General features: G+C 43.0%; 1 protein-coding gene across 1 annotated transcript; it reads left to right on the top strand.

Annotated features, from left to right (window-relative positions):
- The first annotated feature begins 20,165 nt into the window (after positions 1-20,165).
- GRHL3 (grainyhead like transcription factor 3) lies at positions 20,166-45,362 on the top strand. Its single transcript, XM_075336095.1, has 16 exons — positions 20,166-20,337; positions 27,932-28,118; positions 28,441-28,502; positions 29,988-30,321; positions 30,415-30,494; positions 32,081-32,234; positions 34,740-34,851; positions 34,978-35,072; positions 37,531-37,689; positions 37,848-37,923; positions 38,682-38,815; positions 39,554-39,585; positions 39,713-39,801; positions 40,786-40,871; positions 42,059-42,123; positions 44,304-45,362. Exons 1-16 carry the CDS (start codon positions 20,321-20,323, stop codon positions 44,416-44,418), a joined length of 1,797 nt encoding a protein of 598 aa, XP_075192210.1. The 5' UTR covers positions 20,166-20,320; the 3' UTR covers positions 44,419-45,362.
- Positions 45,363-72,089: the final 26,727 nt, after the last annotated feature.

The raw sequence follows: 72,089 nt of genomic DNA, 5'->3' as shown, positions 1-72,089 counted from the left end.
CACTGCTAAGCATGTACCTCTAATAATGCCTCTATAGCTGCTAATAAGTGGCTTTTTAATCAGTTCAATTATGACAGCTAGTCCAAGGTGCTGCTGTCTTATATGCAGTTATGGCCAAAAGTGTTGGCACAACAACAATTAAATTAACAGACACAGTTAATAATAATTTTTATTTCTATAGCGCCAACATATTCCACAGCACTTTACAATTCAGAGGGGTCATGTACAGACAATATTAGACATTAATCAGAATAACACAATTCAACAGATACCAAGATGAGTGAGGGCCCTGCTCACAAGCTCCAAACACTCCAAAGACATACAGATAGGGACCTTAGATTGTGAGCCCCAATGGGGACAGTGTTCTTGATTAGGGCTGATCAAATCCGCCAAAATCCAGAACCAGCGGATCCCTGCTTGATTGAACAAAAAATCTGGATCCGCTCCGGATTCTGGTGGCCATATAAATCTATGGGGACCAGAATCTAGAGATTAAAAACGTTTGTGGCGGGTACAGGGGGGTAGGAGCACGCGGTGTACTCACCCGAGGCTGTAGCATTGGAGCAAACTCTTTACAGTTCACGCTTTTCCCTTTCAGAGCCGACAATTCAATATTCGTTGTTATGTCCGCCCACCGGCGCATGTAATTGGTTGCAGCTAGATGCGCCCCCACCCTGAAAGGCAGCGTGTCAGCTGACTGCAACCAATCACAGGCGGCAGGACGGCCGGTGGGCGGGGAAAGCAGTGCAAGTGTTTGCGGGTCAGTATGGTGAACGTGCATGTCTTTCAGAAACACATGCACGTTCCTGTCAGAAGTGTGCGGCTATGCCGGTGATGCGCTGTCAGACTCGTACAAGCCTGACATGACATCACCCTGCACAGCCTGCGCTCTCTGGGCATAACCATGCATATACACAGAAACACATGCACGCTCCTGTCAGAAGTGTGCAGCTGTGCCGGTGATGTGCTGTCAGACTCGTACAAGCCTGACATGACATCAGACAGCACAGCCTGCGCTCTCTGAGCATAACCGGACATATACACAGAAACACATGCACGCTCCTGTCAGAAGTGTGCGGCTGTGCCGGTGATGCGCTGTCAGACTCGTACAAACCTGACATGACATCAGACGGCACAGCCTGCTCTCTCTGAGCATAACCGTGCATATACACAGAAACACATGCACGCTCCAGAATGGCCGGAGCACTGACCCCCCCCCTCCCCCCGGGCATGTGTGGAGGCCAGCATGACACTGATTGGAGTGGAGGTCATGATGTCACGGGTAGGGGAGGGGGAGTAAGTCAGGGTATAGTAAAAAGGTGAAGCTGGGGGAGGAGCGGCACTTTTCCCGCTCTGGGACACCAGTGAGAGTCCCCATCCCTGTACCTGCTATGGACGCCGGGGATCAGCTCCTGGAGCGGCTGAGAGCTGCTGCTGGGACCATCCCCCCAGGTGGCTGCAGAGCCTGATAGCAAGGATCTTCGGTGGGAGTCCGGGGGGGGGCAGGGACGGCACCCCTGCGACAGCGGCGCCCCCGGAGGTCTGGACTGGCAGAGAGGCGGTCACCTGACCTGACTCCCAGGGCCCAGCGTCGCCACAGAAGCCCCCTCCTGGGACCCTCCAGGCCGGACGCCGCGAGCTGCGAGGTCCGGCAGGCCCCGGCCTGGGAGGAATTCAGACGGGCGGCTGGGCCCGGCGGCAGTCGGCAGGCCTACGCTGGAGTTGGGGGCGGGGCCTGCTGCTGCCTTGTCGGCGAGTGACGTCGGCGGTGCGGCGGGGCGCTCTGGTGATGTACCGGCCGAGCGCCCTGAGCCTCTCCTCCCTGCAGCGATAGTATCCCGGATGGATCCCTGTGAGGTGGGCGGAGCCAGGCGGCTGCGGTCGGAACTACATCGGGCCTGGCATTCAGGGCCTGCGGCTACAGAGGCCCTGTCTGGGAGAGGGGCCACATGGAGCGGAGCAGGGGGGGCCGTGCTTGGAGAGCCCTGAGGATAATATGCAGCTCCCCCTGTTGGTCGGCGCTACTGATCGTCATGTCCAGGATATGCGGCCGGCGGGGCCTCGGGCCGCGCGGCTAAAACAGCAATGGAGCAGAGTCGGATGGGAGGAGCCAAGTCATGCTAGATCGGCAGGAGGGACGTCAGGATACAGGTGGTCCGGCTGGCGAGGTTATACCTTTGTGCAGCCTGGTGAGTATGATTACATGTTTTGTTTGTCTTCACATGCTGTTTAGGTACACAGTAAAGGGGGGGGTGACGGGTCAGCTGGGGTTCGGTTTGGGGGTGCCAGCGGGTGTTAGGGGGAATGCGTTGAGTGGGGAGTTGTCAGAATTGAAGTTGCGTTCGCCAGTTGCGGGCCCGGATTAGGGGCCAGGAAAACCCCGGCGCCAGTGGCGGCTTGGGTTAATTTGTCCGTCATTGCGGCTAGTGAGTCCAGTTGGGAGTGTCTCTTCCCCAGTATTAGTGGCAGTTCAGACTGAAAGGAGTAAGGAGGTGGCAAAAATTTATTTTGACAAAGGGGGAAAAGACGATAGCAAGAAGGAAGATGGGGAGAAGTGGCGATGGCACTTGATTCCTCAGACTTATGCTAATAGGTTTAAGGCGTTGCAGTTTGGGCAAGAGTAATTGGCGACAGGCGCCAGAGAATAGTTTTCAGTGGTTTTGCTATATGGGCTCGATTGGTGAGGCCTATAGGATTTATGGGGGGTAGACCTGGATCCGTTATGAGGAGCAGTGTCATCAGAGGATGGCGACCGTCCATCCATAAGATGGGATCAGAAGGATATAGGCTTGTGGTTGCGGGTGATGGCGGCAGCCAGATATGGGCAGTCATTTCAGGGCGGGGCAGGGTTCCCCGGCCGGTCAGGAAGCTGGGGTGCCGGTGGTCAGTACGGACAGACAGGGTCCTAGAAGTCAAGTTCGTGTTGGTAAGTTAATGAGGGGGAAGGCAAGTCAGTGCCACTTGTCGTTGTTTGGACATCTCCGCACCTATTGTAACGGAGCATCCCATGGGATGTCCAAGGGTCAGACACCGGTGAGCTTAGTTGCGATGCTGCCGTACCTAAATAGGGATCCTGTTAGGGCCAAAGCTGAGGTTTGAGGTTGGGTTTTGGGGAGGGTTTCAGGATTCCTTCCCCTGTTTTTGAAGTTCCAGGGACAACCAGGAATCTCCCTCGGTGTATCAGCATTTGGCGCTGGTAGGTGGAAAGTTAGGAAAGGAGGTGGCGTTGGGGAGAATGGGGGGCACAGTTAGTCACCCCCCTACCTTTTCTTATTTTGTGGTTTCGTCATTCGGGGGGGGGCCCAAGGGGGAGCCGGGTAAAGTTCGGCTAATCCACCATTTGTCTCATCCCAGGGGTAGGTCAGCGAATGATGGTATACTGGCTGAGCTTCGTTAGGTGTTGTATACGTCGTTTGATGAGGCTAGAAAGTAGGTAAAGAGTTGTGGGAGGGGTATGTTGATGGCAATAGATGGATATTGAGGCAGCTGTCCGGCTCTTACCAGTTCATCCAAAATTGTGTTCGTTATTAGTTTGTTTTTGGAAGGGAAATTGTTTTGGAGACCCCTGCTTGCCAATGGGTAGTGCAGTATCGTGCACATGTGTTGAAACCTTTTGTTCTTTTTTAGAATGGGGGGGCGTGATGTTTCTGGTTTGGCATCACTGGTACCTTACCGGGATGAATTGTCGGTGTGTGGGATTGGCTGTTTCGGCACAGGCACAAGAATTCTAACAGCAATGGAATGGATAGCGAGAGGCTTTGGGGTGCCTTTGGCACCTGGGGAAGAACTGTTCGGCCAGATACCTGTATTTAGTTTATGGCCATTGTAATTGACTCAGTGATTTGGGAGGTTCGGCTTCCTGACGACAGGTTGCCACGCTTAAGGTTGAGGTAGCAAGGGCATGCCGGGTGAGGAAGTTACAATTAAAGGAGGTTCAATCGCTATTGGGGGAAACTTAATTTTGCGTGTCGGGTAAGGTCAATGGGCCGAGTTTTCACGTCGGCTAGCTTGCGCGACAGCTGGAGTGCTTGCTCTTCACCCCTACATAAGTTTGTCGGAGGAACATTGAGCGGCCTTGTTGGTTTGGGGAGAATTTTGGGGAGCAGGACAATGGTGGTTCGTTGCTTAAGGATGAGGTAGTGGTTAATTTCAAATTGGAATTGTTTACGGATGCTGCGGGTGACTCAGGTTTCGGGGCCTTTTTTCAGGGTCAGTGATGTGCGGATTGGTGACCAGAAAGTTGGATGGCGGAGGGGTTGACAAGGAATGTGTCGCTATTGGAAATTTTTTCCGATGATGGTCGCACTCCATTTGGGGAGTGACCAGTTGTGGAATAAGTAGATCCGGTTCAACTGGGACAATATGGGGGTGGTGCTAGTGATTAATAACGGCTCGGCATATTTTACCCAAGTTGTTCGGGTGTTGCGGCGGTTGGTTTTTATTTGTTGGGGAATTAATACGGGTCACAGCAGCTCAGGTACCAGGTATAGAGGACCTAATAGCGGATTTCCTTTCCTGTTTCAGTGAGATTGTTTCCGGGATTTTGCGGTAGTGGCGGACGGCAGCAGCTTGTAGTCCCCTGCGCAGCTTTGGAGCGTGGTCTTCAAGCAGCAAGACCACGGATTCAGGCAGTTTGACTGGTACCACGTGGGCGGCGTATTAGGCCACATGGGTTCCTGGGAGTGGTGGTTGGGTGGTGGCATGATGAATGAGGATTCCCAGTTAGGACTGTTCCTGGGAAATCGGGGGAGTGGCGATAACAGGTTGGTCTTCCACGAAGTTGAGTCATTTGATTACAGGGTTGGCATTTGGTTTCTGGTTGCGAGGTGTACAGGATTGGGAACAAATTTTTGGGTAGTTCAGGCGTTGAAGGGTGTGCATAGGGGCCATAGGTAGACGGCCTGTTTGATTTAGCTTATTGGAATGTTTGGGTAGGGAATTAAGGTATCATTGTTGCGGTTGGCTTTTCGTTGGCGGTTTTTCGGGGCTTGGTGTATTGGCGAATTGGTATTTCCCAGGGTGACGTGCCCCGGGGGCTTGGGTAATAGTGACGTCCTATTTTTGGAGCATGGGGATCGAATTTTGGATCCAGAAATCAAAAATGGATAAAGTGGGGGCAGGCGGGTTCGTTTAGGGAAGGTTATGGCATCAGGTATGTGCCATTGGCAGTGCGTTTTGAGCTTTGCAAAGGTCCACCCGAGTCAGGATGGCCCATTGTTATGTCTCGAGGACGGGTCTTTTTGTCCAGATATTAGTTCATTAGTGTTTTGTGGGCATGTTTGAAATCATTGGGTCTGGTTGGCGAGGTTTGCGTTGCATTCTTTTCGTCTTGGGACGGCAGTGGAAACCTCTGGGTGTGGTCTCCCTGCTAAGACAGTTAAACAGATTGGTCGATGAAGTCTCAGCGTTGTAAGTCGTGGGTTCGCAATGTTTCAGGGGCAATTGATCGGAAGACTGGTTCTGATGGAGGGGGGGGGTGGGGGGGTGTCATTCTTTGGGGTGGTATTGGAGCTACTTGGTAATTTTGTTAGTGCTTTGTTTTTCAGACACCCCCCCCCCCCCCCCCCGTTTTTCCAGCCTGGTCTGGATCTTGGGCCATTCTAATGTGTACTGGGGAACACAGAGAGCGGATACGAGAAGGAACAGGAGACAGCAAAATTTTGTCGGAGGGATAGGGCTCCTGTCGGATGGGTTGGAATCAGGGGTATGGGGTGGAATACGGTGTTGCAGGGGGTGCATAACTATGCTTATTTGGGCAGGCCCCCTGACATTTTGGTTTTACGCGTCGAGGGACCTATTTGGGTGAGCGGCTTTCTCGGACTTTGATAAAGATACTAAGCATGACTTGTTGCGGTTATGGGTGTCTTTTCCAGGCGTGATAATTGTGTGGTGGGACATTGTTCCAAGAAGGGTTTGGGCGGAAAGCATGGTCTGTGGAGAAGCTGAATAAAGTGCGGGTGAAAGTTAATAGGGTTATATCAAAAAATTTGGGGGCTGCAACGTGGGAGTCGCAGCTCGGCTTTTTGAGCTGGAGCGAGAGGATGACGAATTTTGGTAGGCGGATGGGGTGCATTTGAATGCAGTACGGATTGATTGTGGGCACTTGGATTGCAGGGAGGTATTGAGCGAGCTTTGCTATTGAGGGGGGGTCTCAGGCACTTGAAGGTTATCAAGGTGCCCTCGTTGTGGCAGGTTTTTGGTGGGTCCTTGAAGTTGGTTCTAAATTGGTTCGGGGAACCCATCCGGGTATGGATCCCCTCATTGGCAGAATGGTTGGTCACCTGGTGATTTTTGGGGGATCCCGACGGGGTATGTCGGGGCCCCCGTGGGTGTTTTTGGTGGTTAATGAAGGAATAACCCTTACACTTTGGTGCTCCTGAGCCAGTGTGGGTAACGGCTGGGAGCAATTTGGTTATATGGCTTGGTTATGGGAATCACCAGGGTTTTAGCTTCAAGGACCTTACCACAATGCAAAATTTTACATGTTATGTATTTGTTTAATAAATGGCTGCTATGGCCAAAATTATCCAAAGATAAATTGGTGTCTGAGTGGTTATTAGCAGATAAGGGGGAATTGGAAAAGGGGTGTGTGTGCCTAATTTTGGCCGGAATCTACAATTCCAGGGTCAAGAATGGCCGGAGCACTGACCCCCCCCCTCCCCCCGGGCATGTGTGGAGGCCAGCATGACACTGATTGGAGTGGAGGTCATGATGTCACGGGTAGGGGAGGGGGAGTAAGTCAGGGTATAGTAAAAAGGTGAAGCTGGGGGAGGAGCGGCACTTTTCCCGCTCTGGGACACCAGTGAGAGTCCCACCCGCCCTCCCTAAAGACTTTGAGTTCGCAATGGGCTGCAAGTTTTGTGGGAGGCGATATGGAAGTTTATCGGGTCGTAGTGGCCTGGTGGCAGGTTTTTGGTGGGTCCTTGAAGTTGGTTCTAAATTGGTTCGGGGAACCCATCCGGGTATGGATCCCCTCATTGGCAGAATGGTTGGTCACCTGGTGATTTTTGGGGGATCCCGACGGGGTATGTCGGGGCCCCCGTGGGTGTTTTTGGTGGTTAATGAAGGAATAACCCTTACACTTTGGTGCTCCTGAGCCAGTGTGGGTAACGGCTGGGAGCAATTTGGTTATATGGCTTGGTTATGGGAATCACCAGGGTTTTAGCTTCAAGGACTTTACCACAATGCAAAATTTTACATGTTATGTATTTGTTTAATAAATGGCCGCTATGGCCAAAATTATCCAAAGATAAATTGGTGTCTGAGTGGTTATTAGCAGATAAGGGGGAATTGGAAAAGGGGTGTGTGTGCCTAATTTTGGCCGGAATCTACAATTCCAGGGTCATGTCAGAGTGTGCGGCTGTGCCGGTGATGTGCTGTCAGACTCGTACAAGCCTGACATGACATCAGACGGCACAGCCTGCGCTCTCTGAGCATAACCGTGCTTATACACAGAAATACATGCACGCTCCTGTCAGAGTATGCGGCTGTGCCAGTAATACGCTGCCAGACTTGTACAAGTCTGACATGACATCAGCCGGCATGGCCTACCGCGCTCTGAGCATGAGCGTGCATGTACACAGAAACACATGCACGCTCCTGTCAGAAGTGTGTGCGGCTGTGCCGGTGATGCGCTGTCAACAATATCCCGAGCTCTGGTAAGTAGTACATTATTATAGCCCTGATTTTTTAGTCTATTTGTAATATTTGCACTCTCCTGACCATAATCCATATTTCGTAAGCACCCTCTTTTAGCCCTTATATATTCGCCCACAGGGATATTTTAAATGATATGCGCATGCAAACTCACTGCATGCAACAGGGAATTTCCACTCACTGGTTTTCGATACAATTTGGTGTTAATTTTACCTGTATTATCATCCCCCTCCAAAAGTGTCAAGGAATGGTGTAGCATTTCCACGTGCAACAGTAACAAAATGCAGATTAAGCATATTGCCTATTGTTTTTTCCTTGTATATAATGTCTTTCATTTTCAATGTAAAGTTGTCACGATTAAGGGACAAGTTTTTGGGGCCTGAAACGCGTAGACGTGGTCTACTTTTAATATTGCATTATGTTTTTTATATGCATGGTTTTTGCAATAAAGAAGGGTTTTTTTGGATCTCCTGAGTAGATGCTGGTTTTTCCTCTACTCCTTGTGCATGCTTTTCGGCAGGATCCAGCCTGTCTTGCAACCGAACATCTAATCTTTTCACCACATGAATTGCAAGGTCTAGGTGAGCTGTTGGATTTTTTTTTCTCTATGTTGGGAAGGTCCATGGTTATTGGGGCCCCCAGTCTAAAAATATCAGCCAGCAGCAGCCAAGAATTGTTGCATCCATTAGTTACGACAATATTAGCGCTTTACTCCGCTCATCCAGATTGCCCTGGTGCGGGGGCAGTCAGTGCACTATAAGGGGTTAATGATAGCTGTCATTTGACAAAAATCACAGCTGCCACTTAGCCCTGGATTAGTAATGCAAAACAATCACTGATCTCGGGGAGACCAGCCTGAGAAACCCCTGCCGGCAGCCAGCAAAGGCGCTCAACACAGTGATATTCTAGGTGCATTGCCCCCTGGGAAGTATTCAAATCAAAAAAGGTCAGTGGAGCCTCTGTTAGGAGTATTTTTAGTCAATGTCCAGCTCTTGACGATACGATATTCTTGGCAATACCCTGAAACTGCTGTCTGTGGATGGATACCTGGCCTTGGTATTTCCCTTGTCATATCTTTAAACTCGGGGTACTGCCAAGAATATCATATCGTCAAGAGCTGTATATTGACTAAAAGGGCCACTTAATATGGTGGTAATGGTTGTCTCCTAAAAATTACCACTCTTTGGCTAGGTCCTTCCCTGAGGGATATCTGGCTATTTTCCATGTCGAGACTCCTAACAGAGGCTCCACGGACCTTTTTTGATTTGCATACTTCCCAGGGGGCAATGCACCTAGGATTTCCCTGTGTTGAGCGCCTTCGCTGGCTGCCGGCAGTAGTTTCTCAGGCTAGCCTCCCCGAGATCAGTGATTGTTTTGTCTTGCTGGTCTACTAGGCATTGCTCCCACCTGGCCAGAATCCTACTCCACACTGATGAGGGGCAATACCCTGAAACAGCTGTCTGTGGATGGACACCTGGCCTTGGTATTTCCCTTGTCATATCTTTAAACTTGTCAAGAGCTGGATATTGACTAAAAGGGCCACTTAATATGGTGGTTATGGTGGTCTCCTAAAAAGAACCACTCCATGGCTAGGTCCTTCCCTGAGGAATATCTGGCTATTTTCCGTGTCGAGACTCCTAACAGAGGCTCCACGGACCTTTTTTGATCTGGAATAGTAATGGGGAGGGGACTGCAGATAAACTCACCTTAGGTGAACTCATTGAACTCAGTGACCTCACGTCAAGTGAACTAATTGAAAAAACTGTGGGGTTTTTTGCCAAGAGATGCCGATTTGGTGCAGTAATTTGGTATATAAATTTCAGCACGAAATCTGCATATCCTGGCAACAAAAAGCAGTTTAGGTGTAGTTTTCTGATTTGATATTATTATTTTTTTAAGGCTGGGTTCACATGTCCTGTAGTCATCCATAATCATGGATCCGTTAGAGATCCATTTGCAAAAAAGTTGTGCAAACACAACTTTTTTTGTTCTTTGTTAAATAACAGATGTCGGCAGATACGTTTTTAACATGTGAAGTCTATGGACAACGAATCAGTTAACGGATTACTATTTATCGTCCATTTGTAATGGATCCATTAAGAAAACAATGGATCCTTTGCAAATGCAAATACAACAGATGTCTAAATAACAATCCATTAACGGATCCGTTGTCCATAGACTCCCATGTTAAAAAAAAATGGATCCAGCAGTAATCAATTTCCCAATGGATCCGGATGACTACAGGACATGTGAACTTAGCCTAACATTTTTATGATGAAAAATGTATTATATAGTATTAATCATCATAAAAATGTATTTTATTAGAGTTAAAGTAGAGTTTGGAAATATGAAGTCGGACCATAACTTTCCAACTCCAAAGACCGGATGGAATATAGTTTCTACATAATATAAATAGTAACATTTTACATTAAAGAGATTGTCCCAGGAACAAAGATCTTAAACTAATAATTTCAGCAATTGGATGTGTTAAAAAAAAATGTTCTTCTGCTGAGATAATCTTATATATGTGTTGCTGCTATGTGCTGTGTAATTGCCGTGTCTGACCGTACAGGAACATGGTCTAATCATACCACATCTCCTGGGTCGGGGAGGAAACAAAGAGTTTACAGACAGGACAGCATGGGATCAGAGATGATGCCTTTGGTTAAGTAAACTATTTCCATGCCTTCTTTTTATACAAACTAGAAAAAATTGCCGGCACTTCGTCATCTCATAGTCTGAACTGGTGCATACTGAACATGACATATAATATTCAAAAATAGCAGTTGCACTCAAGTTAAGGGAAGGAGAAAAAGCAAGAATAGTGAATATTGGAATGTGAATACGCATTACTGCTAAGAAAACATGAAAACATTTATTTGAAAAATATGAGTTACTTAGCAAATAAAGGTGGCCAAATTTACTTGTGCCGAGATACCAACATCAAGGTGTAACTCTCATCTGGGTCCTACTCTAAATGCTATGCCTCTCTTGTCCAAACTGAACTATTAGATGGGCTAGAGTAGAACCTGCAAAAGGAAAATTCTTTTTAAACATGTCTTACCTCACAGATAGAATCAGCTGTGATCACATGCTGTAATGTTTGTATACTTTTTTACTTTCCAGCTCAGGAAATGTGGTATGAACAGGCCATGTCCCTGTACAGTCAGACACAGCCATTACACAGTATATTACATTACACGGCACATTTATAAGAATATCTCAGCAGAGAAACTTTTTTTTAGCAAATCCAGTTGTGGGTCTTATCCAAGATCTATTGATTAAAATGAACTTTGTTTGTAGGACATTTTTAAACCTCCAATCATTTTTGGTGATAACAGATGTGACTATTATTTGCCAAAGAAATTGTCTGAGCAAACTGATAGATTAATGGCTAGACAGTACTTAAGACTTAGGGGTGCTTCACACACAGCGAGCTCGCTGCCGAGATCGCTGCTGAGTCACGCTTTTTGTGACGCAGCAGTGACCTCATTAGCGATCTCGCTGTGTGTGACAATGAGCAGCGATCTGGCCCCTGCTGCGAGATCGCTGCTCGTTACACACAGCCCTGGTTCGTTTTCTTCAAAGGCGCTCTCCCGCTGTGACACACAGATCGCTGTGTGTGACAGCGAGAGAGCGACAAATGAAGCGAGCAGGGAGCAGGAGCCGGCGTCTGACAGCTGAGGTAAGCTGTATCCAAGATAAACATCGGGTAACCAAGGTGGTTACCCGATATTTACCTTAGTTACCAGCCTCCGCAGCTCTCACGCTGCCTGTGCTGCCGGCTCCGGCTCTCTGCACATGTAGCTGCTGTACACATCGGGTTAATTAACCCGATGTGTACAGCAGCTAGGAGAGCAAGGAGCCAGCGCTAAGCAGTGTGCGCGGCTCCCTGCTCTCTGCACATGTAGCTGCATTAGACATCGGGTTAATTAACCCGATGTGTACTGTAGCTAGGAGAGCAAGGAGCCAGCGCTCAGTGTGCGCGGCTCCCTGCTCCCTGCACACACAGCTAAGCGGTGTGCGCTGGTAACTAATGTAAACATCGGGTAACCATACCCGATGTTTACCTTAGTTACCAGTCTCCGCAGCTTCCAGACGGCGGCTCCGTGCAAGCGCAGCGTCGCTTGCACGTCGCTGCTGGCTGGGGGCTGGTCACTGGTCGCTGGTGAGATCTGCCTGTTTGACAGCTCACCAGCGACCATGTAGCGATGCAGCAGCGATCCTGACCAGGTCAGATCGCTGGTCGGATCGCTGCTGCATTGCTAAGTGTGAAGGTACCCTTATACAGCTTTGATTATTAAAAACCCAACACATGCGCCCTTGGCTGGGTGTGAACCTGTGTTTTTCAATAGCAAGGAGTAAGCAGGGGCTGGAAGCCTCTATCAGTGGATTATCTTCCTTAAGAACAAAAGAATCATTAATTTGAATTCAAACTGCCCAGTCCTTCTCAGGAGTCAGAATTTCCACACACACATGGTCCCAGTGAGATCATCCAGGTCTGCCAACTTTAAAGGGAACCTGTCACCAGATTTGGCGACTATAAGCTGCGGTCACCCCCAGTGGGCTCGTACATACTGTATTCTAATATTCTGTATATAAGAGCCCAGGCTGCTGTGTAGAAAATAAAAATCACTTTACAATACTCATCTAAGGGGTGGTGCAGTGCAGACTGGTCAGATGGGTGTCTCTGTTCTCCGGCTGCGACGCCTCCTCTTTTGGCCATCTTTGTCGTCCTTCTTCTGAAGCCTGTGTGCATGACGCGTCCTACGTCATGCACTCAGGCGGGCATTGAGGTCCTGCGCAGCTGCACTTTGATCTGCCCTGAGCAGAGCAGTGCAGATCAAAGTATTGTATTGCGCAGGACCTCAATGCCCACCTGAGTGCATGACATAGGATGCGTCATTCACCCAGGCTTCAGAAGAAGGAGGACAAAGATGGCCGAAAGAGGAGGCGCTGCAGACGGAGAACGGAGACACCCCTCTGGCCCATCTGCACCACACCGACTGTTTAGGTAAGTATTATAAAGTCATTTTTACGTTCTACACAGCGGCCTGGGCTCTTATATACAGCATGTTAGAATGCTGTGTATAAGAGCCCCCTTGTGGTGGCCGCAGCTTATAGGCCTCAAATCTGGTGACAGGTTCCCTTTAAACTTGGCAGAACTTGATGATCTCACTGGCATCATCTAATGTGTGTGATCTGGTGACAGGTTCCCTTTAATCTAATGCACAGGCCTCCTTCATATGCATTATTTTTTATCAGCTTTAAATTCTTGTAAAACAATGTTGTGGATTAAAAATATATTTATTACAAGTCTTTTAAAGGTATTGTCCATTACTAGACAACCTCTTGTTAACTGCACAAAGTAATAAAAAAAATCTAAATTTATCTCCATAACAAGCGCTGCTCCTCTGCTCTCAGCCCTATGTCCTTCATTTGTATTTGACGTGTCCTATAAAGAAGCCTATGAGTGAAACTCCATAAATAAAATCATAGCCATGGCATTTTCTAAAATAAAACAACAATTTAGCCTAAAATGCCACAAACAAAAATGTTTTATATGTCGTGCATTATATGGCTGTATTACTTTTGATCCTAGAAAATCGTCAAAAAAATCATGCGGAAAAAAAATGCAAATTGCTGTGTGTTAATCCAGTGTGAGACTGTATATGTCAGTGTGACTTGGTCTCAGGGTCTCTGTATATAGACAGCACGCTGTGTGTATCAGTAAACATGTATACACATCACATTGTTTGATGACCATTGTGTATACAAATCTGACTGAACAAAACAGAAAAATACAATCTGAGGAAAAAGGAGCAGAAAATCGGTCTGGTGAATAGTCAAGACAACAAACTCACTGCAAGCCTGTGCTTGTGTGTCCTACAGAAACTCATCCTGCCCAAGATAACCCATCTGCTGGCTGACTCACAGACTCTGCCCTTCTCTATTGCATCAAGCACAGAGTACGTGTTCTGGTCCTGTGCTACGTTTTATCACTTCACTTGCTTTTCACACTTTGTGTATTAGCTATTACATAATACAAGATGAATTCACAGTAATAGCCCATTCATACTGCAAGATATCATGACAGAGCATTCCTGACAATGTCGTATCCCAATAATCGTACAGTGTAAACAGGCTACCAATCACCCAATGAAAGAGTAAAATGCGTTTAATGATCTTTATTGCTGCACAAGAGACCATTTTTCTCAGCAGCGCATCGTCTGTATAAACAAGACCTGTGCTGGTGAGAACAATACCGCCAATGAACACTGAATAATCTATCGCAGATCGTTCTGTGTATTGCATTAATTGGCCTCCCTGTGTAAACAGGTTGTTAAAATGACCACCGATCAGCAAACAAGTTGTTGATCATCAGTTTACTGAAACCAGTTGTTTGTGCATGCGAGCCATAAATAGAACTTGTCAGTATGAAATTGCAAAGTAAACCAAAGACATGACCATAATGGTGCTATTATACAGATTCATTTAATACATTTAGTGAAGAAATACTCCTTTTTTGTTTTTCTTTCATAATCATTTAAAGATTTCTTCTAATGAGATTTAAAGGGATTGTCCACTACTAGGACAACATCTTCTGATTATGCATGTATCCCCCAGGTAAAATAACAAAGACTTTCCTCATATTCCGTACTGACGCCGTTCCAGTGATGTGCCCACTAGGGGTTGTAATGTCACGTGAGCCTCGCATCCAATCACATCGACTTCTGTGTTTCCGCCTTCGGACCAAACAAGTTAAAAATCAGGAAGTGAGCGCTGTGGCTGCACTGATCTTGTTGATTTTGCTTTTTGTCTGAAGGCAAGGAGAATCATTTACACCTCACCGTGGCGTACTGTATCCCTCGCTGTGGCCCTGATCCTCTCCCGCCTTGACTTCTGTAATTCTCTATAAATTGGCCTCCCCCTAACTAGACTTTCTCCTCCCCTCCCCAGTCCAGCAGCCAGGGTCACGTGGCTGGCTAATTGTTATTTGGACATTTCCACTGTGTGCCAATCATTACACTGGCTGCTCATACATCATAGGATCCAACTTAAATTGCTTGTTCAACCTCTTCACAACGTGGCACCCCCCTATATCTCCACCCTCATCTCTGTCTATCAGCCTACCCGTACTCTACACTCTCCAAATTACTTTCAACTAACATCCACACTAATCTGAACCTCCCCATCCCGGCTCCAAGACTTCACCTGAGCTACACCAACCCTCTGGAATGCTCTTCCCCAAGAAAATAGGATGATCCAAAACTTACACAACTTCAGACACATCTTTTTAGGGTGGCCTATCACACTTCCAAATCATGCAGCCTTTATCTATCCCCCATTTCTTCAAGATGGCTGGACCGTCATTGTAAATAAGCACCTGTAACTTGTCCACCCCCACATCACCCCACTGTAGATTGTAAGCTCTTTCGTGAAGGGTTGTCATTATTTTTACTTTAATTACTGTATCTTCTATAACTGTTAAGCCCGCTTTACACGCTACAATATATCTTACGATGTGTCGGCGGGGTCACGTCGTAAGTGATGCACATCCGGCATCGTACGGTACATTGCAGTGTGTAACAGCTACGTGCGATTGCGATTGAACGTTAAAACGTTCATCGCATACACGTCATTGAATCCTGACGAATTGCATGTCAGGTTTTTCATCGTACCCGGGGTAGCATACATCGCAGTGTGTGACACCCCGGGAACATTGAACTGATCTTACCTGCCTCCCGCGGCTCAAGCCAGCAATTCGGAAGGAAGGAGGTGGGTGGGATGTTTACACCCCACTCAGCTCCGCCCCTCCGCTTCTATTGGTCGGCTGCCGCGTGACGTCGATGTGACGCCGGACGCCGCTCCCACTCCAGGAAGTGGACGTTCACCGCTCACATCGAGGTCGTATGGAGGGTAAGTGCGTGTGACGGGGGTTAATCGTTTGTGCCGCACGTTCAACAAATTAAACGTGCCGCACATACGATGGGGGCGTTGCAAATCGCATACGATATCGTATGCGAAATTGCAACGTGTAAAGCAGGCTTTACTTATAAAGGTTTGCTTGTATATGAACCTCTGAATTGTAAAGCGCTGCAGAATATGCTGGCGCTACAGAAATAAAGATTATTATTATTATTATTATAAGTCATAGAATCATAGAATGGTAGTGTTGGAAGGGATCTCAAGGGCCAAAGGGTCCAATCCCCTTCGAGTGCAGGCTTTCCTAAATCATTTTTACAACCAGGGATAATCAATCCAAGCCAATTAGTACAAATATCATAAATTAAAGACCGGAATTATAAAAACATCAATTTTATTAGTTTATCAAACACAATTTAAAAACACCATATATATGCAAATGCACCAGAATAGTTAAAGGTGCCAATAATTAGTATTGCCCAAATGCACCAGAATAGTTAAAGGTGCCGATAATTAGTATTGCCCCATATAACCTATAAAGGTTATATGGGGCAATACTAATTATTGGCACCTTTAACTATTCTGGTGCATTTGCATACATATGGTGTTTTTAAATTGTGTCTGATAAACCAATAAAATTGATGTTTTTATAATTCAGGTCTTTGATTTATGATATCTTTCCTAAATCATCCCAGCTATATGTTTATCCAATTTCCGCTTGAAGATTTCCATTGATGGAGAACTCACCACCTCCTGTGGTAGCCTGTTTCACTCCCTGACTGCCCTCACTGTTAGAACGTTGTTCCTAATGTCTAATCTGAATCCCCTTCCTTTAAGTTTCATCCCATTGCTTCTTGTACTTCCTTGTGCTAATGAGCATAGCGTAGTTCCCTCTGCACTGTGACTACCTTTCAGATATTTCTAGACCGCTATTAAGTCTCCTCTCAGTCTTCTCTTTTTCAAACTAAACATCCCTAGTTCTTTTAGCTGTTCTTCATATGACATGGAGTGCAGACCTTCTACCATCTTGGTTGCTCTTCTCTGGACTTGCTTCAATATATCGATGTATTTCTTGAATTGGGGCACCCAGAACTGTACACAGAATTACAGGTGTGGTCTCACCAGGGCAGAGTAAAGGGGAATAATTACCTCTATTGATCTAGATTCAAAGCTTGTCTTGATACATCCCAGAATTTTGTTGGGCTTTTTAGCTGCAGCTCCACATTGTTGGCTCATGTTGAATCTGGGATCCACTATTATGCCCAAGTCCTTTGACCCGGTGCTATCACCAAGTTTTATTCCTCCCATACTATTTATGCTTTTTACATTTATATATTCTGATATATCTTTGTAGAACAATCCTTAAAAGGATTTTCTTCTCATAGATTATCACTTTGGCGAATTACAACTAGTGATATGATCAGGTGCACTGGTTAAGTATTGCTCATCTCTACCAACTTTCCCTGTACAGAGACACTCTTACTAACATCCAGTGCATCAAACTACATAGTCACATTGACTTCAATGTGGCTGCATTGCAGTTTCCTGATCTTCGTCAGTTTCCATGATTTAGGTCAGTCTCCCACCAATCTTAAATTTCTATTACAATGGTCCAACCACTGAGACCCCCACTGATCACCAGAATGAAAAACTTGTGTCCTCAATTTCAATGGAAAGGATGCTCCACAGGTGTGCTGTCACTCCATTGAATCTCCATGGGGCTGCCAGAGACAACTGTTAATCTGGATGGGGGATATCTTCCATGCAAATTGACAATGCAAGGAAAATTCTACAATGAAAATCAGAATCCAAGAATACAGATCCTTGTTTTTCCCAGTAGAAGTTTTCGTAGGACCATCGGGCCGTATAGACAAGGGTTTTAAACAGTTTTTACTAACAAGAAAATTAGGTCTTCATCTTTCCTCTTGCTGAAGTTACCCTTCTATCCAGCCAAGGTGTATTCGTATCTTATATGAACATATTTAGGAGAAAAATAGAATTAAAGCAAAGTAGTAAATTCCCTCCACTAACTATATCTATCTATAGTCCTGGTCCAAATACTATATCTATCTATAGTCCTGGTCCAAATACTATATCTATCTATAGTCCTGGTCCAAATTCCAAATAATATTAACGACACATATTACAGATTAAAATTCGAGGAAATTAGGAAACCTACAATGCATATTAGTAAAACAGTTAGGGACACTTTGAGATGTTTTTCTTCTACTACACCTTTAAAAAGAACTCAAATATTAGTGTATGTACACACAATATCTTTTACAGGCAGATTCCGATGGGAACCAACCTGAAAAAGTGCCAAAATAATGAGCACATACGCAATTTCATATGTCATCTTTTGTATCGCTATTTAACAGCTTGAGGCTTTAAAAGCCATGAAGCGGCTAAAAGTAGTGAACAGTCCATTCTTCTGGTGGCTTCCGCTTGAAAGTCAATGTTAAGTATATATTGTTCATCGATTTAGAGAGAAGCATCAGCAGCAAAGCTGGCAAAAAGATAATCAAATTGACATTAGAAAAGACTTTTAAGGGAGAACACCGTCAGTGTTTTCCTGAAGCACCTTCTGCTTAAAAAACAATGCAGATAAGCCAGTGTCTAAAACATGCCGCATGCACATGCCCTTAACTCGTTCATGACCAATTACGTACTAGTAGGTCATTGATCTTGTCCCTGTGGTTGCCGCAGGCTCCGGCGGCAAGCCCACTGTAATCCCTGCACATGTCTGCTGATCTGATCAGCAGACATGTGCATCTAACAGGCACAGGTGGATCGCAGATCCACCCATGCCTATTAAGGCCTTAGATTGCATCAAACTCTGACAGCGTGATTTAAAGCACCGTGGTGGGGATCACGCTGTTCCCTGCTGCTATCGGTGGCCCCTTGTAGCGATCATGAGGCGCAGATGTGTTACAATGAGAGCACGGGGTCAGATAATGACTGGTACCGACCTGAGACATCATACTGACATATCAGTTTTACTAAACAGTGAACATGGTGAATAAAAAAATCTGTGGAATTTCACTTTATTCACAATTTCTCCACATTTGGATTTTTTTTTCCTGTTTTCCAGTACACTATATGGTAAAATGAATTGCGTTATTCAAAAGTACAACTCATCAAAATAAGCCCTCATATGGCAATATTGACATAAAAAAAAGGTATGGTTCTCGGAAGAAGGGGAGGAAATAAAATGAAATTGAAAATTGACCGGGGGTGAAGGAATTAAAGTAAAAAAATTGTAACAAAACATAAAAACATGGCTACCCTAACAGGAGTATAAATCATAGATATTACTTTTTACATGTTATTAAGAAATGAATTCTTACACACCATTTTCTGCTTGCTCAAATTTTATGGGCTAACAGACAATTTTATGGATAAAGGGAACAAATTGGTAAGGTTTTACTTCATGCTGGGCAACCAGATCACCTTAATGATTACACAGATAATCTACTTACAGACATTTAAGCTTTTACAATGCAGCTTGTTCGAAAAAGTAGTTAAGGAACCTACCAAACAAGGTACTGCATGTGTACAATAATCTTTTGAACATGGACCTTCTCAATGTGTTTTTCCGCATTGTTTGCACAAATTGTGCAAATTTTGAACCAAAATGCCCCAGGAACTTGTGCACGCTTCAGTAAACCAAATGAGAACAAAATATTGTGCTAATGGATCAACTGTTGGAGCCCCCATACAGAAAATTTGTACACGATATTTTTATGGACCAGTTGTATATACATGAATCAATGGAAATAGAAACACTCATGAAAAAAAGAACAAAACATGTTAATGCATGTTTATGGAAGATGAAACAGAGTCATTGGGGCATTTCTCATTTGCATTCATCCAGTTTTTATTAATATTTTTAGTTAACATATTTATAGTGTTGAATAATTGAAATAATGAAAATTTTTAAAAAAACGGTCTTTTTTGGAGAGAATTTTTTACATTTTCAATTTTACAAAAAATCATCAATCATCTGGAAGTTTATCATTAAAAACATTACAAAACTCTCTGGGATGGGTCAGATCGAATTGAATGAACAAAGTATGATATCTATGGACTCCACAATGAGGATCATTATTATATCATCATGGGAGAGTAAACTTACACTAATATCTTCTGCCTTATTTTACCCTGCTATAGAATCAATCCCACATTATCTAGTAATCCAAACATTCATTTCTGTCCAGTATTACAACTCGTGTCAGTACGCTGTAATATTGCAAGAAGCTATGCGTGTTAGTTTAAGGTAAGCTTTTATAGATCACCAACTCAGAGAGTAAGTATTTGGCTGTTGCTAAATCTTTTTATTATTCAGCCACAAGCCTACAGCGTGCAAAGACTTGCCTGTAGTTTTGGTTAAGTTTCGCCTGAAGTCTGAGTTTCTTTAAGATTTTTTTTTTTATCTACCTGTCTTGAGGGAGGTGTTTGCTTAGCTATGGTTCATTCATATGTGTGTCCTGGCTTATGAAGAGTTAAGCACTGCACCTGCTGAGGTGTGCCTGTCTTAAGGCACCTGTTTCATTGGCCAATAAGATTCATCGCTGTACAAGAGCCCACCTGTCAAAGAAAATACCTGTACACAAATCCTGGAGCATAAATCCAACACTTCATTCTATAGGGGATGTCTGAGACCAAGCACAATTAGATACAAGATAATCTAGAAGTTGTAAGAACTTAGATCGTATTTGCTACTGAGCCTTGGGAGACAATGTCTAATGAACTCGAGTGAGTATTGTGCCTTTCTAACTATTATATAATTAGACTCATTTTATATATATATATATATATATATATATATATATATATATATATACATGTATGTGTGTGTGTGTGTGTGTGTGTGTGTGTGTATCAACTTTACCTATTTGCTTAGCTCTATTATAGTCCATGGTGTTTTACAAACATCATCAAAGTACCCATTAGGGCTCCAAATTTTAATTCCGTACCGGGTCAGGATTTGGCAAGAAACCGGAGGACGTATTTGTGTGTGTGTGTGTGTGTGTGTGTGTGTGTATATACATATATGTGTATAAGTGTGTATGTATGTGTATGTGTGTGTGTGTATATATATATATATATATATATATATATATATATATATATATATATGTATGTATGTATGTATGTGCTTGTGTGTGTGTGTGTGTATATATAGATTTTACTTATTTGTTTTTTTATATATATATACATATATATGTACATATATACATATATATATATCTATATGAATGTATATTATATATATATATATATATATATATACATTCATATACATTTATATATATACAAATATATATGCATTTATATATAAATACATAAGTTTAAATATATATATATTTATTTAAACTTATGTATTCATACACACACCTCCCAATGTAGCAGAATGTGATCTTACCATGTAATGATTTAAGTTATGTAAAATTACATATATTGTGTTTTATTTCCTCTCCAAACTCATTTAGTTTTACATTATTGCTGTTTAGTAGTTTATATTGTTATTTTTTGTTGTGGTTTTCCATGCATAAATCAAGTAGACAGTAGAAGAGAGCATTGAAACTGTGACCAGGGATATTGGAATCAGAAATATAAGCGCTATGGTTTTCGTGCATTTCTAACTAATGAAGAAGTAATACATTTTGCTTATTTGTAGGTAAATGGTGGTTGTAAAACTGCTTGATTTAGGCAAAAATAATTAGTGTTACTAGTGTGCTGAAAATGAGTATATAAAATGGATAGGTTACTAATATGGGGGGCAGGTGGTTAAAAATGTATTCTTGGATTTAATGTACATCTACAGATGTAGAGCTGCGATGTAACAGTATATCATTTTACACAATATCTCAATGTACTATTTGTGGTTTTACATAGGCAAGCAGGTAAGTCTTCTTCATTGAGGTCCAAACCTGGTAGTACTATTTTGGAAAATATCAAAATCAACGCTGCTGCATCTGTAACTGTAGCCTTCAATGGATTGTCTTCTGAGTCACCTGGGACTGTACCAGAGTGCAGGTGAATGAAAATCAAGAGGAAAAGCTGGAGGTATAGCTATAGTATTGGTGAAGTGATGTCCATGGCTGATAACGCAGATTGCTCAAAGGATGACCTGTTTTTCAAAGAATTTTTATTTGAAGTTACTTGTACTCAACTGGAAATTTATTTGAATTCCAGCAATAAAACAAATCCTAATAAAATAAAGAGAGCATAATCCATCTAATTGGAGCCTCTTAAAAGGACGCATGCAACAATTAAACTCTTTGGCGTGGCTCTTTTAGAGGGGATTTAACTTGTGTTTTTTGAATATATTCTGAAGTTCAAGAGACAAAAAAGTGTTCTAGTAAGTAGATGTGTGTCCTTAAGACAAAAGAATTTAGGAGGTGTGAGACAGTCTGGCACCAGGAATACAAAAGTTTGGGTGTCTCTGTTGTAGGTTTCAGTTACTGTACTGAAGTTTCAGTCTTATAGATTCCTTTACGTTTATATTCATTATTATAAAGGTTGGGGTCATTTGCATAGGCTAAGGAAATGACAAAGGTTCTGCTGGCCAAATGCTAATAAATGTATTTTTTGGAATTCCCTTTAAAGGGCTCTAATGTGCTCTGCATATAATTAGTCAATTGTTGTAGGTAGAATTGATTTTATTGTAATGTAACACAAATCTCTTACTAGATCTATGTGTCATTATAGGACCATAAATGAACCACTGCACAATGTTCTCTGAAAGCCAAAAGTGGCCTCAGTTCATTTGCTCCTAAGTGGTGTCGCTTAGTATCAAACTATATGGCCTATTGTTAATGCTTGTCCACCTGTATTATATTCCATTGAGGTCCCTTCCAGCTCCACCATTCTATTATTCCTGTATAGCTGGGATGATTTAGGAAAACCTGCACTAGCAGTGGGTTGGGCCCAATGGCTCTTGAGGTCTGTTCCAATTCAACCATTCTACAATTCTATTGTAGCTTGGATGATTTAAGAAAACTTGCCCTAGCAGGGAGTTGGATCTGATGGCCCTTGAGGTCAGTTCCAACTCTACCATTTTAGGATTCTATTATAGCTGGGATGATTTAGGAAAGCCTAGACTTTCCGGGTAGATGGACCCGATGGCCCTAGAGGCGCCTTCCATCTCTACCATTCTATGATTGTATTATAGCTGAAATGATTTAGAAAAATCTGCACTCGCAGGGTGTTGGACCCAATGGCCCTTGAGGCCCCTTTCAACTTTACCATTTTATGATTCTATTATAGCTGGGATGATTGAAGAAAATTTGCACTCGCAGGGGAATGGAGCCGATGACCCTTGATGTTCTTTTCAATTCTTCCTTTCTATGATGCTATTATAGCTAGGATGATTTACGAAAACCTGCACTTTCAGGGAATTGGACCCTCTGGCCCTTGGGGACCCTTCCAACTCACTCTACAATTCTATGACTGTATTATAGCTGAAATGATTTAAGAAAAACTGCACTCGCAGGGTGTTGGACCCAATGGCCCTTTTTTTTTACCATTTCATGATTTTATTATAGCTGCGATGATTTAAGTAAACCTGCACTTGTGGTGGATGGAGCCGATGACCCTTGAGGTCCCTTCCAACTCTACCATTCTATGATGCTATTATAGCTTGCATGATTTGGGAAAAGCTTCACTTGCAGGGAGTTGGACCCGATGGTCCTTGAGGTCCCTTCCAACTCTATCATACTGTCTTTCTATAATTCTATGATAGACCAAACATCTTTCTGCTAAACATATGATTTCCATTTCTAAATATTTCAACATGTCCCAGATTATGCTGGGATTTTATAATGACATGTCGTGCAACAACAATTCTCCAAAAAGTCTTGCTACAAAACTATTTATGTAACTTGCTGACGCTCGACTATTTTGGAGCTGTGATATTGCTGCAAATAAAACAGCCAAGTTGCGTGTTGTGCGCGATATGCACTGAAGTCTATGGCAAGCGTTTTGATTACGACTTGTTCCCAATGACAGAAACTCCCACACATTTAGAAATTTGCAACTTTGTGCCGCTTTGTGATACAGGTTGCAACACAACACAAACGGAAATCATTACATCCAATGGTGCAATATGTCATTGAGATTTCACTGCCAGGTGACATATTAGCATGTAGCCCTAGCCTAATATACTAAATATTAGGATTGGGGTAACTAAACTGGTACATTAACTGGAGAAGCTAAACCACTCTTCAGGTACCTTCAGAAACACATGATTTTAGCATATCCCCTTTGGAGAACACATATTCCTAGTCGTGTGCAATATAGAAGGGGCTATTATGAAAATATAGAAAATATGATTTGTTGGAGGACTAAAGTTGAGAAATGATCCATTTAACACATGGAACTAGTCAATTTACTGAATATAATTAGTAATCAATTGGAAATAAATGTCAGTTACATGTCTATATTTATTTCATCATGGACTGTAAGATCCAGGCAGGCAAGTGCCAGTATAATGTAGTAGTATAGCAATGCTTTACAAATACTTATGGGAAAAGTAACAAGACCATTTAAGTAACTCTCAGTCAAACCTTTGCCGATGAGTGATACAAGGAAATATACATGATGATCACTTGATCCAAGATTGCATTAGTCTGTACTTGTATGAGTAGGAAATAAAAACATGTAAATGTGCAGAGAGCTAGGAGAATTTTCCATTTCGTGAGACTAGTCATGCGGGCTGTACATGTCATATGTCACTTCACTTTTGACTATACTACACATCTTATGCAACAGCTACAAAGCGACGATGGACCACACTGTATATGCCTGTTAAATGACCCGATATTTAGTGAATGAGTTTTTGTAGGCATAAAGATCACTATTATCCGCAGCACTCCATCACGTGTAAATAGCGAATGTTCTGCTGATAACAAGCACTGTATTTGTGAATACAACACACAAATTGGTGATCATTCTCTTCAATTCTAGGCCATCCCTTGTGTATTCAGACCAGTACACACCAAACATCTTGTATATTGTCAAGCAGCGCCTGTTACCGGCATGAAATCCGCTGTATTGAATCCATCATTTACCAGCGGTTGGGACTTACTTCCAACCTGACTACAATTTGGTTGTTGTTTATATTTTTACAGCCAAATCACAGCTCAGAGATGGATATCATCAAGTTGTAGACAAATTGCACAAATCTTTTGGTTGCTCAACTAAAGGCCACTTCACACATAACGAGATCGTAAACGAAATCGTTACTACGTCACAGTTTCTGTGACGCAAGAACGACTTCAATTGCGATCTCGTCACGTTTGACACGTACCAACGATTCACCCCCTGCTGCGAAATCGCTGATCGATGCCGAACAGCTTGGGCCATTTCTGGCTCGTTGGAGTCCTGCTGGGCTGCATGAATCTGTATGTTTGACACCCTATTAACGATTTCGTTGACGACCTACATGAGATGCACGAAGGCGTGTTGTTGCGTCCCCGTTTCCGCGCCCCTCTCTGCACCGATTGGTTAGCTCCAGGTGCAGGTGCGGCTTCGATCCGAAAAACACACCAACAAAGCGACCGGGTACAATGGACGAAGGAATCAGGGTGGAGACGCAGGTTCTATCTCAAAGCAAAGCACAAAAGAAGTGACAAAGGGTGACGCGATCCAAAATTTAACCGCTAGATACGCCCCCTGCATGCCCAATCAGAACGCAGTATTGGCCGCCAATGAAAGCGGAGGGGGGTATGGAAAAGGCGACGCAAATGCACGCCTACGTGACTCACTGCATTTTACAACGCCCCTAATGGGATTGGAATCGTTAACATAGTTGCTGTGTGACAGGGTCCCAGCGATTTGAAAGATCGTTATACGGGACGCATGCTCATTCATAAACTCGTTATGTGTGACACCCAACATGCGATTTCAACAACGACTCATAAACGATCCAGAAAGTGTGACGTAGTAGCGATCTCGTTCACGATCTCGTTATGTGTGACTGGACCTTTAAAGCTTGATGTCTTGTAACCAAACTCACTGTGTATCGTTATCACCTTAATCCAGATACTAATGTTTGGTCATCATATCATGAGATAACGCCTGTCAGATCAGGCAAGTGCATGGGCATGAATTATTTCCTTAGTAACAGACAACTAGATCGAAGTGAAAAGCTAAAATCACCATCCCTTTAAAAGTTATTGCTTGATTGTGTTATCATGTGATGTGTCACTGTCTATTAAATGTACCTGTGGAGCCACACATGATAAATATTTCTGCATGACTTAGCATATGATATGACTTGACAAGGACTAAGAAGCGTGAGCACCTGCCTAAAGTAACTAAATTTGATGGACTATTGAGGTTCAGAGAAACAGATGTCACTATCTTGATCTTCAGAACCTTTCAAATGGCCAGAAGTTCACTTGCTCAACAGAAATAAGCTGTAGATTGACACTAATTCGTATAAGCCAAGAATAGCTAGTCTCTTCCACAAGTGAGAAAAGAGTAGATACACCCAGCCCTGTATAAATGAACATTTCAGTTGCTTAGCCCACCTACACAATGTTCTTGAGGGAACACACACCCTCAGCTCCTGGCCCATACCTTCAGCTGCTCCATCAAACACTCGGTGACTTCATTGCCTACCTTTGTTGACACCACACACAAGTGTGATTTTTAACTCTTTCTAACTGTACATGATATAGGTCCCATCCAATGACCTTTTGGTGATATGCTTATTTTATATCCTGTGATGGCCATTTAGTGGTAAATAGTATTATATTGCTCTTGAGTCTGACTCAGTATATATAGAGGATATGATATGATTAATCACAGGACAAGACGAATTATTGCCACATAGTCATATCCATTTACTCATGGTGGGGATTGGGTTTAATGCTCCGTGAGGCAAGTGATTGGATTATTAATTAGGAATACTTTTTATGTATGTTGAGTAATCTGTATATGATTAGTTATTTTTACTAAACTGCTTTTTACTCGAATCCTGTGAGCAGTACACTAGCCAGTTGAATGGGCATAGGGCAGTGTTGCCATCTTGACTTGTAATTTTTTCTGTACGGCTTGTGAAAAAATAATGGACAGACAAGTTAAGTTCCTGGTATATAGAGATATAACTTGCTAAGGTGACTGGGCTCACATACATTGGTCAATACATAAGATAAATATCTCTTTTTTCAAATATTCCTATAGCAGTAATGTAATACCAGAGTTCTCTTATTCATTGTTAGCATTCTAGTGTGCAGCTGTATATGTTTTGTAGTTATAATGTGTTTTCAGCTAGCAGCTGTTCACATCTGTTGGACGTGCGGATCAATTTTTGATATATAATGCTTTTTATGGACACATTGGAAAACTATTAAGATGATAAGCGATCCATGACTACAGCTTATCATTCTGATCTGAAGATATGAGCTGAATTCACTATAAACTGGAAAATGATAACTACAGTTAAAATAATCTGCATAAGTTTCTTCAGCTTTAAAAAAAAAAATCACGGAAGACTTCCATTTTTTTAGGTACAAGGCAAAAAAGTGCCCTATTTTTATGGACTGTCCTGGAATTTCTGGACACTTGGCAGCCCAGGTATACATGCGGACGTACAATTGGTACAATCTGTGTAGTCACATAAGGGTCCAGAAGGTGAGGGGGCACATTTCCTCCTCCAAATCAACAGCTTCATTCATAGACACATAAACTGATCCATTATAATGAACTTATTGGACTGAATTGGCCCATACACGGTTCTTGCTTGTCTTTATCCGCCCTTGCATGGCTATACTGTATATTAAAGCTGATCATGATTTCCAAGTTGGTTGAACTATAGGCATGTGTACAGAGTACATATTTATTCATTGCATTATGCTGGAGGGACTGAAAATAGTGTTTTCCTGGAAAACAAAGGAAGCAAGTTAGGAGCGGCAAAAAGTACAGAAGTGACAGGCGAGAACAATCTATAAAACACATATGAAAAGAAGAATGATTGAAGATTGAAGCTAAGGCATTAAAATAACACAGGCAGGTGCATTTCCACTTGATTAAACTTGTAACCTCCCTAAGCAGAGCTGGCAGCCCTGAGCAACCTATGTTTGCTTTATCATAAAGGTTTAGCTTGTGGTCTCAAAAGAGGAGAATTAGTAACAATGCTAGCCTGTCACCCTCATCAGCGAGTGTCTGACTCTAGGGTATGTGGTAACCATATTCCCCTCCCACGGATGATGTATAGCAGAGACATGAGGGCTCCAGCGTGATTGAGAGTGCCTAAGTAATGGTATACAATTATATAATTTTCACAATATGTATAATAGCATCTTCAAAATGACCAATACAATTTGTCTTTTGTCCTCAGTTATCGGCCAGTTATGCTTCTACAGAATGATAGCATAAACCTCCAAAAGTATCCCTACGCCAGCGATGATGAAGCTTGGTCAAAGTATCTGGACAACCCTATGACGGCTGCTACCAAAGCAATGATGAGGGCAAATGGAGATGATGATGGAGTTGCTGCACTGAGTCTTCTCTATGATTACTACAGGGTAATAAGTTTCATTGTTCTTCTATTTTCAGTGCTAACAATACCTGTTATCCTCTGGCTAGACCGAAAGGACATCCATGATTGAGATAACATTTATGCTCTATTACTTTATATGTTTAAGTCTGAGACATGTCTAATCCTTCTCTTGTCTGGTCGCATTACTGACACATTAAGTTGTTTTTTAACCTCAAGCATCTTCTACTGAAGAGCTATATAATGGTTAATATTCCTTGATGAAAATATATTAGACATTTTCACGAGTGTAGAATATTTAGTTCCTGAAGATACTGATATCATATACTAATCATCACTATATTTTCTAGGTACCTAGAGAAAAAAGAATAATTTCACCCAGTTCAACAGAACGATGTGAACAAGTAAAAAGGTGAGGCCTAAGAATTAGCTCCAAAGTCATTCAATTTGCATATTTGCCTTAAGGTCCAGTCACACTAAGCAACTTACCAGCGATCCCAACAACGATAGGGATCGCTGGTAAGTTGCTAGGAGGTTGCTGGTGAGATGTCACACTGCGACGCTCCAGCGATCCCACCAGCAACCTGACCAGGCAGGGATCGCCGGAGCGTGGCTACATGAGTTGCTGGTGAGCTCACCACAACCAGTGATCAGCCCCCAGCGCTGCGTGGAAGATGCTGCGCTTGGTAACTAAGGTAAATATCGGGTAACCAACCCAATATTTACCTTGGTTACCAGCGCACGCAGCTACATGTGCAGAGAGCAGGGAGCAGCGCACACTGAGCGCTGGCTCCCTGCTCTCCTAGTTACAGCACACATCGGGTTAATTACCCGATGTGTGCTGCAGCTACATGTGCACAGAGCAGGGTGCAGCTGCACAGGGCACATATATAGGGTATAGAGTACAGGGTGCAGCTGCACAGAGCAGGGAGCAGCGCACACCGCTTAGCGCTGGCTCCCTGCTCTCCTAGCTACAGCACACATCAGGTTAATTAACCCGATGTGTCCTGCAGCTACATGTGCACAGAGCAGGAGCCGGCACTGACAGTGAGAGCGGCGGAGGCTGGTAACAAAGGTAAATATCGGGTAACCAAGGACAGGGCTTCTTGGTTACCCAATGTTTACTGTGGTTACCAGCGTCCGCAGAAGCCGGCTCCTGCTGCCTGCACATTCAGTTGTTGCTCTGTCGCTGTCACACACAGCGATGTGCGCTTCACAGCGGGAGAGCAACAACTAAAAAATGGCCCAGGACATTCAGCAACAACCAACGACCTCACAGCAGGGGCCAGGTTGTTGCTGGATGTCACACACAGCAACATCGCTAGCAACGTCACAAAAGTTGTTCGTTAGCAGCGATGTTGCTAGCGATGTTGCTTAGTGTGACGGGGCCTTTAATTCTGAGTAGTTGTGACTCAGATCTGACTCAAACTCACCGAATAGTCATCACAAACTCAGTTTCGAGAAACAAAACAAGTTTTAATAATATTTCTTAGTGATAGTATATTTAGTTTAATAGTTTGAGATGAGCGGATCGTTTTGCTCGACCCTGGTCCATGGTCCAGGTCAGTAATCCCTAGCCATGGACAGGAGCTATGCGAATTTCATTACTCTCTGAGATCAAAGGCTTGGCTTATGATTAGCTGGGCTGGCAAGATGTCACCTGTACAATGCATGCTGCACAAATGATGTCACACCAGCTCGACAAGTTAAAAGCCATGGGTGCCCAAAAGCTCCGGAAATTCATGCAGGTCTTATCCAGTGCCAGAGACTACTGACCTGGACCATGGACCGGGGCCATGTGAAGCAATCTGTTCATCTCTAATAGTACTATATTTAGACATACTAAGTATCTTATAACACTAAAGCTTGATTGTACATTTTTTCTTATTCTCTATAGGAACTGCATTGAATATGATTCAGACATTTCAACCTTTGAAAATTCTACGCAGCTTCTGAAATTTCTAACTGACAGTTCATCCAGTGTTCAAGACTATACAGAAATTAACAAAAAGAACAACTATCTGACGTTGGACTGTCTAATTAACAATAACAAAGGGACTTTACCAGCAAATAGCAGCAAATTAGCCAGTAACACACATGATGATTTTATGACTACATCATGTGACGTGTATGAAAAGAATCCACTGAACACTCTCTTCGAACCGCTACATGTACCACAACCTCAGCAGAGGTGGCAGCCAGACAGTACCTTCAAGGAGGACTCCCCGGAGGTACATATAATATATGTTCGTTATAGAGCTATATACACCAAAGCTAAAAAGTCTACATCTGCTCTGTATCAAACTCTCCTTTTTCATTTCTAGCCCCTTATATTCAGTGACATCCTCAGGAGTCAAGCAGAGTCCACCTGCTCTGAAGACTACCTACCTGGAGAAGCAAATCAGTAAGTCTCAAGTTTATTAGAATACCAGGACTCTATAACAGAACTAAATGCCATGTAGACAATAATTTTTCTGACATTGCTCATATTCTTAAAGAATAACTCCATTGTTTTTTGGGGGGTTTTCTTCAGCTCTGGATTGGCAGTTAAATGAAAGTCCCCTGCCCCTAGCATTTACTCACCCTCCTGCAATTTCATACTTTTTCTGTGCCACCCAGAAATTACAGAAAAAACTTGGCACACCAAAATTTATATAAGGGCTTTATTATACTGGCAATCCCAAAAATCCCAAAAATGTAATGTTTCAACCCTTATATTTGGGTCTTCATCAGACACAATAGATTCTTGAGTAGGAATATACTTTTAAGATTAGGGAACTGTAAAAATCACCCAAATATAGGGGTCGAAGCGTTTCATTTTTTGCATTGCCTATATAATAAAGTCTTTTTATTCATTTTGGTATGCCAAGTTTTTTCTGTATCTAATGATGGGTTTGAACCCTTCTTGAGTACTCAAAATTCCAAGTGTGCCATAAACCTTATTCTGCTCCAGACGTTATATCACAAGCTCCCAATAGAAGTCTATGAAAGCCATAACGTGGCCATAGTGAAGCTCTCATAGACTTGTATTGAATTGTCACCTCCGGCGTGCTCCATGAAACACTGGAACCACAAGCAGGTCACAAATCCTAGAGGCCGACTGGATCGTCAGCGATAGAAGATCAAGCCACCAGTAGGTAAGTATCAGATGGGTCAGGGGACTTAGGCGGGCTTTGCACGTTGCGACATCGCAAGCCGATGCTGCGATGTCGCACGCGATAGTCCCCGCCCCGTCGCAGCAGCGATATCTTGTGATTCCTGGCATAGCGAACATTATCGCTACGCCAGCTTCACATGCACTCACCTGTCCTGCGACGTCACTCTGGCCGGCGTCCCGCCTCCTTCCTAAGGGGGCGGGTCGTACAACGTCAGAGCGACGTCACACGGCAGGCGGCCAATCAAAGCGGAGGGGCGGAGATGAGCAGGATGTAAACATCCCGCCCACCTTCTTCCTTCCGTATAGCCGCCGGTGGCAGGTAAGGTGATGTTCCTCGCTCCTGCGGCTTCATACACAGCGATGTGTGCTGTCGCGGCAGCGTAATTTTGAAAAAGTCGGAGCCTACACCGATGATACGATAACGACGCTTTTGCGCTCGTTAATCGTATCATCTAGGATTCACACACTACGATGTCGAAAGTGACGCCGGATGTGCGTCACTTTAGATTTGACCCCACCGACATCGCACGTGCGATGTTGCAACGTGCAAAGCCGCCCTTAGACTTAAACCACCACTCCAGCGGGCAAATAAAAAAAATTGGCGCTTTAAGAGCAATTTCTGTAAGAAGTAATAGTTCTGCAGACATTTAAATGACTTATGTTCCAATAAATTTCCTAAGTTCAGTTGGCTGGAGAATGACTGCCAGCCATCTGTGTAAATGAGAAGTATACTTTGACTACTAACATTATTAAAAAGAACTTTCTTTTCACCCTTTATGCTTGAGAAATGGACATCTTGATTGAAAGTGTGAATGCTTGTGTTATTTCTGCAGTGACTTTGAGTACACACTGGAATCCCCCAAAGCGATTCATGTGAAGTCTGGAGATTCTCCAATGGCATATCTCAACAAAGGTCAATTTTACCCTGTCAACCTGAGAATGAAAGACACCAGGAAATGTTTGCAGTTGTCTTCTAATAAAGTCAAGGTATGTCTTAAGATCAAATTTGGGTCAGTGCCTATTATCAATTCAGTATTTAATACATTTCATAGAATCATAGAATGGTAGAGTTAGAAGGGACCTCAAGGGCCATCGGGTCCAACCCCTTGCGAGTGCAGACAGTTTAAGATGGTAAACACTATAAATACTATTATTTGTCAATCTGGGATTATAGTTGATGGTATACTATGAGTCTAAACAGCTCAAGCAAATATATTAAACTGCATTGAAGGTATAATAATTGGGTAGAAACATAGTGGACAGTGACAAATAGGACCGCACAATAAACAAACTCGGGGACAAAAAAGACATTATGGAATTGAACAAATGCATCTATTTCTGAAAGTCTAGTAAAATGACATGAGTCATTGAGAATACAAGCTTTATTCTCCAAGGCAAACAGTACGAGTCCACAAGTGGCGTTTACATACACAGACGTGTCTCCCCTGACAAACTACCTGCTTTTCAGCCTTTGTAAAACCCCCTTTTAGACGTTAAAACAACCTATAAAGAAAGACTAATGAATATCAATCGCAACTTATATATACCGAGCAAACTGTGCATATTGTCCTAGTGGGATATAACCATGCATTCAAAATCTCAACTCGTGATAAACCTAGTCTTCCATAAAATGTTCTTTTTTTTTCTGCATTAACATGCCGATGAAAGCCAGGAAGGAGATTGTAGGAGACGTCTTGAGCACTTAGGAATTTATAAAGCATACAAATATATATCTCGGCTTACATGTACTTTACAAATACATTGTGTGCAGAATTATTAGGCAAGTTGTATTTTAGAGGATTTTTTTTATTATTGATCAACAACTATGTACTAAATCAACCCAAAAGACTCATAAATATCAAAGCTTAATATTTTTGGAAGTTGGAGTGGGTTTTTTTTAGATTTGGCTATCTTAGGAGGATATCTGTTTGTGCAGGTAACTATTACTGTGCAGAATTATTAGACAACTTAATAAAAACCAAATATATTCCCATCTCACTTGGTTATTTTCACCAGGTAAACCAATATAACTGTACAAAATTTAGAAATAAACATTTCTGACATGGAAAAACAAAACCCCAAAAAATTAGTGACCAATATAGCCACCCTTCTTTATGATGACACTCAAGAGCCTACCATCCATAGATTCTGTCAGTTGCTTGATCTGTTTACGATCAACATTGCGTGCAGCAGCCACCACAGCCTCCAGTACACTGTTCCGAGAGGTATACTGTTTCCCCTCCCTATAGATCTTACATTTTATGAGGGACCACAAGTTCTATATGGGGTTCAGATCAGGTGAACAAGGGGGCTATGTCATTATTTTTTTCATCTTTTAAATCTTTACTGGCCAGCCACGCTGTGGAGTAGTTGGATGCATGTGATGGAGCATTGTCCTGCATGAAAATCACCTTTTTCTTTAACAATACCGACTTCTTCCTGTACCACTGCTTGAAGAACTTGTCTTCCAGAAACTGGCAGTAGGTCTGGGAGTTGAGCTTCACTCCATCCTCAACCCGAAAAAGGTCCCACAAGTTCATCTTTGATGATACCAGCCCATACCAGTACCCCACCTCCACCTTGCTGGCATCTGAGTTGGAGTGGAGCTCTCTGCCCTTTACTGATCCAGCCTCTGGCCCATCCATCTGGCCCATCAAGAATCACTCTCATTTCATCAGTCCATAAAACCTTTGAAAAATCAGTCTTAAGCTATTTCTTGGCCCAGTCTTGACGTTTTATCTTGTTTCTTGTTCAAAGGTGGCCGTTTTTCACCCTTCCTTACCTTGGCCATGTCCCTGAGTATGGCACACCTTGTGCTTTTTGATACTCCAGTATTGTTGCAGCTATGAAATATGGCCAACTGGTGGCAAATGGCATCTTGTCAGCTTCACGCTTGATTTTCCTCAAGTCATGGGCAGTTATTTTGCGCCTTTTTTGCCCAACATGCTTCTTGCGACCCTGTTGGCTATTTGCCATGAAACGCTTGATTGTTCGGTGATCACTCTTCAAAAGTTTTGCAATTTCAAGACTGCTGCATCCCTCTGCAAGACATCCCTCTGCAAGACATCTCACAATTTTGGACTTTTCAGGGGCCGTCAAATCTCTCTTCTGACCTATTTTGGCAAAGGAAAGGAAGTTGCCTAATAATTAAGCACACCTTATATAGGGTGTTGATGTCATCATTACACCACACCCCTCCTCCTACAGAGATGCACATCACCTTATTTACTTAATTGGTAGTTGGCTCTCAAGCCTATACAGCTTGGAGTAGGACAATATGTATAAAAATTATCATGTGATCAAAATACTCATTTGCTGAATAATTCTGCACACAGTGTGTGTATAGCAGAAAACACCAAGTAAATCCACCGATGCACAGTCATTTTTTCAAAACATATCCCTCCTCCTTACAAGAGTGTTAGTTAGTCACATAACATGGTTTATTTAGTCACATGGTTCTTGGTATAGCTAACATATCCCTTTTTTTATTAGAGTGTTGTAATGATTGTGTTTGACAATGAGAAGAACCCAGAAGAACAGCTAAAACGTTGGAAGCATTGGCATTCCAGGCAGCCAACGGCTAAGCAGAGGGTTATAGATGTTGGTACGTTGACCTAATTTTCCATAACCTCATATATACTTTCTGCCTCTAAATATATTGGATTAATGATACTATATAGTTTGGAATAAGACCTACAATCTCATGTTTATTAAATGTTATTCCTTTCAGCTGACTACAAAGAAAACTGCAACACTGTAGAGAATATTGAAGAAGTAGCATACAACGCTCTATCCTTTGTATGGAACATTAATGAAGAGGCTAAGGTACAGTCATGGCTTTGTTTATAGCAGAACCATTAGTGGCGTTAATGTGTGAATAAAAGTATTCATTGTTCTGACGTTTTTTAAAGTAATTACATCGTAACCTCATGAAAGTTCTATACTTATAATATCAAGAGCGAAAAGAATTTGGTGATCATAATGAGTGCATACTGCTGTCTTGCAGCGCTGGGGTCCTGGGTTCAAATCCCACCAAGGAGAACATCTGCAAGGAATTTGTATGTTCTCCTCGTGTATGTGTAGGTTTCCTCTTGGTTCTCTGGTTTCCTCCCACACATCAAAAACATAGTGATAGGGAACTTAGATTGTGAGCTCCAATGGGACAGTGTTGCCAATGTATATAAGGCGCTGCGGAATTAATAGCACTTTAGAAGTGAATAAAATTATATATATTTATATATATATACCAAAATGTTTTTCTAAAAAAAAAGTAGCCTTTAATGGTATTTATTTTACGAGCTTATATAGCGCCATTAGTTACAGACATCATTGTCGGCACTGGGGTTCACAATCTAAATTTCCAATCAGTATGTTTTTGGATTGTTGGACTGGACTGGATTGGATTTGGGCACAAAACCATGCAAACACGGGGAGAGCATGCAAACTCCTTCAACTTTATGCTCTTGATAGGAGTTGAACCCAAAAAACTTGAACCAAAAACAAGAGAATTTCTGGCACTACTCCAACTGCAAGGCAATCAAGATCCAAGTGTGGGAGAAACTTCAGGTATCATCGGAGGTTTAAGATGCCCACTTGTGGAAGTTTGTAGTAAGAAGATTGTTCCTTTGATGTCCTGAGGAAGGAGACAAATGTCTCTGAAACGCGTAGACCTATACGAACAATAAAGGAATTACATTAATATACTATTGAGTATCAGCGCGGTATATACCTGATTTCCATCTATGTCTTACTACATACTCTACACTTCGGGGCTGCAGCTGATACCACTACTGAATGTGTTACATAGGGGTTGTGACTTTCACAACCTGAAAAGGTGAGTGTACCGTGATCCCTTTTTTTCCTATATCCTAACCAAGTAAGATCCTATTGCACTCTCTCTTTCACAGTTTTTTAACCGCACTTGTGGAAGTCATCAATGGCATCCGAATATTAGAAGAAGGTAAAAGTAGCACACTCCATCTGTAAAAAATAGTTTATTTAGGCAAAATATAGATAAAATGAATGGGAGGAAACAGGCACTAATAGACAATAACCGTTTCACGTTATGCAGGCTTCAATGTGTACAGGTTGAAGTGTGCATAATGCAAAATGGCTGTTATCTTTCCATGCACTGCTTCTTCCCGTTCATTTTATCTATATTTTACCTGTATAAACTCTATTTTTTACAGATAGAGTATGCCACTTTTACTTTCTTGTAATGTTTGGAACCCAATAAGCTTGGGTCACCAGATCAAAAGTGACTGTTTTCTCCTGTTAAGTTTTTTTCATGTGTTTCATTTGGATATTCTGCTTTTATGGAAATTTTTATGTAGTGTTCATTTTTATTGTCTTTATCAAGATATCGTTGCTTATAGGGAATCTACACAGGTCAGCCTAAAGACATACACCTTGAGAATGCTATGAGTGATGCCCACTTGATAAAGACCAACTAAATGAACCTAGGTCTTTTTTCAATCTATGCAACTATATAACTATTAACATTGTTGGTTATAAAATTATTTAGTGACAAAATATATAATTGATGGAGGAAGATTGAACTAGATAGACCTAGGTCTTTTTTCAACCTATGTAACTATGTAATTAAACAAACCACCACTAACAAAAAGAGGCCCATACTCCTGAAATTGTAGGGTGGATTTTAATAAAAATAAGAGATTAATTACTCAGGGGAGTTGCAGGAATAATAAAAAGGAGCAAAAATGTACCACTTTTGGCCTGCTAACGGGTTTTCTTTGAGGCAAACGGACTTACAAAAAAATGCAGTTTTATTAAACTCGTCTGGATAAAGCTAGGATTCACGGATCAGTGACTTGCACCTTCATTAAAATACGGTTTGTCTGAAGAAAGATGTTGTTGTTGCACTTTATCTGAAGTTAAGGTGAAGAGACAGTTACTTGGCGATTGAAAACAAAATAAGTGAAAACCGTTTTTGATACAATCTTGTTCCCACGGTGGGGAGAGGTTTTCTCTGGGTGGGTTTGCTGCCTCAGGCAAAGAGAATTGTTAGGATTTGTCAGGATTATCTCTAAGGGTGGAAACAGTTGGAAACATTGGCATATACACAGGAGAATTGACTATGTTTAAAGTTTAGCATATCATAGCAACAAGGCAAGAGTATAGCTCGGGCTATCAAGTCTGGAAATAGTTATTCAGAACTATACATTTGACTACCAACTATCTAGGACATGAAGAGTAAATGATAATATTAATAAAGAAATTATTATAACATTGAATGAACATGTCAACTCTTGTTTGCTTTCAGATATTCATTGGCATCAATTGTCTGAGTACAGACTTCTCATCTCAGAAGGGAGTCAAGGGCGTGCCGCTAAACCTCCAGATTGACACATATGACTACGACACTGGAGTGAAGAGACTCGTTCACCGGGCGGTCTGCCAGATCAAAATATTCTGTGATAAGGTATGACTAGCAGCAAATGAAGCCTATAATAGTGGTATGCAAATATGATGATGATCTGTCTGCCAGCACTAGCAATATAATTTGATAACCCCTGTAAGGATAAATGCTGATGACTTACAGTTCTATGATATAGTAATTACTAATTCTTTATTTTTCAGGGTGCTGAACGAAAGATGCGTGATGAGGAAAGGAAGCAGTTTAGGAGGAAAGGAAAGGGTGCAGAGGCAAACAAAGGTATATACATCCCAAAAGTCTTCAAAAATATGTATACAAATAAAATGTATTAAAAAGTCAAATTTTCAATTGCTAGCCAATGCATGCAGACATAATAAATACATAGTTTTTATTAATCCAATAAATTTACAATAACGAATAAATGAAACCACGATTCACAGTGAAATTGTTGAGAATTTAGGTATTTTTCATGTCTGAAAAAACTAACAAGATTTGTAATATGAGTAGGGATGAGTGGAGCCGTTGAAGTTCGGGTTTCTGTGAGTTCAGCCGCAATTTTGATAAAGTTGAATTCGGGACCCGGACTTGACCTGACCCAGCTGAACCCACAGAACCGAATTTCAAGGGGTCTGCTCATCTCTATATGTTAACATACATAAAGCACCTGAACTCCAAACTCAAACACTGTTTTGTTTTTTATTTTAAGTAAGGTCCTTGTTCATTATGAACACCTAACTTTGCTGTTCGGGTTCACTCACCTCTAAATATGAGCCATAAATCTGTTCAGGTCAAGACCTGGTACAGAACCAAACTTTATCTAAAGTCTGGCTGAACCCACAGAACCGAATTTCAACAGCTCCACTCATCTATAGTGGTTAGCATACGTAAAGCACCCAAACTCCGAAGTCAAACACTGATTTTTTTTTTAAGCAAAGTCTGTGTTCAGTACGAACTCCTAACTTTACTGTGTGGGTTCACTCATATCTAAATATGAGCCATAAATTTGATGTTATACTAATCAATGCTCTCATTTCTAGATATTAAAGCAAATGTGCTCCCTGGATACAGAGGAACAGATACTACATATTTCCGACCTGTGACGGATATGGAAAGTCAACCAGTCTTGTTCATCCCAAATATTCACTTCTCCAATCTTCAAAGATGTGGAATTGTAAGTATCTTTCTTTAGCAAAACATATATTTTTTGCATGGAAGGGGTTTAGCTATAAGGACGTGCAATCCCATCAGAGTCTGATGCTTTAGGATCTCTAATAACCACACTCACTGCAACCTACAGAATCAGTATTCTAAATGAAACAAGCTCCGTTCCGGTGTAGGGGGCCTATTTACAGATTTTGGTCATAAGGTCTTGGAACTTAAAGTTTCACTTTATAAATAAGGTGTCATCATGATCTGTCACTATTGAGGCTCACAATGTAAATTCCCTATAAGTACGTCTTTTGGGGGAAACCCACACAAACAAGGGGACAATATACAAACTCCTTGCAGATGCTGTCTGTGAGGGGATTAGAACCCAGGAACTAATAGGAATTGTTTAAAAGTTGTTATATCAGTAATATCTATGTCAATGTTACTAGTGTCGTGTATGCAGCCATGACAGAAGGCTTTGTTAATTGCGGGAGTTTCAGGCTGTTCTTCTATGTTATGTTTAGAATGTCGACCCCTTGTGTTAAACCCTCTTCCAAGTCAATAGCAGCCAAAGGAATTCAACAAGACAAAGACATCTTTCAATGTAGGATTTAGCTAGGAGAGCTATGGACAAAACACAATGGCTGCCCTTTTAAACACAGACAGCATGGAAGCACTAGAGAATGTGTTATAATTCACAGATTATTTCAGAATGTTCATGACTTTGACTTAACACATTTTCCTTATCTATTGACCACAGGTTGTTCCCACTGTTACAGATAATAATGACAGGTAAGGAATTCCTCATCGGATGTCACTTTTCCTCTAAATTAATAATAAATTATAAAGTTTTATGATTACATTCACTGACACCTAACAGGTAGCCAAAGTATAATTTCTATTGACTTGTCTCATACAGGTTAGCATTGAAAAGAAGTTGTCCGTCATTCACTGATGCTTTTGATGTGCCACCATCCAAGCAAAAAGCAACACAAGACTCTCAAAGAGGTATCCATTAATCTAGACCAAAAATGTATAGTAAGGTGCATTTATATTGAAATAATGGTTATCAATTCATAAATTTAGGATCCTTGGGAACCTGACTTGTCAATAGAGCAAAGGAGGTGCCACAGCACCTCCAATGGTTATTTAAAGGGGCTCATCCATGTATATGTATATAAGTACCCTATGTCTCTCTCTCTCTCTCTATGTATATGTATATATATATATATACATATGTATATGTGTATATGTCTATATATAGATAAATATATGTATACATACATATATCTATATAGATATATGTATATATATATATATATATATTGGGAGAGAGAGATAGAGACATATATATATATATATATATATATATATATATATATATATATATATATATATGTATATATACCGTGTATATATATATATATATATCTATATAGATATAAATATAATACATATAATACATATATATACTGTATATATATACAGAGAGAAAGACAATATATACACGTTTGCGCTGGCAGACGCGGCCAGAAAAGGGCCCCTGTGCAAGAACAATATATGGGCCCTTTGCAACCCGAGAAATAAAAAAAATGCAAATTTCCACTTTTTTGGGCCCTCGTGTGGCTGGATAGGTTTCACCAATAATATGACCACCCCTGTATGTTTGTGTGTGTGTGTGTGTGTGTGTGTGTGCATGTACGTATATATGCATGTATGGAACATATTTATGCGTATAATTATATGTGGATAATTTTGCCCCAAGCTGGTGATCCGCCAGAATTTAACAACATATTGATAATCCTTTAAATATTCACATAAATAAATAATTTTAATATATGTTAATTTCAATATATATCTCCTCTTTATTTTCTATAAAGAATATATTCTGAAACAGCAATTTATATTATCCATAACTGCAGTAAACTAACATAAAGACCAATCTGTATTCTATTTTGTTTATTGCAATTTTTTTTTATGCCTTATATGTAGTGTTATTATATCTACGACGGGAAACAGACGAAGTTTTTGATGCCCTTATGTTGAAAACTCCGGATCTCTCGGGTTTACGGAAAGCAGTAAGTGTATTTTTTTTACTGACATTAAACAGAGACCTTCAAGAATACTTCGTAGCCCTGGTCTTGTCTTGAGGGCAGCTGCAGACTGCCCTCAGTATGAGAAATTATCCCCAGTGTCATCCAGAAAACGCAGACGATTTTTATCTAATTCACATCCGATTTTCATTCATGTGTGCGTTTTATTAATGTAACATCCTTGTGAGATCCGTTTTCATGAAACTGCATTAAAAAAATGGACATGACCAACTTCAGTTTTCTAGGTTTATTATGATAGAAATGTATTCATAAAAATCTGCTGCCACTTGGATTATCCATGTGGGATCCATTTTTATTCACACATCCATAGATTTGAATAGGTGGGTCTCATCCAAGACTCGGAAAAAAGTAGTGCATGCTACGATTTGTTTCTCATGGATAGTCAAACCAAGAAAAAATTGTTCATCTGAATATCCTTATTGAATAACTTTGTTAGTGTGCTGCTTGTGTGCTTTCAAAAATCAGACAGTACACGTCTGCTTTATACGATAGCCTGCATGAGCCCTGGAGGTCATCCCTTACCGTATCACTTCTATGTCTTATATTATACATAGATAATTTTAATGCTTAAATGGGTTGCTCACTAATAGAACAACCCCTTCTGATTCCACGTTTCCCTCAGATAAAATAATAAAGCCTACACTCACCTCCCACACCAGCACCCTTCCAGCAGTGTCGGGCTCGCGGTGTTGGGACTCACGTGGGGTTGTGACATCATTTGAGCCCCACATTCAATCAGCTTTCTTCTTCCTGCCCTCGGATTAAACGAATTAATCAACAGGAAGTGATCCTTGCGGCTGCACTCACTTCCTGTTGTTTGTTTGGTTGGTCAGAAGGTGGGGAGAAGGAAGCCAGTGCTGATTGGAAGCGGGGCTCGCGTGATATCACAACCCAACGTGAGCCCCAGAACCGCGAGCCCGGACACCTCTGGAAGGGTGTCGGTACGGGAGGTGAGTGTAGGCTTTATTATAATCAGAAGGGGGTTGTCCTAATAGTGGCCAACGTCTTTAACACTAGAACTACTGGACTTGTGACACCTATATAGAAATACATGGTGCAAAGTAGTCAAAATGACTACCTCAGTAGTTCTAGTGTTAAAGAAGACAATGTCCCATTGACAGCAGTAGACTGAAATACTGAATCTTTTTTAGATCTCAGAAAAATACGGTGTACCAGAAGAAAGGATTTGCAGGGTCTACAAGAAATGTAAACGAGGGTAAGACGCCTTTTTTTTTATCTTTTATCGCATTTATCTTACTTGTACAGACATATTGTCCTCATATTAGAAAGCTTTACTTCTTTCTCACTAGAACCACTCTGTAATTGTCAGCTTAGACCTTCCAAACAGATAAGGGCAGGTAGAAACAAGCAAACTTTAATAAGGTAACTTTATATAAACTGAAATACTGTATTGCCAATGTTTTTGGCAGATCAGATATGTGTGTTTGAAAATCAAAGGTTATGTTTGAGTCAGGTGGAGTTTTAAGAATGTTTAACCCATAAAAAGCTCATATCTCACTGGCAAGTATGGTACTGTCTTTGAGAACGTCATTCCTTCTGCAATATATTAACTTAGCGGCTTCTTGTAAAATATGCACTAAAAGGGGACAAATACATTTATTTCTGTGTAGTTATTATATATGTAGTAAACTAATAAAAATATTATATGTTTGTATGATATGTTAACAAGCTTGGACCAAGATATAGTTTTTTATGCCACATAGAAAGATGTAGAGAAATATGAATATCCAGGAAACGAAAGGTTAACTATCAAAATTGCGACACCAGGAAGTAAAGAAGTCTGAAAAGTATGAACGTTAGTTAAAGACAGAGAGATATAATCGGGTTGCAAGCCCCGCTGACTTTGTAAGAACAGCTAAGGCAATGTTGTTACTGGTCACCAGCCAAAAGTCTGCTTTCCAATAGTATGAGATTGAAGAATGAAACAAAGTAGTTTGCTCCTTATGTTACACAATCAGATTCGCAAGAAAAGTCACGCATCCTAAGGATATCACAAAGACATGAAATCCTTCTAGGCAGGCTTAGTTATAACTTAAAGGGGACCCGCCACCAGGTCAAAAGTGTCCGTTATTTGCTCTTATCTTATTCCTGCTGCTTCCATGACCAATGCACTTTTCTTTTTATTTTAATCCGTTATAAGATTTCAAAGTTATGGACCTTTTTATTTAGCGCTAATTTTATTATATTGACTAAGGGGGCGTGGCTCACGGGATTCTCTGTGGGCGTGACTTGAGGCTGCACTACATTATTACCCTGTGAGCCATGCCACTTTGGTAAATACCATTAAAATTACTACTATATAAAAAGACCTATCTCTCTGGAAACAAATGACAGATTTAAGAAAAAAAAGTTGAATAGTCAGGGGAACATTGGGAATAACTTAAGAGCTGGCCCTCTTTACCTGGTCACGAGTCCTGGTATATGTGAAAGATTCCTAATGGTGGTAACATAGCCTCTTCTAGGTCAATGATTTTATTTAGTATACATACTATCCAGTGGCATAACTTGTAGTTTCTGGGGCCCAATGCAAAAATCTGCCACAGGGCCCCCAACTATCACTGGTCTTTAATGCTGATGGTTTTCTCATATTGTAATCAAAACAAAGAAGTTCCCATAAAAATATAATTTATTATTGCACAAAAACATATAGCAAAAACCCACAGACGTCATTAGTACTTCTCTTCATCTACCCTTTGGTTCCTGTTATATGTGAGATCAAGTCAAAAATTAAAATGGAAATCTTGTATGAAGCTAAGTATTTGTCTCTGAGTGCTAGATCTGAGTCCTATGGATGATCTTAGACAAATTATTGACCTATATCTAGTACTTTCAGTTGGTCCGATATTGTTTTATATCCCCCCTCCCCCTGCCTTTTTGTATTTTGATGCAGAGGATGTGTGAGGTTGAAGAGGGGTTAACCGTTGTGGAATGGGGTGCACAATAAATCAGGGCATATTTTTTCCGTTCATAGGCAGGACAATACAGGGGTGGAGCTACTTTAGGCTTAATGTAGGCCCTGAGCTTTCTCTCCCCAATATACTTTGCCATCTTACATGTTTGTGCATCCACGTCTGTGGGTTTTTTCTATGTGTTTGTAAGTGTATTAATAAATTATATTTTTATGGGAACATCTTTGATTTGCTTTTGATATTAGTATTCCCTTAGTCAGTTACCAGATATACATGACTCTACTCATATTGTATAAAGGGACTGTTTAGACCCCCAAAGCCCAGGTGCGACTGCAACCTCTGCACTCACTATAGTTATGTCCCTAATTGTGGATTCATCTTCTGTGTATTAGATGTTCCATTACTATGACCATTGTTAACGCTATTAGACTTTGCATATAATTTATGGTATGTTTTTCTCTTTTAGGATCCTAGTGAACATGGATAATAACATCATTCAGCATTACAGCAACCATATGGCTTTCATGTTTGACTTGACAGACATAGACGGGAATATTCAAGTTACGCTTAAAGAATTATAACATTCTTTTTGGACAGTAATAAAAAGACTTGTAAGCCAAGGGATAAGACCTCAGCAAATCCAACCTCAAAACATTGCTCAATGCTTGCACTTGACCCAAGTGAGCAGAGCGTCAAACCACCAAGTATTGTGAAGCCAGCGCTTCTTGGGAAAACTGACATGGGACTTGTGTGTCACAAAAGACTGTCTAATGACGTTATACATTGTAAAATATGGAATTATTGTTTTATGGTATCCATAACTCTGGTGGATTTAAGGCTTGAAAAGACAACTGAATGGACATTGGCCACTTGTGCACCCAGCTTGAGAATGAAGATGAATGCTTATTTTAGTTGATGCGCCATGAAAGGAACGTTTTAGGTAGCTACCAAATCTATGGTACTGTTGTGGTGTGGTGTGTTAACTCTTTACAACATACTGTATGCCTGCTTATCTAGCAAATACTACCATTTACATCTATATGCTGCTTTTCTACAAGCTGCTTGGCTGTTCGGACAAGCAGAAGAACCAGCAATCCGCCAATATATATGCATACTCAAGGCTGTGGGGTCACATACTACTATGTCACCACTCTGCTGCTTATGTCATTACACAAGTCTGGAAGCTCATCACAGTTTGTTACATTAGTCTACATTTTGCCTTGCTGCTGATATTAATATTATTACATTTTTAACACTTTTATATGCCAAACAGCTGCCAGTTTTGTCTTGAATGGCCTTCTAATATAGAAAACAAATTCTTTTTTATACATTTCTCATTGCTGGTTTATATTGTTTTTACAAGACTAATTATGTATATATTTGCTGTTTTATGTTATTTGTATTTTACCATGCAGAAATGCATTTTTTGCCATTTCAACTCCATGTCTTATCACATTTCTCTGTCTTTGTATATTTGTTCTAGTTTATTTTATAACTTAGATATAGTTAAAAGGGCAAATAAATGTGCCTTGAAAATAGAAAAGTGTCATTTAACATACTGTATGAGTCATCAACAATATAAAGATGCAAAAAATACAGAATAAGGAATTAAAATTGCCCCAAAAATTCAAAAAAGAATAACATAGCAGAAAAGGCAACAGTATTTACCTGCCCAGGTCACAGAAACTACCACACTACAGGATGCAGTAGGCACAATCATAAAGGTAAAGGCAACTAAGGCGCAAAATACTGATGAAATAACTCGCAAGCTACCAATTTATGGAGGGGATGATGGCTTAAGGGGGATTTACACGCTACGATATCGTTAATGTTTTATCGTTGGGGTCACATTGTTAGTGATGCACATCCGGCGTCATTAACAATATCGCAGCGTGTAATACTTACCAGCGACCTTAGGCGACCTCAAAAATGGTGAAAATCGTTCACCATGGAGAGGTCGTCCCAAACTCAAAAATCGGTAAGGGTTGTTTAGCGTTGTTGTTCATCGCTCATGCGGCAGCACACATCCCTATGTGTGACACCGCATGAGCGAGGAATGTCTCCTTACCTGCCGCCGGCCGCAATGCAGAAGGAAGAGGTGGGCGGGATGTTTACATCACGCTCAGCTCCGTCCCTCCGCTTTCATTGGCCGGCCGCTTAGTGACGTTGCGGTGATGTCGCTGTGATGCCGAACGTCGCTCCCCCTTGAAGGAGGGATTGTTCGGCAGTCACAGCGACGACGACGACCAGGTAAGTATGTGTGACGCTGCGTAGCGATAATGTTCGCTACGGCAGCGATCACAAACAATCGCATGCGCGACGGGGGCGGGTACTTACATGCTCGCTATCGCTAGAAATTGCTACCGATATCGCTACCGTGTAAAGCCCCCTTTAGTATTAGAATAGCACACAGAAAGGGCATGCATAGAGCGCTGGTCACACACATTTAGTGTCTTTATCAATGAGAGTTGTTGCATCCTGTAGTGCATTAGTTTCTCTGACCTTGGCAGGTAAATATTGTTGCCCTTTTTTTGCTAGGTTAAAAAAAAGGTCTGAAATGACCCTGAAGTTTCCTAGCCAGTATTATTGTTGTCTGTTGTTTAGGGGCACAATTGTCTTATTTTACCAAAATATGTCACTATTTCTGGTATTCTACAGCATATATTTTTTTTTTAGATAAAACCAGAATTAAAAAAAAGCATTGACATGCAATGGGGAATTCAAGGCATTTTCCTTACAGCAATAATATAGAAATTCACAGGCCTTACTTAAGGATCAGCTGAAATATTTTATTTTTACTTACAAGCATGTATTTGGGGCTAAAAACATTTTTGCGTTTGGGTTTTGTTAAAAATTTTGCTCCATTTAACTATTACATGCATTTTGTGTCCCTATATATTTAACTTTTGAAAGGAAAAAAGCTCAAAAAAGACATATACCATATTTCCCCGAAAATATAATCTACCCCGAAAATAAGACCTAGCAGGATTTTTTGGCCTTTTTGGAGTATGCTTGTAATATAAGCCCTACTACAAAAATTATCCCTAGTTGTGTACCTAGTTGTGCAGCCCTTTCAGGATATGTAACTTTTGTTGATGAATGTTGCGCTGTTGTGTTTCTGTAAGCCACAGAAGTTTATAGTCACATGCTGGATAGTTTTTGGGAAATGAATATTCACCCCTTCCCCAGTCCACTCCATTTATTAATTTCAAATGAATATTCACCCCATTTCCCTGACCAATCCTCTGTGCTGGCATCAGTGATTCAGTAAGACTGCTGTAATACTCGTAAGGCTATGTGCCCACGCTAGAATGTCCCTGCGGATTTTTTTGCCTGAAAATCCGCGACTTTCGCGGCAAATCCGCACCCGCGGATTTGCCGCGAATTTACCACGGATTTACCGCGGATTTGCCGCGGATTTTGATGCGGATTTCATTTTTTTTTTTTTCCCCCATTCAAAACCAAAAATCCGGACCAAATCTGCACCAAACAATTGACATGCTGCAGATTTTTCCGGATCAAAGTCCGCAGCAAATCCGCAGCGGAAAAATCCGCAGCATGGGCACAGCATTTCCAAAATGCCATTGAAATGGCTTGGAAGTGCTGCTGCTGCAGATTTTTGGGAAATCCGCGGCAAATCCGCGGCAAAATCCGCGCAAAATCCGCAGCGTGGGCACGCAGCCTAATACTGCTTGGGAATTACATTGTAATACTTGGACTAGCTGGCGGCTCTCCTAACCTGAGAGTTACAGCTGCATAGAAATATACGCTGACATCCTCTGGTTAGAATAGCTGCCGGCCAGTTCAACTATTGCGATGCGATTCTTGGGGATATTACGGCAGTCTGATTGAATCACTGAACCCGGCACAGAGGACTGGGAAGGATTATGGGCATCGGAAGGTGGTGAATATTCATTTCTATTAAAACATCTTCCAAACACTGATGTCGACACAGAGGGTATGCTGGATTATGGGCAGAGAAAGGGGGTGAATATTAATTTCTATTAACAACACATGTTCCAAACACTGATGTTAACACAGATTGGTGGGCTGGATTATGGGCAGAGGAAGCGGGTAAATATTCATTTCTATTAACACACGTTCCAAACACTAATGCTGACACAGAGGGGTGGGCGGGATTATGGGCAGGGGAAGGAGATGAATGTTCATTTCTATTAACAAATGTTCCAATCACTGATACCGGCGCTGAGTGGTGGGCAGGGAAAGGGAGTGAATATTCATTTTCCATTAACGGGCGACCCAATCACTGAGACCAATACAAAATATAAGACATCACCTTAAAACAAGCCCTAGCACATCTTTTGGAGCCAAAAATAATATGGCACAATCTTATTTTTAGGAACACAAGGTTAAAGAATCACAAACTCCCTTTCCAACCATTATAGCAAGTTGACTGATGGATTTTAAGTTAACTCATTTGACATTTAGCAATAGACCATGCAACAATGAAAATATTTTAACGGAACACAATTGCAAAAAGTATTTTTAGCCCCACTTACATGCATTTTATTAAAAAAAAAAAAAATCCCCAAAGGTGGATAACCCAATTAAACATGATAAAAAAATGAAAAAAGACTGAAATGTTGTAAGTGAATAAATATTTTCATTTACATTAAACAAGCAAACTTTGCTTATACAGTTTTTGATAAAACGTGCATCCTTTAATAAGCTGCATTATAAAGGTGTACCCAATGTGTTCAACTTTTTATACTATTCTATTTATAAGCCTTTTACTTGATATACTTTTATAGTTTCATCATTTTTGCTCCTTAAATTATAGATTTTTTTATGAAGCATTTTTCTTCTGTATAATCAGCATAGATTACAGAGAAAAAGAATCAAGGACCAATAATTAGCTGATAATTATAACTTTGAAAACATTAGCTATAATATCATATGTGAACCAAAGTTGCACAACAGAGGCTATAAAGTGAGCATGAGACTGCATGTTTATATCCATCTGTAAAGATCAGCTACCATAATAATAAATGATGATCTCTTACCTGTTGACAGGTACCAAAGGTAAAGCACCAGCTGAAGGCATTTTGCAAACTTGTAGACAAAATCATCAAGATCTGAACTTTATGTAACTACTTTAGTGATCTCCAATCTGAAGCTAAACTATGGAGTCATGTGTATGTTGCATAGTCTCATGATTGTAGGGATCTGCAGGGGCAGGACAGGCCTTGATGCCTACAGCAGGAACCAGAATATGACTCTCTCCACTACTGGGCCTCGATGTTCAGTACGATGTTCTGGCAAATGAAATATCATTGAATTAACGTAATGAGAGCTCTGTTTGTGGGGACTTGACAGCTGTAAAGAGGGCTACCATGAACAGACTTGGCACAACTACTCCATATTCCAGATCCCAGGGTACCCTGGCCTTTATCCTATAACCCCTGAAATGCCTATAGTGTCCAATAACCCCACCGCCTCAACACCAAACCGGAGCTGCCGCCTCACCATTACCCCACCTACTGTTTCCTCCCCATTATCCTATAGAATGTAAGCCCTCAAGCATAGGTCCCTCTCCTCTCTGTACGAGTCTGTCTATTGTAACTTATATCTGTATTTTGTATGTAACCCCTTCTCATGTAGAACACCATGGAATCAATGGTGCTATATAAATAATAATAATAATAACCCTTATTAAGGGATCTGGATTTAATAGGAACACCTAGTCTGGAGCCATGAATATACCTGCTGTTTGGTGGAGCTAGCTGGCAAAAGTATGGTCCAGAGTTAGAACTTGGAGGTCCATACAGGAACAAAATGACAATAAAAAACCAAACTATGGTCAAAATCAGGAATCTCTACAGGTGGCCAGAAGCAAGATACTGAGCATGTCTCAAGAAGCACGTCAAACTATGACTAGTAGTGGACAGCAAGAGTTCAGGATCTTATATAGCCCCACATAAACCAAACAGCAGATACCTCTATATCCTCCTGTATGGATGGGACTATAAGTTCCAGAGGAGACAAAGCTGCAATTGTTGCCCCTTGTCACCCACAATGATAGTGAGGGACCTCATGGTGACAGATGCAGGAAGGGCTTGAGTTGAAACTGATGTCACAGGGAATAATTGAGATCAGCCATCTGCATCGGTAAAGCCATTGAGCTCTGTGATTGGCTGCAGCGTTGTTGATGTGACATCACTGATGAGCGTGTAAGGAGTTACCAGTGCAGCATCTGAGATGTAGTGCTGCAAGGAGTCCTGGTTGTTTCTCCTATTTTTAACACAGGGATGCCAAAGATGTGCAGAATGCTGAAATAGAAAGCAACTTCAATTCCTTTATAGGGTCCCCAATAGATCATGATAGCCATTAACTGGTATCTGAGCTATCAGGCTGTTCCAAGGATTTCTGAATTGGCAGAAAACTGGTGAATAAAATGGGGACAGGGTGATTATCAATAAAAAGAATTGGATTTCTATATTACACTCTCTAAAAACATATTATACTGGCTGTCATGCAAAATTATATATGTGGTTGTCAGGATCAGATGAAGGTTGGTGGAGGACCAATTCCATCTCATCAACACATAGTAATGACATATAGCAGAGACAAGCATGCATGTGCCTTGCCCCCATGAGATCTACATGAAAAAATATAATCTGAGAATCCAGCTCAAAACATATGAGGTATCTTTATTTATATAAAGTGCATAATAACAGCAAACGTCATATCAACGCATTTCAAGTGCAAGACTAAGGGGTACTTTACACACTACGATATCGCAGGTGCGATGTCGGTGGGGTCAAATTGAAAGTGACGCACATCCGGCGTCGCTGTCGATATCGTAGTGTGTAAATCCTTTATGATACGATTAACGAGCGCAAAAGCGTTGTAATCGTATCATCGGTGTAGTGTCCGACATTTCTATAATGTAGCTGCAGCGACGGTACGATGTTGTTCCTCGTTCCCCTGCGGCAGCACACATCGCTGTGTGAGAAGCCGCAGGAGTGAGGAACATCTCTTACCTGCGTCACCACAGCTCACACCGGCTATGCAGAAGGACAGAGGTGGGCGGGATGTTTACGTCCTGCTCATCTCCGCCCCTCCACTTCTATTGGCCGCCTGCCGTGTGACATCGCTGTGACGCCGCACTACCCGTCCCCTTAGTAAGGAGGCGGTTCGCCGGCCAGAGCAACATCGCAGGGCAGGTGAGTGCATGTGAAGCTGCTGTAGCGTTAATGTTCGCTACGGCAGCAATCACAAGATATCGCTGCTGCAACGGGGGCGGGGACTATCGTGCTCAGCATTGCAAGCATCGGCTTGCGATGTCGTAGTGTGCATAGTACCCCTAAGAGTGCCTCTTGCACTTGAAACGCGTTGATATGATGTTTGCTGTTATTATGCACGTTATATAAAGAAACCTCCTATGTTTTAAGCTGGATTCTCAGATTATCTTTATTCGTTTGGAAGCCATGGCAAGGCTGGATCCAGGACTCCATACGGAGGATGCATGGACATGGTGGTGAGCTGGACTTTTCTTTTCTTACATGAGATCTACATGATTGCTTTTTCATCGCTTCACATATAGATCAAAATGCAACAATTAGAGACCCCTTTGTGATGGTTAGAGCCTGTAATTTTCAAAAAAACATTTAAATGTCATGTTTCTATTCAGATTTTGTTCACCGATTTCCTATGTAGTTGCTAATTTATAAAAAAAAAAACCCTGGAGTATAAAGATATTTACTCTCCTGGTGTTATGACTGGAGTAGCAACTTAATCCTGAGGAGTACTAATCTTTATATTGCCATTATCTGCCTGTACTTGTGTAGGAGGATCAGAACAGTGTGGATTTTATTCTTAATATCCCTATTTAAGGAATACACAGAAAATGATTTAGCTGACACAGTGAGATTCCTCCTGAATCCTTTTTATCTTTAATGTTAAGAACAGAGACGTTACAGGTGCAGTTATATAACAGCCGACAGATGTGCCAGCCGGATCACTCTTTTTTTCATGTCACGCAATGTAATTTTTGTAAAAATTAGTCGTACGACTGTCAGAGTTCATTTTTGAAGATACAGTGCCTTTCGAAAGAATTCGGCCCCTTGAATTTTTCAACCTTTTCCCACATTTCAGGCTTCAAACATAAAGATAAAAAAATTTAATTTTATGGTGAAGAATCAACAAGTGGTACACAATTGTGAAGGTGAACAATATTTATTGCTTATTTTTAAGTTTTGTAAAAATAAAAAACTGAAAATTGGGGCGTGCAATATTATTCGTCCCCTTTAAGTTAATACTTTGTAGTGCCACTTTTTGCTGCGATTACAGCTACAAGTCGCTTGGGGTATGTGTGTAGCAGTTTTGCTTATCGAGAGACTGACATTCTTGCCTATTCTTCCTTTGCAAACAGCTGGAGCTGAGTGAAGTTGAATGGGGAGCGTTTGTAAACAACAGTTTTCAGCTCTTTCCACAGATTCTCGATTGGATTCAGGTCTGGACTTTGACTTGGCCATTCAAACACCTGGATACGTTTATTTGCGAACCATTCCATTGTAGATTTTGCTTTTTGTTTGAGATCATGGTCTTGTTGGAAGACAAATCTTCGTCCCAGTCTCAGGTCTTTTGCAGACTCCAACAGGTTTTCTTCAAGAATGGACCTGTATTTGGCTCCATCAATCTTCCCATCAATTTTAACCATGTTCCCTGTCCCTGCTGAAGAAAAGTAGGCCCAAACCATGATGCTGCCACCCACATGTTTGATAGTGGGGATGGTGTATTCAGGGTGATGAGCTGTGTTGCTCTTACGCCAAACATATTGTTTGGCATTGTGCCCAAATAGTTTGATTTTGGTTTCATCTGACTAGAGTACCTTCTTCCACATGTTTGGAGTGTCTCCCAGGTGGCTTGTGGCAAACTTTAAACGACACATTTTATGGATATCTTTGAGAAATGGCTTTCTCCTTGCCACTCTTCCATAAAGGCCAGATTTGTGCAGTGTACAACTGATTGTTGTCCTATGGACAGACTCCCCCACCTCAGCTGTAGATCTCTGCAGTTCATCCAGAGTGATCATGGGCCTCTTGACTGCATCTCTGATCAGTCTTCTCCTTGATTGACATGAAATTTTTGAGGGACGGCCGGGTCTTGGTAGATTTGCAATGGTATGATACTCCTTCATTTCAATATGATCACTTGCACAGTGCTTCTTGGGATGTTTAAAGTTTTGGAAATCTTTTTGCAACCAAATCCGGATTTAAACTTCTCCACAACAGTATCATGGACCTGCTTGTTGTGTTCCTTGGTCTTCATGATGCTCTATGTGCTTTAAACAGAACACTGAGACTATCACAGAGCAGGTGCATTTATACGGAGACTTGATTAATAATATTGCGAATAATATTGCATGCCCCAATTTTCAGTTTTTTATTTTTTACAAAAAATTAAAATAAGCAACAAATATCGCTCACCTTCACAATTGTGTCCCACTTGTTGTTGACTCTTCACCATAAAATTAAAATTTTAATCTTTATGTTTGAAGCCTAAAATGTGGGAAAAGGTTGAAAAATTCAGGGGGCCAAATACTTTCGCAAGGCACTGTATCGCAAAATAGGACGCAGATGTTTAAAAAACAAATAAAAAAAACCAAAACAACTTTGAATATAAAAATGATTAAGGGCATCTGGATACTACTTATGAGTAAAAACGTATTGATAAGATTTATTTAGTCTTGAGAAGAGACATCTAAGAGGCACATGATTAACTTGGACAAGTATGTAAATGGCACATACAAAAAGTATGGTCTAAAGCTTTTTCATGTAAATCTTCTTGAAATACAAGGGGGCACTCCCTCTGCTTGGAGTAAGGGGTACTTCACACACAGTGAGATCGCTACTGAGATCGCTGCTGAGTCACGTTTTTTGTGACCTCATTAGCGATCTTGCTGTGTGTGACACTGAGCAGCAATCTGGCCCCTGCTGTGAGATCGCTGCTCGTTACAAACAGTGCTGGTTCTTTTTTTTATTGTTGCTCTCCTGCTGTGACGCATAGATCGCTGTGTGTGACAGCGAGAGAGCAACAATCCTGAATGTGCAGGGAGCAGGAGCCGGCGTCTGACAGCCTGCAGTAAGCTGTAACCAAGGTAAACATCGGGTAACCAAGGTGGTTACCCGATATTTACCTTCGTTACCAGCCTCTGCAGCTCTCATGCTGCCAGTGCCGGCTCCTGCTGCCTGCACACGCTAAGTTAAGCGGTGTGAGCTGGTAACTAAGGTAAACATCGGGTAACCATACCCGATGTTTACCTTAGTTACCAGTGTCCGCAGCTTCCAGACGCCGGCTCCGTGCAAGCGCAGCGTCGCTTGCACGTCGCTGCTGGCTGGGGGCTGGTCACTGGTCGCTGGTGAGATCTGCCTGTTTGACAGCTCACCAGCGACCATGTAGCAATGCAGCAGCGATCTTGACCAGGTCAGATCGCTGGTTGGATCGTTGCTGCATCGCTAAAGTGTGAAGGAAGTCTTCAGACAGACAAAGCTTCTTTATCATAAGAACAATTAATGTGTGGAATAGTCTACCTCAAGAGATTGTAACAGTGGTAATTGTTAATGGTTTTATATAAAGGGCTTAGATATTTTTTCAGTGGAAAATTACATACATACTTAATTACGGTAAATGTTTAAAATTCTTGTTCTGAATGTTGATCCAGTCGATGAGCACTCAGAATTAAGGCCCCGTCACACTAAGCAACATCGCTAGCAACATCGCTGCTAACGAACAACTTTTGTGACGTTGCTAGCGATGTTGCTGTGTGTGACATCCAGCAACAACCTGGCCCCTGCTGTGAGGTCGTTGGTTGTTGCTGAATGTCCTGGGCCATTTTTTAGTTGTTGCTGTCCCGCTGTGAAGCACAGATCGCTGTGTGTGACAGCGAGACAGCAACAACTAAATGTGCAGGCAGCAGGAGCCGGCTTCTGCAGAGGCTGGTAACCAATGTAAACATCGGGTAACCAAGAAGCCCTGTCCTTGGTTACCCGATATTTACCTTCGATACCAGCCTCCGCCGCTCTCACTGCCTGTGCTGCCGGCTCCTGCTCTGTGCACATGTAGCTAGCTGCAGGACACATCGGGTTAATTAACCTGATGTGTCCTGCAGCTAGGAGAGCAGGGAGCCAGCGCTAAGCATTGTGCGCTGCTCCCTGCTCTGTGCACATGTAGCTGCAGCACACATCAGGTAATTAACCCCATGTGTGCTGTAAGTAGGAGAGCAGGGATCCAGCGCTCAGTGTGCGCTGCTCCCTGCTCTGTGCACATTTAGCTGCAGCACACATCGGGTAATTAACCCGATGTGTGCTGTACTAGGAGAGCAGGGAGCAGCGCTCAGTGTGCGCTGTTCCCTGCTCTCTGCACGTGTAGCTCCGTGTGGTGGTAACCAAGGTAAATATCGGGTTGGTTACCGATATTTACCTTAGTTACCAAGCGCAGCATCTTCCACGCGGCGCTGGGGGCTGGTCACTGGTTGCTGGTGAGCTCACCAGCAACTCGTGTAGCCACGCTCCAGCGATCCCTGCCAGGTCAGGTTGCTGGTGGGATCGCTGGAGCGTCGCAGTGTGACATCTCACCAGCAACCTCCTAGCAACTTACCAGCGATCCCTATCGTTGTTGGGATCGCTGGTAAGTTGCTTAGTGTGACGGTACCTTAAGGAAGGAAAAACTTGACTGGACCATGCATTTTGGATGTACCTACACTGCATTGCTTACCTCTCTTATCCCTCGGTTGATCTTGATTGATATGTAGCTTTTTTCACTGTACTATGTAACTATGTAACCACTGCTACATCACTATATTTGACAATGGGTATTAAGTGGTACATGCACTGAGGCTAGCCAAGCAGAGCCATTTTTATGCTCTTATAGATGAGTGATAGGACAAAGTTCATTCACATGGACAGAAAAAGACTCAAAATTGATTGTGTTGTACTACTTTGATAGTGTTGAAGCAGAGTCTCAGTCTGCGAATAATAAATAAAAGATTTAAGGATTCAAGGGAGATAACGAGTTTCTGTACCTGAATAGTTAGACTGTGAATTCATTGATCTATGATATACTGCAGGAACAGAACAACACCATTTTTTTTTATTTATTTATTTTTTTAATCCTCATACACTGCAATTCCAAATCAGGAGGGCAATTTAATTCCCTATGACCTAATTTTGCTAATAAAGAAGAATCCTGAAACATAGACTTGTGTGTCACAGGCAAAGAAGCCATTTTTTATAATAAAAATAACAATTCTAGAGAATCCTGAAATTTAAAATTCTCAATCTGCCTTACAAAGTGCGCATGTATTTTGTTGTAGTAGTCCAATATTAGACCAGTATATGCCAACTGAATACAGTAGCCTGTTGCAAGTGCTCGCTTTTGGAAAAGCAAAACAAACAAGCATTTTTGCCTCATTCTAATGGAAATAAGTGACAGTTTGCTATGGGTCAACTATAATGTACAGCCTATATTGTACTGTCAAAGAGGAGATTCAGTGCAGTTGGTGGCTTTGTTACACCCAAGTGGGCAAGGTTATTGTCCACCAGCATGGAAATCTTTCATTTGTCAACATGAATCAGGCATGAATAAGTGCTGACTTTCATTCATCTACTGATGCCAATGATTACATCGGATGTACCATCTCCCTGCTTAACTTGCAGTTGTCTGACTTCCACACAGTTCTGCTGCTGTCCATCACATCATCTATACTGTAGTATACTGATTGGTGGATTTCCTGATGAAGAAGGGAGGAAACACTTTGAAACGCGTTGAAATAAAACCACATACTGTATATTTTATCACTCAGTTTGTTGGACCTTTGGCATTTTATAGCTTCCCAGATGTGTTCCACATTTTATTTTGATTCCTGATTATTAGTTCTATGTCATAGCTGACAGCCTGCAGTAATGCCCTCTATCAGTGCTAGAAGCAGTGCCATCAATCCACTTACAAGAGGGAGGGGGCACCCTCTGTCCTTTGATTGGCACAATGTGATTCCATTTGCTTTGTGCTGATGGTCTCCATTAAGACCCTGAGCCGAATAATGGATCAACCAGGTACGGAAGCCTGTGAGGTCATGCCTTGAGCTCAACCTAACACGTCTCCTGCCTGTGTCTGATTCAGTGATCTAATACCCTGCAATGTAAAAGCACTGCAAAGTATTAGATCAGCGACCAAACCAAAGAAAGGATGGCACTAGATAAAAAAGTTAAAAAAAAGTTTTAAAAATTGAAAAAAATATTAAAAAAATAAATCACAAAATAAAGAACAAAAGAAAAGAAGAAAATATTATACCAATAAATACATATATTTATTTAAAAACAGATATACAAAATGTTAACATATTTGGTATCACCACATTTAGAATGACCCAATCTATAAAACTGTCAAACTAGTTAACCCTTTCAGTGAACACCTTAAAAAAATAAAAAAGTGACAAAACACAATGCTGTTTCACCATACAATAACAAAAATGTTCTTTAAATGCAATCAAAAAGTTGAAAGCAAATATAAATTTTATTACTGAAAATGTCGTCTTGTCCCGAAAAAATAAGCCCCCTCTAGGCTCTGTCTGCGAAAAAATTAAAAAAGCTATAACTCTAAAAATCTAGCAAGAACAATTTTATTCTTAAAATTGTTTTTATGTAGACACTAGCTGTAGTACCCAGGCGTTGCCCGGGATAGTAACTGTATCTCTGTCTCTCTCCCAGTCTCTGTCTGTGTGTCTCCGTCTGTCTGTGTGTCTCCATCTGTCTGTTTCTCTGTCTGTCTTTTTCCTTGTCTGTCTGTCTATGTCTCTGTCTGTATTTGTATCAGTCTATCTGTCTCCATCTCTGTGTCTGTCAGTCTCTCTCTCTATCTCTGTCTGTGTGTGTCTGTCTGTCTGTCACGGCCGGGCGGTCGGGCAGACCCAGGAGGTGGATCCACTGGACCGAACTCGAAGATGGTGGTAGGGAGTCCGGCAGCTGAAGCACTGATGGGCAGCAGAACAGTCCGTGCAAGTGAAGGCAGCGGAGGAGTCCCTGGGACCACGGAGTCACAGATGGTAGTCCTGGTGACGTAGCTCAGGTTCGGAAGCCGAGATGATATCAGGCGGGGTCCGGAACCTCAGGAGCGAGATGACGGGTCACCGCAGGGATCCGAGATGGTACGGACTGTCAGATGGCAGACGGACAGTGTGCGGGGTTCAGGATACGGCTGACTGGATGGCGAGGCAGGTACGGCTCTACAAAGAGAGATAGGTGAGTACAGGCACATAAACACCAGGAGACCTGACTCCTAGCTCAGGGAACACGAAGATCAGGCCCCGCCCCCTTGGACAATAACCCCCTTTATACCCAGTACCTGTTCAACCTCATTTCCTGTTAATGGGCGCTGGCCCTTTAAGAAAGGGTCAGTGACCGCGCGCGCGCCCTAACGCGCATGCGCGCCGCCCGGGTGCCAGAAGCCAGGGAAGGAGGCTGAGAGGAGGACGCAGGAGAGCCGGCCAGGTCCTGGGAAGCCGTCGGGCGCCGGGATCGGGGACCAGGGGGCCTGGGACGGACGGAATCCGGGGGCTGAGGAGCGGGCAGCGTGGCAGGTGAGCCGGGGAGCGGGGGTGAGGACCCGGGGAGCGTGACAGTACCCCCCCCCCCACGCCCCCCACCCCGCAACCGGGACATGAAGGCACGGATAAGAGGAGTGCCCACGTTCTCCCTGGGCTCCCAAGACCTATCCTCAGGACCATACCCTTCCCAGTCCACCAGGAAGAACTGCCGACCTCGAACAGTCTTCATGGCCACGATATCCCTTACCGCATAGATGTCGTCATCGGCAATAGGTGGAGGGGCCGGACTGGCAGCATCGGAGAAGGGACCAAGGATAACCGGCTTGAGCAGGGAGACGTGGAATGAGTTGGGTATCCTCATCGTGGCCGGGAGCTGTAGCTTGTAGGAAACCTCATTGATCTTGCTGAGGACTTTAAACGGCCCAATGTAGCGAGGACCCAGCTTGTATGATGGTATCTTCAGGCGGACGTACTGGGAAGCAAGCCAGACGAGGTCTCCAGGGGAGAAACACGGAGGGTCCAGACGTCTCTTGTCGGCGTGTCTTTTCATCCGCAGGGAAGCACGCCCAAGGGACGATTTGACAGAGTCCCAAATGTTTGCAAAGTCACGGGCTACTGTATCTGCAGCAGGGACATCCGAAGAGGGGGATACAGGCAATGGGATGGAAGGCTGAAGCCCGTAAACAACATGGAAGGGAGAGCTGGAGGACGACTCACTGAAGTGGTGGTTGTGGGAGAATTCAGCCCAAGGTAGAAGGGCGGACCAGTCGTCATGATGGGCATTGACGTAGTGACGTAAGAAAGAGGTCAAGATTTGATTGACCCTCTCTACCTGGCCATTAGACTGAGGATGGCATGCAGATGAAAAGTCCAGAGTCACTCCCAGATGGTTACAGAGAGCCCTCCAGAAGCGGGAAGTGAACTGAGTTCCTCTGTCTGATACGATGTGTAATGGAAAGCCATGCAAGCGGAAGATGTGTTGTATATAGGCGTCCGCGAGTTCCTGAGCAGAGGGCAGTCCAGCCATAGGGACGAAATGGGCCATTTTAGAGAACCGATCCACCACGACCCATATGACTGTGTGTCCGGATGACAATGGCAAGTCCGTAATAAAGTCCATAGCTATGTGTTGCCACGGAACTGAGGGTATCGGTAGAGGCAGAAGACGGCCATAGGGCAGGTGTTTGGGCGTCTTGTTCCTGGCACAAGAGGAACAGGCAGAGACAAAGGCGGCGACGTCAGTGCGAAGGGATGGCCACCAGTAATGGCGTACAATCGCACCCCATGTTCTCTTCTGGCCTGCATGGCCGGCTGTTTTTGAGGCATGACCCCAGTGTAACACTTTTAGCCTGTCGGTCTCCGAGACATAGGTCTTCCCGGGTGGTATTTGGGCCAGAGTGACGGGAGCCACCGGAACAATCTTGCTAGGAGGGATGATAGGTTGGGTAGTCTCTTCCTCCTGCTCCATGGGCATGAGGGACCTAGACAAGGCATCGGCGCGTACATTCTTGTCCGCGGGTCGGAAGTGGAGCTGGAAGTCAAACCTGGCAAAGAATAAGGACCACCTGGCTTGCCGTGGGTTCAGTCGCTGAGCGGACCGCAGGTATTCCAGGTTCTTGTGGTCCGTGTAGATGGTCACGGGGTACACTGCTCCTTCCAGGAGGTAACGCCACTCCTCCAGAGCTAGTTTGACCGCCAACAATTCTCGGTCACCGATGGTGTAATTCCGTTCAGGTGCTGAGAAGCTCTTAGAAAAGAAACCGCAAGTCACCATCTTCCCGGAGGAGGATTTTTGCATGAGCACTGCTCCGGCTCCTGAGGAGGAGGCATCCACCTCCAAGGTGAACTGGCGGTTTAACTCCGGTCGGTGGAGTACAGGAGAGGAGGCGAAAGCTCGCTTCAAAGAGCAAAACGCGGCGTCGGCCGCAGGTGACCAGTCCTTTGGTTTAGCCTCCTTTTTGGTCAAAGCGGAGAGAGGAGCAGTCAGGGCGGAGAAGTGCGGGATAAACTGGCGGTAGTAGTTGGCGAATCCCAGGAACCGTTGGATTGCCTTCAGTCCAGAAGGAGGAGGCCAGTTGAGTATGGAGGAGACCTTCTTTGGATCCATCTGCAACCCAGTACCCGAGATGATGTATCCCAGGAAAGGAAGAGAAGACTGCTCAAAGACGCACTTCTCATATTTGGCGTAGAGACGATTCTCTCTCAGTCTTTGTAGAACCAGCTTTACGTTCTCTCTGTGGGTCTGGAGGTCCGGAGAGAAGACAAGGATGTCATCCAGATAAACTACTACACAGAGGTAGAGGAGGTCCCGGAAAATGTCGTTCACCAGTTCTTGGAATACGGCAGGAGCGTTACACAGACCGAAGGGCATCACGCAGTATTCGTAGTGCCCGTCGCGAGTATTAAATGCGGTCTTCCATTCGTCCCCAGAGCGGATACGAACTAGGTTGTAGGCACCCCGAAGATCCAGTTTGGTGAACACACGGGCTCCTCTGAGCCGGTCGAACAATTCGGGGATGAGCGGTAGGGGGTACTTGTTTTTTATGGTGATCTGATTCAAGCCCCGGTAGTCAATGCATGGGCGAAGGTCACCCTCTTTCTTCTTAACGAAGAAGAAGCCTGCTCCCGCAGGAGAGGAGGATCTCCGGATGAATCCCTTTGCCAGGCTTTCCGTGATGTATGTGGACATGGCCCTGGTTTCAGCTGGAGACAACGGATATATCCGTCCTCGAGGTGGTGTTGTTCCTGGGAGCAGGTCGATGGCGCAATCGTAGGGACGGTGTGGCGGAAGTACCTCAGACTCCTTCTTGTCAAAAACGTCCGCGAAGGACCAATAGGCCGAGGGCAGTTCCGGTAGGTTCTCTGGAGCCGGGGGACGTCGGATTGGTTGTAGGGACTTTAGACATCTCTCATGACAGGCAGAGCCCCAACGAGTGATTTCGCCAGTACCCCAGCTGACTGATGGTTCGTGTGTCCGCAACCAAGGAAGTCCCAGCAGGATTTGATGGGACATGTGTGGAAGGACGTAGAGAGCGATGTTCTCGGTGTGCAGAGCACCTATACGCAATTCCACCGGCTTGGTGATCCAGGAGATGGTATCAGAGAGGGGTCTCCCATCCACCGAGGCAATCACTAGGGGCTTATCGAGTGGAGTAACAGGCAGCTGGTACTTGTCCACCGTGGCCTGCTGGATAAAATTGCCTGCTGCTCCGGAGTCGAGGTATGCCTCAGCCGTGAAGCGCGTCTCTCCTGTTGACACTTGTACCGTCCACATAACTGGGTCTGAGAGAGTCCCAGCACCTAGGGTGGCCTCTCCTACCAACCCTAGGCTTTGGAGTTTCCCGGCCTTTCCGGACAGGAGCGTAAGAGATGAGTGCCCTCTCCGCAGTAAAAGCAGAGGCCTTTGGCGAGCCGCTCTGCTCTACGTTGGTCAGACTGTCGTACTCGGTCAACCTGCATGGGCTCGTGGACAGGAATCCCAGCTGTTGATGAGTGAGGCACAGAGGACTTCTGTGGAGGAGGGGAGTGCCGTACTGCACGTCTCTCACGATACAGCTCTTTGGAGCGTTCCTGGAAACGAATGTCCACTCGAGTGGCTAGGGCAATCAGGGCATCTAGGGTGGAGGGCACGTCACGACCCGCCAACTCATCCTTGATGCGACTCGAGAGTCCTTCCCAGAAGGCGGCTGTCAGGGCCTCATTATTCCACCCGAGTTCAGAAGCCAAAGTACGGAAACGGATGGCATATTGGCCCACCGTCAGTGTTCCTTGACGTAGGCGGAGGAGGGATGAAGCAGACGCAGAGGCGCGTCCCGGCTCGTCGAAGGTGCTGCGAAAGGCCTGCAGGAAGTCTTGAAGGTTCTTGGTCATGGGGTCCTCCTTCTCCCACAAGGGGTTCATCCACGCCAGCGCCTCGCCCTCCAGATGAGACATTATAAAGGCGACCTTGGCTTGGTCAGAGGCGAACAGATGTGGCAGCTGCGTGAAATGAAGGGAACACTGGTTTATGAAGCCCCTGCAGGTCTTGGGATCTCCAGCATAACGAGGTGGTGACGCCAAACGGAGACGGGAAGCATCTGAAGAGGCTGCCACTGGTGCGGGAGCCATGGCTTGCCTAGCTGGGGACCTGGGTGCCGCAGGCGTCATTGATGCTTGTAACGTATACAGGCGGGTGTCCACGGAGGTCATAAATTGCAACATGCGGGTCTGGACTTCATGCTGACGTTGGAGTTCCTCTTGCAAGGCCGCTAGTGCTGCAGCGGGATCCATGGCCTGATCTTACTGTCACGGCCGGGCGGTCGGGCAGACCCAGGAGGTGGATCCACTGGACCGAACTCGAAGATGGTGGTAGGGAGTCCGGCAGCTGAAGCACTGATGGGCAGCAGAACAGTCCGTGCAAGTGAAGGCAGCGGAGGAGTCCCTGGGACCACGGAGTCACAGATGGTAGTCCTGGTGACGTAGCTCAGGTTCGGAAGCCGAGATGATATCAGGCGGGGTCCGGAACCTCAGGAGCGAGATGACGGGTCACCGCAGGGATCCGAGATGGTACGGACTGTCAGATGGCAGACGGACAGTGTGCGGGGTTCAGGATACGGCTGACTGGATGGCGAGGCAGGTACGGCTCTACAAAGAGAGATAGGTGAGTACAGGCACATAAACACCAGGAGACCTGACTCCTAGCTCAGGGAACACGAAGATCAGGCCCCGCCCCCTTGGACAATAACCCCCTTTATACCCAGTACCTGTTCAACCTCATTTCCTGTTAATGGGCGCTGGCCCTTTAAGAAAGGGTCAGTGACCGCGCGCGCGCCCTAACGCGCATGCGCGCCGCCCGGGTGCCAGAAGCCAGGGAAGGAGGCTGAGAGGAGGACGCAGGAGAGCCGGCCAGGTCCTGGGAAGCCGTCGGGCGCCGGGATCGGGGACCAGGGGGCCTGGGACGGACGGAATCCGGGGGCTGAGGAGCGGGCAGCGTGGCAGGTGAGCCGGGGAGCGGGGGTGAGGACCCGGGGAGCGTGACACTGTCTCTCTCTTTCCACGTCTGTCTCTTACCCAGTCTGTCTTTTTCTGTCTCTTTCCCCATCTGTCTCTTTCCAGGTCTGTCTCTTTCCAGGTCTGTCTCTTTCCCTGTCTGTCTCTTTCCCCATCTGTCTCTTTCCCTGTCTGTCTCTTTCCAGGTCTGTCTTTTTCCAGGTCTGTCTCTTTCCCGGTCTGTCTCTTTCCCAGTCTGTCTCTTTCCCAGTCTGTCTCTTTCCCAGTATGTCTCTTTCCAAGGTCTGTCTCTTTTCCCAGTCTGTCTCTTTGCCTATCTGTCTCTTTGCCCATCTGTCTCTTTTCCCATCTGTCCCTTTCTAGGTCTGTCTCTTTGCCCATCTGTCTCTTTGCCCGTCTGTCTCTTTCCAGATCTGTCTCATTCCAGGTCTGTTTCTTTGCCCGTCTGTCTCTTTCCAGGACTGTCTCTTTCCAGATCTGTCTCATTCCAGGTCTGTTTCTTTACCCGTCTGTCTCTTTCCAGGACTGTCGCTTTCCAGGGCTGTCTCTTTCCAGGGCTGTCTCTTTCCAGGTCTGTCTCTTTGCCCGTCTGTCTCTCTGTCTGTGCTTATGTCTGTCTGTCTCTGTCTCTTTCTCGCTCTATCCGTCTCCCCACCGACATCTTATTACCTCACACATAAGCTTCTTATACTAACAGTTTATTTTGTTCCTATAGCAACCACTGACAGTTGCTATTAATTTCCTGTAGCTCGCACCTCCATTCAGTTTAATGGAGGCAGAATTTTGGAGAGTAACTGTAAAGCGTGGGGTTAAATTTTCCTGTCAAAACATAGTCTTTGACATTCCCTGAGTCACAGGAGGCGTCTGTGCAAAATTTCGTGATTGTAAATGCGACGGTGCAGATTCCTTTAGCAGACACACATACACACATACACATACACACACACATACCCTCAGCTTTATATATTAGATTGTACAACATAACAAACAACATAAATATGGTATCGCTGTAATCGTACTGACCCAAAGAATATTTTCATGCAAAAAAAACTTTTTTTGTAAAAAAAAAAGATATAAATCTGGTATCATTATAATTGCACTAACTCCTAGAATAAAGTTGTCTAATCAATTATACCACTCGAGCAACAGCGTAAAAAATAATAAATAAAAGCAATTCTTGACCTGGTGTTGAGTTATTCATTCTTAATCCCAAACATCGGTTCACATTTATCCTGAGCTTTATGCTGAATGCTTACATAGGGGAATATGTCTAAATCTCTGAAATACGTGATTCAGATGGAACTTCCAAATGAAAATTTGCTATAATGAGGCAGAGGGAATAATTTTGGACTGTGTCTGTCCTATGGTTTAGCAGTGTCCATATTTTTAAGCATGCATAAAAGTGCAGTTGACAACAGTTTTTGATGGACATTCTAAATTCGTTGAAAGAGCTGTTAAAAAATATTGGTATCTGCTGCAACATTATCCCAAATATGGGAGACGTTTTAAAGATACACTTAAGGTACCTTCACACATAGCGAGATCGCTGCTGAGTCACAGATTCTGTGATGCAACAATGACCTCGCCAGCGATCTCGCTGTGTTTGACACATAGCAGCGACCAGGCCCCTGCTGTGAGATCGCTGGTCGTGTTGGAATGGCCTGGACCATTTTTTGATTGTCGAGGTTCTGCTGGGCAGGATGCATCAGTGTGTTTGACGTCTTACCAACGACCTCATTGACGACTCAGAGCTCAGACACGTACCACAGAGATTGTTATACAGGTTGCTATGGTCGCTGTATCGTTGCTGTGTTGTTGGTAAGATCTGACTGTATGATAATTCACCAGCGACCATGTAGCGAATTACCAGCGATTCTTATCAGGTTGTATCGTTGTCGGGATCACTGGAAAGTCGTTAAATGTGACTGGGGGTTTAGGTTTGTATGTAAAAGAGGTAAAACTATTGGTAATTGTCTTGTTAGAGATGACATTGATATCCCTAAATGGTCTACGCTAAACAGACTTTTTTGAAAACTAGTAAGAAAGGAACATACCCATATTTGAATTGTCAGAATTGCAGCACTATTATTAAAGCTGACCACATATCATATCCCAAAATGAGGAATAAGATATATTTAAAAGGGTTTTTTACATGTAGTTCTTTGAAGCTCATATATTTGTTAAAATGCCCATGTGTGATGTGTTATATGGGACAAACTACATGCCCTATAAAAGTGCATCTTACTGAACAACAGTCAGCAATAAGACTATGGCGAAAAACAAACAAACAAAAAGATTAATGTGAATAGTGGAGAGAAAAAGCAAGATAGGAATGAAAAAATAGGAAATTCAAGGAAACAACAGTGGCTGGACATTTTTGGGAAAATAAACATTTAATATCTGAGCAAAGATGGGTGATATTGGAGCAAGTATCAAATACTGATGTTACTCTAATTAAGAAAATGTTAGTTTTCGGGTTATACTGTCATGGGTGTACCACGCTTGACAGACAGTCTTGTAGCTTCTGGCTGTAGAAGGTCAGTGTTTGGCTACACAAGCTGCTCTCTGACTTTCACTTTCTCCATGCTTGGAATTTATCCCTTTCACTTTGGGGCCCTGCGGATTTCCTCACCTTTTCAGCTGTTAATCTTCAGCACTTCCCTTTGGGTGTTTAAATACCCTCATTCCCTCTTAGGCTAAGACCACACTTTGCGTTCTCCTACTTGCAGTTCTAAACGCACGTTTTGGGCTTAATTGATTTGACCAAATTTGCCTTTTTCAGAACTTTAGCGCTGAAAACGCATTTACCGCGTTTAAAATGCGTTTTCAGCGCTTTTCACATGCTTTTCCCTTGCATTTTGACAGATACGTTTTGAACATCAAGACACTGCTAAATAAAGATTACATAGTCAAACACAATGAAAAAAGAGAAAAAAATAAGAAACAGATATAATTTATAAATTAACAATGAAATTTGTAAAATTTCTTGAAAATATTGTCTATTAATAAAATTTATTGCAAAAATAGCAATAAAAACAAAAATTTTCACTAATTTAATTGTCGAACTATGTATGTGTGTAAAGGGACATATTATTCCATTATTTTAATGTATGAAAAGCATGCGTTTTTGAAGTTGAAAACGCATTGTTTCTGCACCTAAAAAGCAGGTAAAACGCTGGAATTTTGATGTTTGCTGCTTTTTGACACTCCTCATTGACTTCAATGTTAGCAAAACGCTGCAGAAATGGCAAAAACAATTGACATGCTGCTTCTTTGAACGAATGGTTTTTGCCACAAAATATGCAAATTAAATGCAGCGTTTAGAAACGCAAAGTGCGGTCAGAAAATCAACATTTACCATTGACTTTGCTGTAAAATCAAAATGCATGCCTTTTGGCATGAAAAAGGTGCAGTTCAAAACGGACCTAAAAAGCAGCTGAAACGCAGGTGGAAACGCAAAGTACGGTCTGAGGCTATGTGCGCACTAGAAATGTGAAGTTTCTCAAGAAAATTTCTTGAGAAACTTCTGGGAGTGAAAGATTTCCGGACCTCCGGAAAAAATCCGCACCAAATCCGCATGCGGATTTGACGCGGATTTGCCGCGGATTAGCCGCGGAATTGCCGCGATTTGCCCGCGGGTGGTTCCCTGCGGATTTTTGCAGGCTGTACTGCTGAAATCCGCAGGGTACCTGCGGAAATAATGGACATGTTCATTTTCTCAAGAAAGTTTCTCGAGAAATTCTTCTCAAGGAAATTTCTTGAGAAAAATCCGCACCAGTGCGCACAGTTTTTTTTTTTACCATAGAATTTGCTGGGAAATGTCTGCACAAAGATTGCAGATATTTCTCAAGAAATTTCCGTGGCAAATCCGCGGGTAAATCCGCGGGCAAAACGCACTAGTGCGCACATAGCCTTAGACTTACTCTGTGCTGGTGATAGGTCTTGGTGTCTGATAGGTCTAATACCCTTAACAAGTCTTTAGTGCAAGCAGTCGGCTAGTATTCATCTTTGTTATGGTTTTTTGGTTGCTGCAACATTGAAATAAAATGCAATAACAGGCGATGAAAACATCGGATCTACCCATACATGGTATAATTAAAAGTGGCAGCTCAAGACGCAAAAAATGGGACAACAGAAAGCCCTAGATCCCAAAATATGAGAACATTACAGGTCTTCGAAAATGGCTAACAAAGCGTGATCACTTTTTTGACAAATGTTTAATTTTTTTTCACCACTTAAATGGAAATAAAACTATACATGTTTGATATCCTCAACTAACTCTGGAATCATATTGCCCTGGGTCAGTTTTACTATATAGTGAATACGCTAAATAAATTAAAAAAAAAAAGCAAAAAACAATTGTGCAAATGCACTTTTTTTTCAATTTCACCGCATTTGGATTTTTTTTTCCAGTACAATATGGGGAAAAATGAATAGTGTCATTCAAAAGTAAAACTCATCCCACAAAAAAAACAAGCTTTCCTGTGGCTATATTGATGGAAAAATAAAAAAAATTATGGTCTTGGAAGAAGGGGAGGAAAAGACAAAAACGAAAAAATGTAAAATCCCAGAACTGTTTGCCTTTTTACCTTTTTGCTGCTGCATCATACCGTTAACTTTTTTGCAGTCTGTGATCTATTAGTATACCTAAGTCTTTTTCACACGTCCTGTTGCTTAGTTCTATTCCTCACATTCTGTAGTTATTATTTTGGGTTTTTTTGCACAGATGTATAATTTAGCATTTTTACCTGTTAAATACCATTTTTTATTCGCTTATCTAGATCCTTCTGAATCCTTTCTGTCTTCTCAAGTGTTAGCTATACCTTCTAGCTTTGCATTTTCCGTAAATTTCATTGGTATACCCACAGTTCCCATGTCTAGATCATTTATAAAAATGTTGAACAACACTGGGGCCAAGACAGAGCCTTGTGTTACCCCACTTGAAATACTCTTCCAATTAGATGTGAACCATTTATTACCACTCTTTGAGTATGATCACTGAGCTAGTTATGAATACACTTAACCATAGCCTTATCAATCCCATACATTGTTATTTTTTCAATAAGGATAGTATGCGAAACTTTATCAAATGCTATGTGTCACGCTCCCCTGTCCCTGGCGTCGCCTGCCACTCACCACTCCGGCCCCCGGTTCTCCTGCCCGCAGCTGCTCCTCTCACTCCTCCTCCTCTGCGTTCTCTGTGCCTCCCGTCCACCGGCTCCAGCGTCCCCCTGCGATCCGGGACAGTCTGTCTGGCTCCCCTGCATCTCCCTCACAGCGTCCTGTACTGGCCTCCGGCACCCGAGCCTCGCACATGCACATTAGGGTGCGAGCGCGCTCACTCACCTTGTCTTAAAGGGCCAGCGTCCCGGGAACAGGATATGACAAGATACAGGTACAAGGTATATAAGACTTCCCTTTTCTGGTGGGCGGTGCCTGATCAACGTGTTCCCAGAGCTAGGTGCTCAGGTCCCCTTGTACTTTGTCTCTCCGTTAACTCTATCTCGTCCACAGAGCCCGTCCGCTGGTCCTGACTACCGGTTCTTCAGGAAGTGTCCCGGTGACTGTCTGCTGAGGATCCCGCCATCTTCCGTCAGCCTTTACCCATCACCGATCCCCGACTCTACCTGGTACATCCACCTGCATGGCTCACTGGACCCGGACCCTGTCTGCTGCTCCTACCCGGCACCTGAACCCAGTTCCAGCCATCCGTCCTGCCGACGGTGCCTTTGGACTCAGAGACACTCCCTGCAGATCCCTGAAGGACTCGTACCCCTAGTGTTCCGGCTACCGTGCATCAAGGCCCTCTGGCGGGGTGACCGGACAGTCCCTGTATAGGGGTTAGCTCTGGGTTGCCTCACTGGAGGAGTCCGGTGCACGGCCCAGTGAATCCACCACCAGGACATTACACTATGCTGAATTCGAGATATACTATATCTAACGCATTTCCCTGATATATCCAGTCAGCCTATAGCCAAAAGAGAAGTTGTCCCAGTTCTCCAGAAACCCCAAACCTTCCTTCACACACCAATTCCTGAACAATTTATTTCCATCCTTAATCTCCCACTGCGTCCACTTCCTTCCACCCACCTCTAACTTTGTCATTGGTGCCAATCTGCACCATCATTGCCGGGTACTCACCAGCCCCTCCCAGTCCTCTGGGTAATTCAGTTACTGCGGGCTCTGGTGGCCCACAGTATTCCCCACACATGTCTGCCGATCCGATCAGCAGACATGTATAACTAACAGGCACATGTGGACCGGAGATCCATCTGTGCTTGTTAACCCCTTAGATCATGCTGTCAAACACTGACAGCGTGATTTAAAGGGCTGCAGCGGGGATCGCACCATAACGTACTGCCATTCGCGGCCCAATGACTCAACCACGAGGCGCCATGGTGTTGGCATGGTAGCACAGGGTCAGCTGATGACCCTTGATGCTACCATGGCTCACTTCCTGTGAGAGCCGACAGATCGCTGGCACTCTCAGGAGATGAGTATATCTCCTGATCAGAGCGATGCTGCAGCATCGCTCTGATCAGGACAAGCGATTAGAATGTGCACTCCTAAAGTCCTGTAGGTGAACTAGTAAAATAAATAAAAAATGTAAAAAAAAAAAACAGTTTTATAAAATATGAAGAAATAAAAAACCTAAAAGCTCAAATCACTCCCCTTTTGATCCATTAAAAATAAAACAGTTAAAAAATTTAAAAACTACACATATTTGGTATTTCCACATTCAAAAATCTATCAAAATATGAAATCAATTAATCTGACCGGTACACAGTGTGGAGAGAAAAAAAATCCAAACGCCAAAATAAAGTTGTTTGGTCACCGTAACATTTCTTTAAAATGCAATAACAGGTGATCAAAATGTGGCATCTATTCAAAAATGGTATAATCAAAAACGTCAGCTCAAGGTAGACATAGCTAGGTAACCCAGCACAAAATATTAACTTTTAATAAATATAGTTAAAATACCAAACAAACATGCGCAGTATGCGCCACAAATGATATGGTGTTATCCTCAGTGTTACCCTTTAGTATTATAAGGTATATCAAACCACAGAACACCACTATTAGAAATAGCTACAGCGAATCTTACAGAGGTCAGTATGTTATCTCATATAAGCAAAAAACGGAACAATCTTCCAGTCTTCAGTGGACATGATAATGTGTCCCTTTTTCCGCTGTCAGACAAAGTGACATTCGCCAGATCCCCAGGTCCTCCCAGGCATTAATTTAGGATCTAGTATATTTATCAACTAGACATTTTACATCTGGATTCCACTATCATGAGTCCACCCTCTTCCGGAAGTGTTCTGTTTTCGAACTGCCAATCAGTGACTTCAAATGAAGATCAGGTCAAGTTCACGTCTAAAATCGAACTTTAAAAAAGTCCAGCTGGACCAGCAGAACCCGAACTTCCTTGGATCCACTCATCTCTACTGATAACCAAAGGGCCTGAGCAGGGCTGTATTTGGCCTTCATGCTGCCCTAGGCACTTTAAGTGGCCCCTTATTGACAACTCACCCTATGATTTTGTGCACACAACATCTATGTAAGGCGGATCTACTCTGTAACACATTTGAAAAAAGTGGTAAGCGCTATAAGACTAAAGATCTGCACTTGCTGTGCACACGTTCATCATACAGAGACCACCATGCTGCCCCACTCATCATACAGAGACCACCATGATGCCCCACTCATCATACAGTGACCACCATGCTGCCCCACTCATCATACAGACACAACCATGCTACCTCATGCCTATTGGTGAGCCCACCACACACTATGACACGTTTCAAATTGAGTGCCCTACATTGCTCCACTCCATACTGAGCCCACCCATGTTGCCCCCTGTCCATACTGAGCCCTCACACTGCCCTTGTTGATATTGAATCCCCATGCTACCCCTTTTCCATAATGAGCTCCGAATGCTTCACCCTCTCCATACTTAGTGAGTTCATACATGGCACTTCTGGGGTGGGGCACAAAGAGGGTCCAAAACCATCTCCAGTAGATGTAGAAACTTGGCGCTCAAGATCAATGTGAATAGTGTTTTTTATTGTGAAGAACTTGTAGGACCAGTACAAGCATTGTCACATAGACAGTGGGGGACACCACATCATACCCAGCTATGCCGCTTGACATACTACTATACTTTCTGAGGATCCTCTGCACGCACAATGATGAAGGTCTTTTCACGGAAACATCTGTGCTTGTGCTGGTCCTACAAGTTCTTCACAATAAAAACCACTATTCACATTGATCTTGGGTGCCAAGTTTCTACATCTACCCCTCTCCATACTGAGACCACCAACATACTGAGTCCTTACAATTTTCCCCTTGGGCCCCCTAAACCCCCCTCCTACAGCAATAGGCCCCCCTAAATCCCCTCTCCTACAGCAACAGGCTACATTACCCCCCCTCCAAAAGCAACAGGCTCTATTAACCCCCCTCCAACAGCAACAGGCTCTATTAACCCCCCTCCTACAGCAACAGGCTCCATTAACCCCCCTCCTACAGCAACAGGCTCCATTAACCCCCTCCTACAGCAACAGGCTCCATTATCCCGCTTCCTACAGCAACAGGCTCCATTAACCCCCCTCCTACAGAAACAACCCCCTTAACCCCCCTCCTACAGCAATAGGCCCCTTAAACCTCCACCTCTACAGCAATAGGCCTCCGTGACCA

Source organism: Anomaloglossus baeobatrachus, chromosome 2, assembly GCF_048569485.1.
Source record: "Anomaloglossus baeobatrachus isolate aAnoBae1 chromosome 2, aAnoBae1.hap1, whole genome shotgun sequence".
Lineage (NCBI taxonomy): Eukaryota > Metazoa > Chordata > Amphibia > Anura > Aromobatidae > Anomaloglossus > Anomaloglossus baeobatrachus.
This window is presented reverse-complemented; position numbering and strand designations above follow the sequence as displayed.

What these genes read in the sequence shown, in the direction of transcription:
- GRHL3 (XM_075336095.1), top strand. An exon ending in TCAAGGAGGACTCCCCGGAG is followed by an intron (nt 30,322 to 30,414) that starts GTACATATAATA and finishes TTTCATTTCTAG; the next exon opens with CCCCTTATATTCAGTGACAT. An exon ending in ATCTTCAAAGATGTGGAATT is followed by an intron (nt 38,816 to 39,553) that starts GTAAGTATCTTT and finishes TATTGACCACAG; the next exon opens with GTTGTTCCCACTGTTACAGA.